The sequence below is a fragment of the Tympanuchus pallidicinctus genome, unplaced genomic scaffold, assembly GCF_026119805.1.
Source record: "Tympanuchus pallidicinctus isolate F22 unplaced genomic scaffold, pur_lepc_1.0 scaffold4, whole genome shotgun sequence".
NCBI classification, from domain to species: Eukaryota; Metazoa; Chordata; class Aves; order Galliformes; family Phasianidae; genus Tympanuchus; species Tympanuchus pallidicinctus.
The window spans coordinates 22492468-22564556 of NW_026294758.1; the positions used below are offsets into that span (position 1 = coordinate 22492468).

The 72089-nt window shown below is 42.0% G+C and overlaps 1 protein-coding gene across 4 annotated transcripts; it reads right to left on the reverse strand.

The window, feature by feature from the left end:
* Window positions 1–17258: 17258 nt before the first annotated feature.
* RHOBTB3 (Rho related BTB domain containing 3) lies at window positions 17259–48261 on the reverse strand. 4 transcript variants are annotated; one of them, XM_052701531.1, is made up of 12 exons: window positions 47941–48258; window positions 47578–47794; window positions 37473–37665; window positions 35553–35704; window positions 33497–33608; window positions 32346–32732; window positions 30813–30925; window positions 28749–28860; window positions 26703–26876; window positions 25187–25353; window positions 23879–23975; window positions 17259–20727 (listed from the first exon to the last, which is right to left on the reverse strand). In XM_052701531.1, coding segments are annotated over exons 1-12 (1842 nt in total). In that variant the 5' UTR covers window positions 47943–48258; the 3' UTR covers window positions 17259–20611. The 4 variants fall into 4 exon arrangements, with proteins under 4 accessions (XP_052557491.1, XP_052557492.1, XP_052557493.1 ...); XM_052701532.1 differs by having other exon boundaries at window positions 35553–35701; window positions 47941–48257; XM_052701533.1 differs by having other exon boundaries at window positions 32346–32711; window positions 47941–48256.
* Between the last annotated feature and the right edge of the window lie 23828 nt (window positions 48262–72089).

Genomic DNA, 72089 nt, shown 5'->3' on the forward strand with positions numbered 1-72089 from the left:
GCTGAGAACATGGCTGCGTTTGTGCTGCCCGCGTGTAAGGTGCCAGAAACACCATATTTCCAGCTAAAAGGAATTATTTCACTGATACAACTATTTCCTCCTGCCACATCACTCAAATGTCCGGATAATGGGAATTTTCTTCCAACTCTTCATCAAAAGAGCTTCTAATGCTTCATCTTTAACTAGATGAGATATCTGCAAAAGCACAATATTTCCCTAACACCAGTAACACTGATCACATCTCACTCAGTCTTCAGAGGCATAACACTTTATCCTGCAAATACAACAATGCAGCCTGACATCAGTTGAATCTTCTCCTAATGTTTTAAACACATTCTGACCATGGTGCTCTGTACTTGAAGTTAATTCCCATAGGCTAGCAGATTGCCAGTAAAGGTAAGGTAAGCTGTGCTCAGCTGAGATCCCAAATATTCTCTCCACTTTGGAATAAATCCAACATTAAGGGAAATGATTTTGAAACTGTGGCAGTACTGCTGTTTTTGGACTGGATACTTGTTAACTCCCGGCTGGCTGCTGAAAATAGCTTCCAGCCATACGTGCGGCCGCACCATCGGAATCTGCTGACTTTGCTGGAATTTGCTGGAATTTTCTGGAATTCCAGCTGAGCTGGAATTTCCCCACCATTCTTGCCCAGATCAAGGCTGCAACTCCCTTTCTTCTGGTAAGAAAATGAATCAGTTCCTCACTGACATCCTTTCTGTGTCTCCCACCAAATTTATCATCTAGTATTTACCAGAAAATAATAAAAATAATACCTAAATACCTTTGACAGTTTTGTAGACATTTTTGCATTAGCACTATACTTCTCTTGCCATTTTTCCTTATCTTAATGATGCATTTTTACACATTTTCATAGCAGTTTTCTCCCAGAGGAAGTATACATTCTCCTTTTAAGATATTCTCAGGTGAATATCCAAAAGAGTGAACTTTTCTAGGATTTTCACACTTTCATTACAACAAGCTCTAGAAAAAGCAAGTACCGTGGAATCTGCAAGGCACCGGATAGGTGAGAGGTAAACCTTGTACAAACCTATCAATTGTGGACCCTGAATACATGCAAATAAAGTCTGTCCTTGGCACAGAATGAGTAGTTCTGGTACACCATGCAGCAAATAATCAAATAGCTCAGTGAGCAATGACTGAAATATTTAAACCCAAAAGCCACGGTTTTGCATCTGTTACTTTGTGCACCACCCCGTGGTGGGTGCAGGAAGGCTCTCCCTTGCAGACCCCCACACACAGTTAGCACCACAACCACAGCCTCTTACGGCAGAAGCTGCCTTGAACTCTGATCACAGACTAAATATTAACATAAATACGCAGTGAAGGGCAGCCCAAGTCTCTCTGCCTTCCATATTTCAGGTCTCTCCTTTGCAGACTGCAAATGCAACTGCCTGTTGCATTTCTGTACCTCCACATCTAGCTGCTGTTACCCAGCAGTCATCACAGCAGGCAGACATCTGCAGAACAGTTTTTCAGGGGAGCTTTGTAACTCTAGTAATGCCTGTGCATCTCTCGTATGAACAGTGATGAGGAAAGCCTTCACAAAGTTCTTTACAAAGAGTGAACTGCTGACTTGTCATTTGGAAGTGCAGACCATTGCTTAAATGTGTTTGACACTACGTACAAGGAAGAACAAATTTTTTACTGCTAATTGTAATCATTATTTTCTCATCACAAGACCTCACACTGCAGAATTTACACATAAATCCAGAGGATTAAAGTTCCAGTTAACTCCACACCCACAAGTAGCTACTCACCATGACATTTTGCTTCTTCAGCTTCTGTAGCATTTCTTTCCTTGTTTGTGTACCATGCACCAGACATACAGCATGTATGTAAACTAAACAAAGAGTATAGCAATGACAATGATGTCTGCCTTGTCCATAAGGTAAGGAAACCTCTCAAGAGGAATAATCTCAAGCCAGATGGAGCTTGAGATTGGAGATTGGAGACTGTCCCAAACCAGTATCTGGAGCTGGTCTCTGAGTCAGCCAGCTGACTATGCTACAAAGGCAGCAGTTGCAAAACCTACAGTTAACCTGGCTGGGTTTTTTCTGAGTTCCCTCAGAAACATTTGATAAAAGCAAGGCCTGACTTTTAAGACTTTTCTTCTCATATACAGAACAGAACAAATTGAAGGAAATTTTCTGTGTTTTTATAACTGTGGGTAGGATTACTTTATTAACTAAGAAACATAACTACATTAAATGTTTCGAAAGAGCAAACTTTGAACTTCTGAAGAACTACTGGTTGCACATTCTTTGTTGGCTGTTTATCATTACACTGGAAAGAATATGACAGTCTGAGTCCTCTCTTGTAGCTTATTTTCCCTGGGAGTCTTCAGTGCAAGGCTCAGAAAAACAGGATCTTAGGAGCTTTTTGCTACACAAAATACATCCATATTTCTTCTTTTTGACATTGACACAGGCATGGAATACAAGCAGTTGTGGAAGCTGTCACATAAGAAGAACCAGCCAGGACAGTAGGCCTTCTTGAAGAGGAGATATCTCTCAGCCATGCTTTGTTGTCTCCCACATTTCAGGTATTGTTTGGGCTCTTATTTTTTTCCAATGTCAGGTGTGATTTCAAAGTTCCCTACCTTCTCTGTGCTCCTTGCCCACTTTGTCCAGATCAAAGCAAGCAAAATAGCTTGGCCACGTTCAGCACTCTCTTTGTCACATTTCTTCTTTTTTTTTTTTTGCACCTTCTGTTTGGAACCTACACTGAACCCACCGACCACATCCTGGGCTGTATCAGAAGAAGAGCAGCAGCAGGGAGAGGGAGGGAATTGTCTCCTATTCCGTCCTTGTGGAGCCCCATCTGCAGTACTACATCCAGGCCTAGGACCCCCAGAATAAGAAGGATATAGAGCTGCTACAGTGGGTCCAGAGGAAGCCACAAAGATGATTAGAGGGCTGGAGCACCTCTCCAGCTCTGAAGAAAGGCTGAGGGATCTGGCCTTGTTCAGTCCGGAAAAGAGAAGGCTGTGCAGAGACCTCATTGTGGCCTTCCAGTCCTGAAGGGAACTTATAAGCAGGTATCCACTTTTTTCTCATTCGAAAAGTGATAAGAGGAAATGGATTTAAGCTAAAAGAGGGAAGTTTATGTTAGATGTTAGGAAAAAATTCTTTCCTCAGAGGGCTGTGAGGCCCTGGCACAGCTGCTCAGAGAAGCTGTGGTGCCCCATCCCTGGAGGCACTGAAGGCCTGGCTGGATGGGGCCCTGGGCAGCTGAGCTGGGATGGGCAGCCCTGCCCACGGCGCGGCTTGGGGCTGGGTGGGCACTGAGGTCCCTTCCAACCCAAACCATTCTGTGATTCTATGATTACTCTGAGCAGCATATTCTCACTGTGAAAGCTCCCCAAAGTGACAAAGTAACTATATGTTAACAGGCTTCAGAAATGCCCAAAGCACCTGTCACAATTTCTCAAAACCTGTCAGCTTTCAAATCTGTGAATTCGATATACGCAGTCTTCAGAAAAACACAAAAGTGGTGCTTAAACTTTGCTGTATTTTCGAGATGGGAAACTGGTTACTAAAAACCAGACAACAGCTATCACAAAGGCTGAGGCACACCTAGCAGATAAAATAATCTGGGCAGAGCAGCTGCTCTCAGAAGTCCTCTTTTTTCTTAGAACAGATAGTGAACTAGAAGTTGAAACCAGGAAATGCCTGGCCTGGAATTTTCTTTGGTGTACTAAGGACACAGCTAATGCCTGGCAAGGAACTGCAGTATGGTGTGCAAAGAGAACCCAGCTGTCTAATGTTTTCTTTTTGATTTCTGCAAAGGAATGGGCAGTGCTCAGAATGCCTACATTTCAGTACATAACTGTGTGCTTTTCCTTCTACCATGATGCAACTAACTGAGAAGCCCTGTTTTGGGCAGGGGAAAAGATGCCGTGTCTGCCTATAATCTATAAGGTTGATGACAAGTTAAAAAAGAAGGGATGAGACCTAGTGTTTCTTCCCTGCGCTGCCCAGTGCCATAACCAGAGGCAATGAGGGCAAATGGGAACGCAGGAGACTGCACCTAAACATAAGGAAAACATTTGGTTGTTCCATCTTCGAGGTCTCCATTATTGGAGACATTCACACTCCTACGGACATGATCCTGAACAACCTGCTCAAGGTGACCATGCTCTGAGCAAGGGCTTGGGCTGGGTGCTCTTCAGGGTTCCCTTCCCCTGAAGGCAGCTACACTGCCCATATGAGCAAATCAAATGTGTGGAAAGTGTTAAGGACTTACAGAAAGCAAACAGATCTAATTCAAGAAAAAGCAAAGCATTGGGCTGAGCAGTATTACATCCGATCTCAATAACTGACTTAAAGAGCCTTATTTTTTGCTTCGTATATTTTCTAACTTAGGAAGGTAGGATACACCACTCAGAGGATCTCTAGAGGAGATAGAAGGATAAAGGATCCTGCAAGGATAAAGCTTGTTTATCTGGGCATGGAATTCCATCCCATGCACATAGCTGTTATTCTGTTCAGTGACTTCATTCTTTATATCTTCAGTTGGATCTCTTCTATGTGCTACTGGAGGTCTGGGTAAGATGTCAAGAGGAATTCTGCTGACCCCTAGTAGAAGAATTTATGCTAATGAATGATGTTCTGGCTAAAATTCTAGCCAAGATGTGGCCTGGGAAACTCAGTTGTAGTCAAGCTGATGGATACTGGAATACTACCCAGTGCCCTTACCTTGTGCCAAGGATGCAGAAGTTTCCTTCACCATGACACAGACTGTGGACTTTCTCAGCAGGTGGAAATGGAACTTTCACATTAATCTGAATCTGCCCAGTTGTAGTGTGATATTTGCCATGCCTGAAGCAAGCATGCAGCCTTATGCTGAAGACACAAGTCAGACACAGACTCTTTGAAACAAGTCTGACAATCCATCAAAGCACTTTCAGAAACTGAAGACAGGGAATCTCACCCATTAATGAATTTTCACATGTAAAAACACATACTCACAAAAGACTTAAATTTTGCTTTAATTTCTGGGAATGGCAGCTCTCAAACACCTTAGCTGCAGGTTTCCTGACATCTATATTGTCCACTTGTGGTGACAGTATCCTGAAGCTAGTGACAGGAGGTAGGAAAGGCTTAACCACACCCCTGTAAGAAGAGAGAGGCAACAGCAACAGCTCAGCCATTGGCAGAGTAATAGTTAATGAGAAACTACTGCAAACCTTGTACCAAAGAACATGCCATAAAATAACCCGTGACAGTTAAGTGCCTTCCTGCTTTTACACTGCTAGCTTGTTCACCAACTGGGAAAAAACAAACAGAAAGTGGAAGTGTTGCTGCTTTAAAGCAAGTGATCTGGTGTGTAAGAGATTACATCCTCCCAGGGAGGAGTTTTCGGGGAGGAAGGCAGTGTACAGCTCATAAATATCTGGGACAAAGCGTTGCTGTCCCATCTGCTTTGTGCTCGCTGGTGAGAAGCAGTGTTCCTGTTCATCCACAGACAGCAGCATGGTGGATTCTTTTGTGAAGAGCAAACTCGGAGATAATAAAGTTACCCTTTTCGTAAAGGGATCCTGCCCTTTCTGCAAGAATGCCATAGCATTGCTCAAGGAATTCAACTTTCTGCCAGGATGCCTGGAAGTGGTTGATATCACTGGGATGGATGACGTCCAGGATTACTTTCAGAAAACAACAGGGCAGCGAACTGTAAGTTCTGGTACTTGTTTCAGAATTTCATGACAGAGGACAGCCTGGGCAGCTATCACAGGAGGTGAAGCAAGGTCTCTTTCCCAAGCAGTTTATTTTCAGTGTAACGGTTCAGGTTTCAGGGAGAAGCTCCACCTCTCCCTATTTTTGTAATTGCTCTCTGCTCTGAAGTACTGCTGCTCTCCAGCAGTGTTCTTACTGTGCAGCCACTGTAGAGACCTGTGAGGCTGTGCCTTGTGCCTGGAGCTGTGGCACTCCAGTAACATTTTATACAGAAAAAGCTGGAGCTGGTGGATGCAGAGGGCACCTTCACATTCAGAGTCACCAGAAGTTCCATCTGCAGTTGTGCTTTGAATCTGCATAAGTCAGTACAGGTGTGTTTGGAAAGGAGAGAGTGTAGAGCTGTGGGTTTCTCTGAATTTGGACTCTTGTTTCATCCTCCAGTGTTAAGTGGAAAAGCATTCTGAATTGCCTCATTTAATCCAGCAGCAGAGTGAGACACTGTGCTTGCAAAACCTATCAGCCGCTTATTCTGAAGCTTAGTTAAACAATTGTTTGTATTACGGAGCAATGCTATGTTCTGGAGTTGCAGGAATTAATTCCCGCAGAAACGCTGACATGCTGATGGGGCAGTTTATGCGTCAGAGTGAGTTGTGCTCTCGTGAAACAAACACGCCTTTTTCCTCCCATTCTACCAAACCAAGAGCAACCACTTGAGATGAAGTGGTGTCTGGACTTCTGGGGCTTTTTCCATGCTACTGGGATGCCGTGGGCTGTTCTCACTGTGTGCCTAGAGAAAGCCCAGGAAAAATCCAGACCTGCACTGATTCTGGGACTGCTGCATGGTCCTGCAGGGGCGGTCCTGGTCTCTGTTCATCAGTGCTACCTGCCACCTCCCATGAAGTCCCTGATCTCAGCATCAAGCCAACTTCTTGGCTTATTTTCCGTTTGGCTTTCCTATTTTCAGCCACTTAGAGGCAACAAGAGGATACCTTCTTTCTCACTGCCCCTGCTCTGAGCCAAATGGAATTGCTCACACTGGCACACCATCAAACTCCAAACCCTCCTGGGGCAGGTTGCTTGTGGTTACCCTACATTACATGCTGGGGTAATCAGTTCTTCTGCATATCCTGCCTCTGACATGGTTATGACAACATATTAGCAGCTAAGCTACTCCTTGCGTGTCACACAGGCAATCTTGCTCAGCTTCCTGGGAAGAGCATGCAACAAGCCAAGCATCCTACACCTCACCCTAGGGCCCCAGCACCCTTATTTAACACTGTCTTCCACTAATATCTCTAATGATTCTTCCCACATCCCCACCCTGTCATAGCACTAGACTCGTTGCATCTTTTGGGCAAGCATATTAAATATGTCTTTCCCCTACCTATCACAGTAGGTATACTGCTACATGCTGGTGCCTGTCCCTGCGGGCTTCATCAAAATTCATACTGTGAGCTCAGTCACAGCTGTGGAGTTGAGCTGTTCTGGCAATGGCAGTGGGAGCATGAAAGCAGAAGTACTTTCCCAGCAGTGAGGGAATTTAGGATGGAGAGGTGGATAGCTTAGCTAATGGAGCCACATACTGAAAGTAGCAGGTGATTTCACAGTAGGAGAGGGATTGATAGCACTGGTAACAAGAGAAGCCACCCACAGAAAGAGGAAGTGAATTCTCTGGATGATATGTTTTAATGGCCAGTGAGAGAAGTCATTACTGAAAGCAGAAAACAAATTCCCAGCAACAGAGATATGGGGGAGAGGGTTTTCTTGCACTGTGTTTCACTCAGTGAGGACAAGCGGATTCTGAGTGCTGCCTGGATCAGGTCTCACAAGGCTTGTCTTTCCTGATGCTGCAGTTATAACCACAGAACTGCTTGGTTTGGAAGGGAGCTTCAAGCCCATCCAGTTCCAAGCCCCTGCCATGGGGCAAGGATACTTCCCACAAGACCAGGCTGCCTGGGGCCCCATCCAACCTGACCTTTGGGGCACACTCATCCCTTGAAGAGGTCTCGGATGCTGAAATTCAGTAATTGTGCCTAATCTTTAGGAAAGCCTTTTATTATTATCTTGACTCTGCACCAATTGCCTGTCCTCTGTACTCAGTCATCAGATAAGTGGCCTCCTGGCAGGCACTAAAGTTGTCCATCTGCTGCCACAGACTTGAGGAGATGGCTGGCTGCTACTGCACATTCTGTGCGTGCCATTGCAGTAAGAGAAATTCATTCAACACAAAATGAGGAATGAATGAAAAGGACAGATGTGATGAAAAGGGACAAGAATAGGAAAGGAAATAGTAGATGGCCACAGTTATAAAGTAGGAGGAGGACTATAGGCCATAAAAAGGGCACATGGAGAAAAGATTGTGACAGCAAGGGAAGTTCGCCATTCAAATTAACCTTGTTAGGCAGACAGGGGACTGGTAGCTGCCTGGCACCTTGTTGTGGCTTGGGATGAACCTGGGGGATGGTGTGAGCTCTTGGCCACTTTATCACAAAGATAGCACATTCTAGATAAATCCTCTCCACACTTTTTCTTGTCACTGATAACTGATTAAGCTGTATCTCTCCTCCTGTGTCCAGGTCCCTCGTGTGTTTATTGGGAGAACATGCATTGGAGGATTTTCAGATCTGCAGAAGATGGAACAGCAGCTTCCGACAATGCTACGTCAGATTGGTGCTCTGGTGTAGCTGAAGGGTAGGTAGTAGGGAGTGCTTGCAGGCCAATAGCAATGCTTTTCTTGGTACTACAGATAGAATCTAAAGCAATCCATGGCAAGGACAACATTTGACGGCACACCTGTGTAATGTACACATTGCAACGTGATAGAGGACAAGGTGCAGCTAATTTCAGTACACAGCACAAGGCTTATGGCCTTTTGCTTCTTCTGTGAAAGGCTTACAGGTGGTCAGCAGGCTAGCTCTGTCTACGGGACTAAATATGTAGGATAGTTCCTCATCTGAAATCTGTAATCAAATATCTCCTAGTTTATCTTCTTTCAGTTGGAAACTGCGAAATTACTGAAACTGATTTGTCATTGCTGTTGTTCTCCTTTCCACTTGTAATGATAGATAGAGCACTGTTGTGTGCCTTTATGTGACACAGAAGTCTGAATTCACCTCTGAGATCCCCAGGGGCAGCATTTGCATTACGAAACATTTGACAGCACACATTTCAGTATCTAGCCTTTGCCTAGGATGTAGCCTGAATGGTTCAACTTTCCTTTTATATTTCTCTTTTTTATTATTAGAAAACAGAGCCTGCTGCTTTAAAAAGAGCTCTCTCACTGCTCTAAAGAAAATAGCCTCTTATTATATTGTAACTGGCTTTAAAAAACAATTGGGCACTCTGTGGTAGATGTACTGTCCTTTTCCACTACCAAGCTAATGCACTTCTGTGAGACAGCTATACGCAAAGCCTGTTGCAGTCACGAAGCACAATGATTTCTGTTTTAGTGAGCAAAAGGGCTGTGCGAGACATATGCATGAACTGGTGCAAATTGTGAGTGGAAATTTTCTACAAGAGAAAGCTCTCTCCACAAGACACAGAACATTTCATTATAAATCCCTCAGCTAATTCCTAACAGACTGAGTTTAAACCTGCCCAGCAATGTAGAAGGATCCCAAAGTGGGTCCTCAGAGAATCAGGTTTATACTTGTGCTTGCAAGGAGCAGGGCTTGAAGTGCCGCTAGCCTGGAGATATGCTGTAGCAGGGAATCACCAAAACAGAAAATATGCATTCTGATTAATTCTGTGCAGGTGCTGTATGTGTTTGTAGTGTTCTGATGCAGAGTGGTGGAAGCCCTGGCACAGCTGCCCAGAGAAGCTATGGGGGCCCATTCCTGAAGGCACTCAAGGCGAGGTTGTACGGGGCCCTGGGCAGCTAAGCTGGTGGGGGGCAACCCTCCCCACAGCAGAGAGTTGGAACTTCAAGGTCTTTTCCAACCTAAACCATTCTGTGATTCTATGATTCTGTGAAATGTCATGTAGAGGATGAGCAGCATAAAGAGCTGTTCAACATGTAAACTGGGGTTGTTTATGTCTCTGGGTTTGTTTCTCAACAATGCGATGCTGCTGGTAGACTAGAGGAGAACCAGACATCAGAAATACCTCAGCTAAGTAATCACCTGAGAAGGGATCATGCTTTCCTAATTGTTACCTTCAGCAAAACCCATGTAATCAGGATGCTCAAAAAGAGGCATTTGCAAATTCATTGTGAGGCCAGGCATATAGCTGGATCCAGTGTCTGGGATACCATACAGTATTAGTCAGTGGTCTGAATCATTTCACAAAGCCAGAAATATAGCTGGATAATTCCTGGCCTTGTGAAACAATTCTGACCACTGACTAATACCGTACTTACATGTGAATATACATGACACAGAGCGCACTAATTCCTGAGAAGGGAGAAGACCTTTCACAATCCTGTGACTATCCTGTCTGTACAATACCTGGAAGTGTTAGTTTCTAACTACAGGCATGCTGTGTTCACATTTGATGAAAATCTCTTAACGTAGCAACCTTCAGGAGCATAACATAGGATTCTTGCTCTTCTTGTGCCATAAAGCCACAGGAACCAGAATCCTGGTCCCAACACAGAAGAGGAAATAGTGGCAGCCCATGGCAGGTTTTGGGACTACCACAGTAGATGTCACTTCTACAGAACAGGAGACAATATCTTGGCCCTCCCTAACTGCACAACATGAACCTGGCTCTGCAAGCTTCACAGTAAAGTCACAACAGATTTCACCCACACAGTCTGGAATTTTAAGGTAGATTTTGCTGTTCTTAGCAATAAGGAGCAAAGACAGCATACTAGGTAAGCTGTGACTACCATGGTGGTCTTTGCAGACAATTTCAACACCATGAAAAACCTGCAAAGAAACACTTCATGCTGTAAGTTGTCATGTTTCACTGTGGATCAGAATATTCTGAGATATAGTGATTGCCAAGTGGAGTCTGTGGGTGACCACCCACTTCTCCAACCTGCTTAGCTCCTTGTGAAGGGTGCTGCTGCCTTTGAGAGTATCAGTCTCTATCACAGTCCATCCTCTGACTCCTTCTCACGCACAGAGCCAGGAACTTTATTACAAAATTTGCCTCTATTACAAAAGGAGGCAATCATGTTGGTCAGGTATGGTTTGCCCTCAGTGAACCCATGCTGACTATTTCAAATCATCCCCTCCTCCTTCACATAGCCAGAAAATGCATCCAGAGAGAAGTGGCTCTGTGATATTCCTAGGGACAGAAGGGAGGGATTTTCGGTCTCTTTTGGCCTCAGCAATGGTTCCACATGTCTTTGTTCACCCATTTCCTAATAATGCAGCATTAGAGAATGTCTTTATTGTCCACTGACATCCCTTGCAAGTCACTTGAAGCTAGCACTGGCTTCCCTGGCATCATCCCTACATATCTGGGCAATGCTTCCAAATTCCTCCTGTCTAGTCTGTCTCTGCTTCCAGCTTCTGTGTGCTGTCCCTTCACATCGGAGACATGCTGTGAGATCTTTGTTTAGCCAGCCTCCTGATGCATCTGCTTGTTTTCTGGAGGGTTTTGGATAGACCCCTTTTACACTCAGGGTGGGGCAGAAATATGTGCCTGTGGCGGTAGACAGAAAGTCTCAGTCTTACTGAGCAGTAATAAAAAGTAAGAAACAGAAAGGAGACACCGCAATGGGCTGTCCTTACTCCTTAGTTGTACACAGGAAGAAGCATTGAAGGGAAACTCTGGTGCTTGTGACTTGGGCTAGCCGGTCAGATTGCTGGTGTCGCACTGCAAGGGACAGTGTCATCAGGCTGAGACAGCCTTGCTCAGCAAACATGCTGCATGTGCCAGGCACAGTGTAAAAAGAGCTATCTGTATCTAGCATTAGAGCATGCTGATGAGATGGTTGCTGGCTTGGTCTGTTACTCATGATCATCAAGTATGCCATCAACAATCTGTTGTAGCATGCACTCAAATGTTTTTTCAACACATATTCTGCTTATCCACAAGTTAAGATGCAACTAATTGTAGAAAGAGACAAGGGTGTATTTGTGGGAATGGATGAGCAGAATTATAAAATTGTGAGCTCTATACAGTAAGGAGCTCACTATAATTGCTGCTCCTTGAATTAAGCATGAAAGCAGTCATCTGGCTGAATTCCTTGCTTTACAAAGTCAGAGGTACTCATTTTCCTTAATGAACTGTTTTGGTATGATGATTTTTATTAGACTGAGCTTATATATAGTTATACAAAATACATATAATGTCTATATTGGACTCAAAACAGTGTATATATTCAGTCATTATTTATCTATATATGTGTTATATATGTACATATGCACACACACACAGAAGCAGTGTTTAAAAGGTCTCCGAATTCTGTTGTATCAGTGAAGTTACAGCAGTGATCTCTACTCTTCCTTCTAATGCTTCTGCTTTCAGGAGAGACGACCACAAACTCTGACCTTGCCCTCTCAACATGCATGCATCTTGGAACAGATTCCTCCCGGCTGCTTTTTGTGGGATCATACACATCTTTTTGGGGAATGCAACTTCTCATTTCATTCATATGTACTTCAATATGTCACATCTCTTCATACTTTCTGTGGTTCTGAAAAGAAGTTTAGACTGTTAAACGATTTAGCTCAATAAAATATACTTGAACAAAGTGGCTGAGATCACCACTGTGTTTCTTCTACTGTGCAGGCCAACTCACACTCTCATTCTAAATGTCTGTTTTCTTTCTACAGTCTTTCTTCCACATGTCTTTCCCAGAAGGCTTTATGGAAACTCTCAGTGTTTTCCATGTCCTTTAAAAAATATCATTAAAATAGCTAGAGCACACACTGCTGTCATGCTGTAACACAACCTGAAACAAATGCTGCAGCTTGCTAAGGTTACCCCAATCCTTAATACCTTTTGACTAAGATCTCACTATGCAGTCGTGAAGGTCAGTGCAGCCCTTTTTTGGTAAATATTTTGTTACAACACAACTGCTGCTGGAAGTAGTATGAGCTTCCGTATTTCTGACTGCAATCTAAGAGTTACCTGACAGAATATGCCTGGGGCTGTGCAGCTGATTCAGAAAGCTGCTGGTTGAGCTTTGACTCTACAGCACTGGCCAAAGGCAAACCTAAGTCAATAGTGTTGTGCAAGAAAGCGTTTGTGGGAAATGGACAGTACAACTACTACCAGATCAAACTGGGTGAAGAGCTGCTGTAAAAACTTAGCATTCGAATAATGCTGTGTCAAAAATTGAAAGTTTAAGGAATTTTTTAGTTGATTATGAGGAAAAAACAAGCAAGCAACAACAACCAAAAGCACCATAAAACCCTTCTCAATTCTTTTCACTGTTATTATTTCCCTCCTCCTTAAAAATAAAATGCTCCCTCCCTCCCTCCCTTCCTCCCTCCCTCCCTCCCTCCTGCCCTCCCTCCTTCCCTCCCTCCTCCCCTTCCTTCCTATTAAAAGCTGTGAAATTCTGTGGAATTAACTCAGTACCTGAAGCTTATTTTTGTTTTGATAAACATGTTAGCCTTTAGAATTTGCTGATGAAACAAAGGTCTAAGTGGAAGAATACAGACCAATTTTGGGGCCACTGCATCAACATGGCCTTGACGTGGCCCCTGAGCACTGCCTTTGTCTCATGGTATGTCACACGAGACAGCATGAGCCATCAGTTCAATGAGAAGCCATGAAACCCATTCTTACTTTAAATTCCACATGTGAGTCAACTCTGGTTGCTTGTCTTTGTAAAACTCCTTAAAAGATAAAAATGCTGTGGACGTGCCTGGAAAGCAGTGACAATCACAAAAACTTAATTATTAACAAGTTTAAAGTCCTTTTCCTCTCGGCAGATCAGCAATTATCACATTTCAATCAGTCTTAGTTTAAAATGACTCATGAGAATTTGTGTGTATTTACATTTGTTCAGCGTATCTTAACACTATTCCAGGAAAAGAGCAGTCTGTAAACATGAGAAGGTCAGGGTGAACATTTCCTATATTGCATGGTAGGGTCTTTTAAAACAGTGCTCAGGCAAAATTTACTGTTTCCAGTCCTTTTACATAGCTAGAATTTTTGCTGGGTGAAAAGTTTAACACCTAGTAACAAAGTCCAAATGTACTACCATCCATTGACTCAGAAAAAACATTAAGTTTAATCTGCTGTGGAAATTTTCTTCCTGTGCTTACGCAGGTGTGCAGGTGTGATTGTACAGGATTTCAGATGGTGGGCAGTACTGATGGCTGCTGACAATGATGAGAGCAACTGTTCAGTCAGTGTTAAGTCTACAGCCACGATTCTCTATTTTTAGTGCTTCAAAAAGTCACACTGACTCCCTTTTCAGCTTAACACTTCTGAAGAAAGCTATTCTGGGACACATCTGTCATAAATCAAATACTGCCACATAGATCTCAGCAAGGACTGAAATATTCGGCCTATAACAACATCTTCTATGTGTTTCCTAACAAGTAAAGAGCTTACCTATTTAGCTGTGTAACTGTATCACTTTTTGCAAGCCTAAATATGAGAGGAAAGCAAAAATAGCTAATTTCAGCAATTTATGAGCAATTTTACCACCTATAAAGCATTATTACAATGCTGTTTATGAAATGCAGTTCAAATTTAGAGCAGATGACCATGCTGGTACAATCTGCCTCAGTAATTTTGCTCCCCAGCAGTGGGCCAGCAGCACCTCAGAATCTATGCTGCAATGTGAAGCACCCAGAGCACTGTCTCTGAACATCACCCTATTCACCACCCATCCCTTCTTTTCACGAAAATTATGGTCACACAGTGAACACAGCGAAACAGTGTGAAGGAAATAGCATAAACCATTTCAAAAACCAGCTGGATATTAACATTCTCTGGCTAAGACATCATCCACAGTCTGAGTACCACAGAGTTCAACTTGGACATGGTTCTGGTTTTCCCCATTTTCACAAGTATGAAATAAAAAAACATTGATAGGATTTACATCAGCAGCTGGGTTTTCTAACAGGATTTGGAATTATTCAGTGTGCAAAAAACAGAGACAGAGTGCTGTTAAGTTGTAACTACCAGAAAATCTGGTTGCATTTCCTGGATGTTCAGTTAATTTCTACAGATCAATTAGTTTCTACAGCTTTTATCATAGATGGAACAACTGGAATTCTTCACAGCTGGGAATAAAACAAAAACAAAAACAAACAAACAAAAATCTCAGTGTTTTTTCATATAATCACAGTGGTGAATATGAGTTTAGGAACAGGAATATGTTGCTATAGCTTATAGGCAAAACTCATAACATGACAAATAAAGTTGATGAGGAAAGGAGAATATTGATTTTTAAAGAAATGTTAAAATTCTCAGAAGTTCACACATGAAGCTGATATGGCACTTTAAATGATAAATATATGTAAGGAACGTTAGCCATGAGAGAAGACTGTCATGACATGATCTGCAGAAATGTGGATAACTTCATGCCAACCCTATTGAACAGGTGTATTCAGAACTGCTGCTGTTCAGTCTCTCCCATTTTCTTGGCTGAACTATTTCCACTTCAAAACAAATTCTACAAAATGAAGTAGATGGCATTTTAAGGGTCAAAATAAAAACAAACAAACAAGCAAACAAGCAATATCTCTGAGGCTGCTGGAGCAGAACTGCTCTTTGAGGTGTGCTGCAGTTTGCTAGCACATTGCATGCAGTGCAGCAGGGGACTTGAGTGCTTCCCATGAGTGCTGATGAGCAGCCTGTATCCCGTCAGTAAGATGTCCAGAACACAACTGAAGAGCCAATGCTGGATGCAGCACAACCTTACCAGCAGTGCAACACTCCAGCGATATTTTATTTCTTTTGCAGTGTCTTGTTACACTTCATGGGGAGAAAATACAATGCACTGACAATGCCAGTCTTACAAGCTGACCATAAAAGCATGAAATATTTCAGTCAGTTAAGTCCTTCTATATGTTGTACAAAGATCAGAGAATTTTTTTCCCCTCTTCTCCCATCAGGCCTCGCCACTCAGAGCATTCAGTGGCCAGAGGCTTGCCCACACCATTCTTTTCCTTGTAAGGAGTGGCTTCCCCGCCTCACATTTTAAAACTGAATGCAAGGGCAAGATTAAGTATCAGTGTAAACTCATCGATGGGGTTGTTCTTAACCTCAGCTTGGAGAGAACTGCAAGAGGCCTGCTCTCCCCAGCTGTCCCACAGTTCTGCCCACCCTGCAGGCACTGAGGGCCGCATCCTGCTTTCTTTCTCCTGAAGTCATTCCGAGCTTCAGGCACAAATGCAGCCCGTGGTGGGGCCTTGTGCAGGGTGAGCTGCTATGCTGGAGAGAGCATGGCCCCTACCATGTCACAGCCACTGTGCTGTGTTCCTTCCTCACTGCCACGTAGCTCACAGGGTATTGCACTCATCCCGTTTTTGCTTACCCAGTTTTTGCTTTTGCATTCCTCTGTCATGTTGCCTCTTGCTTCTGGTGAGCCAAAACAATTTCCTGTTTTCTTTCAAACCCTTCTTCAAACAGCTGAAACTGAAATTCAGTAAATAGCTCCAACTCACATTCTGTTGTACTCTCATGTCTTTTCCCATCTCCTCCACATCCTCTGCACCTGCCAAGTCCCAGCACCAGTAATGCCCTGGCCCTGCTGCACAGCTGTGAGCTAGAGCTACCCTGTTTGTCTGAACACCAGAAAGTACTTCTTTATTGTAAGGGTGACTGACCAATGGGACAAGCTGCCCAGAGATGTTGTTGTGTCTCCTTCCATGGAGACAGAAAGCCATATGGACATAATCCTGGGTAATGCGCTGTGGGGGTCCTTACTTGAACAGGAAGCTTGGAACAGATGATCTGCAGATGTCCATTCCAACCTTGACCATTCTGTAATTCTGTGGTTCTGTAAAAGACCTCCTGACCCTCAGCAAAACACAGCAGCAGTTCTTGTTTTCCATGGTAAAGAAGCCATGTAGAGGCTGCATTTGTTGCAGAGGTGCTTGGGCAGCTGCCCTCTCTGGGGAAATATTCTGCAACTAGCATCCAAGTATTTGGAATTCATTTTGAGTTATTTCCAGTGTGTTACGAGCGTCCCTCAATTAGCAAGCAATAAATGTATTGGCTTTTCAAATAGAGCTGCAATATTGAGACCTTCCTGCCTCTTACTCAGAGGAATAGTGGAGCTGCTTTCTGTAATTATTCAACTTTGTCTCATCTCATTTTCTGCAAATAATAAGCATTGTTGGGAGCTGATGAGACTGATCACTTGCTCTTTGCCGCATCACTAGCAAGAAAAGCTATGCAAAATACTTTACACATTTCTTCTTCTCCTTATATGACTTTAAGTTCAGAAATGAATAAGTAGCTAAATCCTTTTTTGGTCTAATACAGAACTATTCACCAAAACTTCATCTCAGACTGACATGAAGAGGGAGAAAACGTCACTGAATGGAGAGGGCCTTAGTTTAGGGTGTAGGGAAATACTGCAGTACAAAGTGATTTTTTCCCTCACTTATCACATCATGCATAAATGATAAGTTAATAAGCTATCAAAATATTTCCAACAGTAATCACAAATGTAACACAAATGAGACAATAATCATGAGAGCTAGCGAAAATCTTTTTATTTTGTAGCAAAATTTTAAATATTAAATCTAGTAGCGTGTACATTTAGTCATGGCATATTGAAAGAACAAGCATATGCATAACGGAGTAATGTTTTTTTCTTCTAATTCTGTTTTCCCAAATCAAATACACCAACACCTAATGGACTACAGCAGAAACTCTTTAATTATACTGTGGAAAACACTATTAGTACAGAAATGCTTTTTATCAGTCTGTGTAGGTCTCAGTGCTGGGTTGGGACAAGCGTACACATATACATGGCGAAAATTATACGGTGTAATCTATTACTTGTACAACTCCACTTCTAGAAGAGAATTTCAAGATCTATCTCCAATGAAGGATTCAGAAGTCAAATTTCCACCTGTCTGTCTGTCCAACACTGTAATCTCAAGCCCTCTGAAACCTGCTCAGCTACTGCCTAAGGTTACCCACATTCACCACCTGCCTTTCTTTGAGCCCAACATTCCCAATGCTCTTGGAGTCAGGAGATGCTAGGATCTGTGCAACCCTCGTGAGTTGGCATCGAGACATTTGGGTCCCTGCCTGCCACTGCCAGGGCAGTGTAAGAAATGTAGCTTAGAATGCCATCATGTTGAGGCAGCTGCTGGTTCTGTGGGTTCTGTCTAGATGCAAACCATAGTTCTCACAGAGAAAAAAGCTCTGGGGCTGTTATAAAATCAGAAACTATTTCACTTTATAATACATTGTTTATCAGAACTTGGCAAGTCTATTTTAACGTGAATAGGATGCTACTAATAGGATAACTATGGATTACCTGTAAAACATCTTGAGCAATAATCTCCTACAGTAATAACACATCAGCTTTCCTCTGCCTTTTCAAATTCACTTGTTCAAATAACTCTTTCCAGCTGCTTCCTAAATTTTACTTTATGCCATATCAAAGATCCTAACATATTATTCATACAAAGTTATTCACAAATACCAAATTCGATAGGGCAGTAATTTCTGATCCATGATCTCAGTATTGTACTGCCTGTCAGAATACTAAAAAAATACTATTAGCAAATAACCAAGCATCATGATCTACTCTCAGCTAATGTCAAGATTTTAAAAATAGTTTTAGGATAAACACATTTCTACAGGAAATCATCACACAGAATAAAATTGAGAATTACTCACTACAATTACTCTAAGAATTTAAATTTCTCTCATGTTCTGCATTTGCAAGGTTAACATATCTCCACCTGATACAGGTGGCATTATTGGGATACTCAGTAAGGTGGAAAGCTGTCTTAATGCCTGAATAATATTATGTGGTAAACCTGTGAATAAATAATAAATATCTTTATGCTGCCTGGATTCTCCGTATAAAACCTGTGATTACCACAATATCAAAATATTGGTTGGATACAAAGTTCATATACCCATTAAGCCTACTTAAATGTCTATAAAACATTTGCATAAAGTTAAAAATAGTATTTCATCATATCTTAACTTAAATTACTGGCAAAATACTAACTTCTAGCAAAATAAGACTGAGAAAGCTTTCAAAGCATTAAGAATTTAGGACTGCATGCAATGCAGGCAAACATTCACATAAATTTCCCTAATTTTGCACAAGAATTCAGTATGAGTCCTAAAACCATATCATCAGTGAACGAGCTGGCTGCTGATACAGAAGCATGCATTGAGTGAGCATGCAGCAGGGCATCTAGGCAAGGTAAAGTTCAGCTGTTTGCCCATTTTTGTTCATGACTTTGTGCTCAGAGAAAGCACAAGTCTTACTCCTACCTATCCAGCTAATTTATGCTTTTAAGATGAATGACATAATTAGGAAAAAAACCCTTTCTACTAATTCAAGTGCAATACATATTATTTTCCTAATCTTTTTTTCATTTCTTTTTCAGTGATCTTGAAAAAGCAATGTAATGCTCTACATACGTGCAAGATGCAATGATGTCTTGTCTTTTAATGAACTCTAAGGTCTCCTGACAAGCTAAAAATAAAAGTGATTTGTCATTCTTATATAAACTAATCTTGGAATTTCCAGCCTGCACTAGACTGAGAAACATTTTACTTTCTTTTTCCCAGAATAGAAGACATTGTTCCACTTTATGCAAAACATCTCCATAAAGAAACAACATTCCTTTGATTCTAGCGTGGAATTTGAAAAGAAGAATTTGCCTATGAAAATTTAAAGGAATGTTAGAAAAAAATGATCATGTAAGCAGAAAGGATTCAGCTCCAGCAATTTGCAGTGCCACCTTCATCTCACAGACAGTTTCTTGGTACATCTGAGATGCTCTGCTCTGAACTTTGGGGAAACACTCAGTATTTTTTCTTTGTCTTTCCTTTGTCTTTCTAGGTTCAGATAACACATAAGAAAACTAAGGGTAAATGGCAAAGTAGAATTGGAAAAAAAAGTACAAGAAGACTGATAATAATGCTACACTCAGATAGATATTCTCAGTGTAAATGTTGGTTCATTTCTCATAACAGTAATACCTACTACAATATTAATGGTAAGAGAAATGAATAATTCAGATCTGTGATCCAAAGAACATACCCTTAAAGGCTGTGTGCTGTTGAAGAGTCACCCTTTGCACAGTATTCAAGATTCACTTCTTGTATCTGAGAAAGTAACCACGCATTCAGAAAGTATGGACATACAGTATGACCTCTCTAACAAAAGTGCTCTACAGATGAAAGCAGGCTGTCTTATCTTACTTACTGGGAGGAAAAAGTATTTTTATTTCTAGACATTTGGCAGGCACTAAAGAATATACTGATGCATAGCATTCCCCAGGATTAAAATGTCTGATTATATGACTATAAGATTCCTACTGAAAGAAGGGAAAAATTTAAGGTGGAATAGCAAATTAAAGCTTACTGAGGCATATATTAATCTTACTCTTTATTTTGCAAACCAATAAATTGCAGTAAATTTTAGTATTCTGAGATATTATGAATTGGCCTCTCAGCATCCAAGCAATGATGATCTTATTCCTACTATACACAGATTTAGAAAAAAATACATTTTCAACACCTTAATAGCTGAAAATGACCATGACATCCAATTAAAAAGTGGAACAGATGTCAGTGATGACATGACCCAGTTTAAACCCTGTAAATGTGAAATCATCATCCCTCAAAAATTCCTCATGACACATTTCTTACGGCTTTAAGGAAAAAAAAGCAGAATCGTTTATTACCAAATTGAAGCATATATTAAGTGTGCTACAGTGTTGCATACAGTGTTCAAGGGCACATCAGTGTTCATTTTTTCTGCTGATACATTTATTGTACTTCATATGATCCCCATTTAGACATTTCCTAGCTGAGATGTACTTCCAGAATGTGCAGTCTCCTTACATTATTGTGCAGTGGCATTTCTGAGAGTGGATGTAATTCCTGTATTCAGCAAGTTGCTTCAGGTACATACTGGATGGCCATCTGTGCATCTCTACGAAACTGCGCTCCTCCACTAAACAAAGCAATAAATGAATTAACCATAATATATACACAGGCTGCAAAAATTTTCACAAATTTGTTTAAAAGCATCATGGATAGAAATGCAAATAAAATAGTAAAGTTGAAATTACTCTTGTCCCTTTTGTCTAGATCTTACTGTAGTATACACAGTGTAAAAGTTTTTAGATGTTGTCCTCTTGCTACTGCCAGTAATAAATACGTTTCATAATAAAACAGATGTAACACTTATTAAAGAGAGAAGGAAGATCATCCTAAAGAAGAATATTCTTTATCCTCAGAAGATAACTAAACATGGGAATCAACCACAGGAGCTTTTCATGCTGAAATACTACAAAGGAGGGTATTTCAATTTCTACGCCAATAGTTTGTCTTGAGACTACAAAAAACAAGGTGAAGAGGTCAGTTAACAAGTTAGCAAGATTTTTGTCTTTCATTCCGCATTTTCTGTCACTGACACCATAAAATCACATAACAGAGTCATTAGTCACAGTACTTAGGTAAAATCTCCTTGCCTTTGCACAAGTATGCATTTTCATCCCTACACTCCAGCCATACCCAAATCATCTGGCACCAATCTCAGACCAAGTGGGACAGAGATCAAAGTACGGAAGAGATCTTGAAGAGCAGTGAGGCAGGGAAGTTACATCAGTAATAAACAATAGGAAGGTATATTAGTAACAGGCAATAGGCAACATTTTCATTTATCTTCTGCAGAATGCAGAGGCGCCTTTGAAGATTTCAATATTTCACCTACAAAGAAGGTACTAGTAATCAGCTCCCTCACGATCTCCTTGAAACTGGTGATGATGTTATGTGATGATGTTCTGAATAATACAGGTCACCTGCCAGTAACTGCTGCCAGCTACCAGTGAGTTTCCATCAGGGCTGTGCCTGTTAGAGTACTGGTGTCCTGCAAGCTAGAACAGAATGTTTTAACCTAGTGCGTATGTTTTTACATTTGCACCCTCATTTCTTGCTTCCAGGTTTCTCAGTGCAAGTTTGATGGAGCAGGACGTGCTGATCTCCCAATGAGTTGTATGGAAGTGGCTCATAGGAAAGAGAAAAGCAAAGGGAAGACTACATACATGCTGATAGCAAACTTCAAGGACTACCAGCCAACTCTCTGGATGCCCTTTTCCCACAAGTAGATCCATGGCTGTTTTCTCAGACGCTAAGCCAACTGGGTACCAGTCACAACCAGCAATTTCAGAAACCTCCACAAACCAACAGCTACACCAGCTCTGGGTGCTTTACGCATGGTGGAGGCAGGAAACTCCAGGCAATGGCTCAGCAAACATATGGCATGGTGATACTCTACAGCTCATCCCCAAGTTATTTGGGCATTGTCAGAGCATGTCCTGACTGTAGACACTTCCACAGTGTCATAGCAGGCTTGTACAGACTGATACACACCTCTGTAACTGCATATGCAAGCAGAAGCACACTTACAACTTTCCACAGCAGAAAACAATCTTCTAATAAAGATTTTACTGCTGATATTGACGGTGAGAAACAGCATCAGCCCTAAAACCTTTAGAAAAAACTTTCCATAGATCAGTGTCCTGTCTGACAATGCTCTGGTAGCACTAAGAAGTAATTTGAGTGTGAAAAGTCAGTGAATGTTCAGTGAATGTGGACTACTCTAGGGACTGCCTATGTAGGTCTGAGTATCAGATGCAGCTGTGAATGAGGTAGTAGCACCTTTGTAAATACGGTAAGAGGGTTAGAGTTTTCAGTTTTCTGAGTCAGAATACAATGGGGGAAAACAAATGAAGTAACAGGCTACTTAACAGGCTGTCCACAGAGGTTGTGGAGTCGTCATCCCTAGAGATGTTCAAGAAACACATAGATGTGTCACAAAGGTACGTGGTTAGTGGACATGGTGGGGGTGGGCTGACAGTTGGACTAAATAGTCTTTTCCAACATTAATAATTCTGTGATTTTATGATTCTAGTAACAACAGCCCCATATAATTTTTATCCCACTGTAAAGTGGGAAGGTAGCTCTGCCTAGATGAATCCCTGCAGTGACCCATAAGCGACTGGGTCTTTATTCTCGTACATTAACAGAAAGCCAGAGGCAGCTCCCAACTCCACCAAACTGAGGGAAAAACCTGATTTCTACACATTCACGAGAACCTTAGAGTAGCTGAGATTGTAGCAAATACAGTTCAAACACACTCTGACACCTGAATCAGGAGGCAAAGGATCAAACCATGAGCCTCCATGTGAATTATTCACCAGCACAGCTGCTCTTCTCTCACTTATCATTCAATTCTGACTGTACAAAAAGGGTGTTTCAGAAAGGGGGCAGATGGCCCACTGGAGGATGAAACTCAGGTCCAAATGAAGCAGGAAGGACCCAGCTCTCCTTTCTCTGTTTGTAACAATCAGAAGCCATCGGTCATCACACATATATGTGAGTCCGAAAGTCTTACATATTTAAGACTTGCAATATATAGATTTTGCAAACGAGGAAAGAAAACTTTTAATCAATTTTTGTTGAAATGGAAAGAGTTGCACCTGTCAAGAACACACATCAGAGTGATGAAATAAATTAAAAAAAATGGACAAATCTGAAATTACATGTCAGGATACAAACTCTGTATTGGAAAACAAGTACCAAATCCCTGGAAGAGCTTAGGTTTATTTACTTCAGTATTTATTAATTAAAAGTTAGTTAGATTTCAAAACATCTGCTGGATAGTACCACGAGAATCCTGTTGTCTACCTACAAAAAATTCCATATCTTCAAACAGCATGTATTGGGAGTGACTTAATAGTTTCAATAATGGGTACAGGCTAAACAAGCTTATATACATGAGTGTGAAAGGGATGTCATGTGATGATCAAAGTGCCCAAGCTGATTCAGAGACAGGAGGGATTGGCTATGCTGGTCATCACAACAGGAATCAAAAGACAAATGTATGAAGTGCTTACTGTGCTGCTCTTTATGTGTCTCATTGTGAGACTCACAATGAGGTGGTGGATCATCTGGTTCCAACAGATTTTGGATTGTTCTACCACAGTGTATCGAGAAAAGTCCTACTCATAATGCAGAAATATTATTATTCAGTATCTCACTTTTGGTCTTAGCAGAATTTTAAAATTTGTATTTTTAAGAAGTAATCTGGAAACAGCTACCTGAAAGATCTTGAAATTCAGGCTTTTGGCTGAAGATGAGGTAGTTAGTGGCAATAAAATGAAGAAGCCAAGTGGAAAGGCAATCAGAATTGTGAAACTGCAAGAAGGAAATACAATAATTTAATACTATTGAGTCTAAAACAAAAGAGAAAAACAACCACACTTCCCATGACAAAATATTTCAGATTACCACTATTATCATAGCATTCTATTAAATAAAGTTTTAACAGGAGGAGTTGAAAGGGACATTGACAGAGATATTTAAATGGGCACAGATCCATGAATGAACAATAAAACTGCTTCCTCCAGCTGTCTGAACTAACCCCTGGGTCTCCTTTTGGTGATGAATCTTGAAATGTTTGGCTTCTGTGCAGCAGAAGAGCTTCAGAAAAAGTAGGGTGAGGAAGATCCTCTGCCTCCACTTTGCCTCAGTGTGCTAGGTAGCTCCTGCAGCTTTAATCCATCAGGAGCAGAACTGAATCTGGGTGTTTCCTCCTGTGCGAATGTGCTGGGTACACTCAGATTATTTGGACCAATTTAGAAGCAGCAACAAAGTGCAGTGCCATGACACACACAGTTAAAAAGTTGATGAGACATTTTAATTTCTGGGAATCTCTACACATTTACTCAAACATAGGCACAAAAGGAAAACATGTTTTAAAGACTGCTTTTTAGAAACTACAGTTTAAAAAGCAGGTTGCTTATATAGGTACCTCCCAGATGTGATCATTTAAATTTGCTTTTTTCTCACATGAATGAGGCATGATGCTATTTCTTCTCCACAAAATCCCATTTCTGTAAGAGAATATCTTTCTTGAGACTTGTAAACATTTTGTTTTTCTCTTTTGCTTTCCAAATCAGCCCTTTCTCTATCTGGTTTCTTCCAGCCTTTTCTTTTCACTCAGTATCTATTAATCAGGTGAGATTTTCTGTGGCATTTGGATATAATACAGTTTACCTTTTTCGACTAAAAGAGGAGGTAGTGCATCTTCAGTTGCCTTTAACATTCTCTTTTGGCAGAAATTAAGCTTAATCATTGCAATGTGTCATTGGTGAAGAAAACTGCACAGAATATGGCATGACTGCACATTCTGCAATAAAAGGCTGAAGAAGACTCTTTTTTTGCCACCCTTGTGCCACCAGAAATTCCTGTGCACCAGATTATAAATCAACACTTGCCCTCAGAAGTGAAATTGTTAAGTTAATCAATATTTTAACAGTTACTTTAAAAAAAAAAATTCTCCCCCTCCCTCACAGCTAATAACAGTGAACATATATATACTCTTCTTTATTATAAGAAAGTAATACCTTAGCTTTTTTGAGCAAGCTAACAATGCTGAGACTTGTGGATGCCAGTTCTCTGCTAGGCATGCTCTGGAGCTGTGTGATAATGTAGAGCTCACAGATATGCTGGAGCCTCATTACTTGGTACATCTCCGCACAGATCAAGAGGGACATAGCTTGGAGAATACTGGCTGAAACAAACAGCAGAACATCAGTTACACATAATTTACTTATCTGAGAAGATGACTGAAGCTGCTTTTTACAGACTGATCTTTTAAACATTTAATGACGGACACGAAATCAAAATGCTGTTGTGTTTATTTTTCATTACTATCATTATAAGTTAATTTCGTCACTATTTTCCTGGTAAGGTATTTAAATAGCAGGAAAAAGGCTAGTTGGTAAATGTTTAGAGGGCAAATATAACAAACTGTAGTCAATTTCATATGTCTTGAAATGCTAAGTCAGATGCTGCTGACCTCCTTAAAACTAGTGATAATTAGAATGATGAAAGTTTGTAACTTGTCTTTCAAAAGAAAACATCTGTAATACTTAGAAAATACAATCAAAAAAGAGACTGAAGAGGAAAGACAGAAAATTATTTTAAAAATGCTGTAGAGATTGCGTATTTAACTCAATGGACACTGAAATGTTAGGAGGACTGAAAAGGGAACCACGAAAAAAGACTAACAGCAAAATAGAATTATTTAAGAAGAAAAAAAGAAACAAAATTACATACAGCGCCATCATTCATTTTGTCAAAGGAAGATTATCTGTAATTAATTCACATTTCATATTTAAGAAGGCTTTTCTTCTCATTAAAGAAGATAAAAGATAAGAAATAAAGAAATTTAGTTCATTATTCTTGACAAATATTCCAGTTTTAATATAATTAGAGGTGCTTTATATGCAAGTAAGATATTAATGTACACCAGTGAAATATTCTTACAAGTTAACTTTATTTATATAAAGCATCACAAAATATATGCCAACCAAAATGAAAATTTTGAAATGAAACTCAGAATTCAGATTAGAAAGTAATACTACTTTGGTGTAGAGAGAAAATTCAGAATATTTTAGTGGACAAAAAACAGAATTTCACACTTTTTATTCAGTTTTGCTATGTAAGCATAAAATGATTACAGCACTGCCCTCTTGGCATACTGGTTTTAAAATCAAAGAATCATGGAATGGCTTGGATTGAAAAGGACCACAATGATCATCCAGTTTCAACCCCTCTCCTATGTGCATGTCACCAACCACCAGACCAGGCTGCCCAGAGCCACATCCAGCCTGGCCTTGGATGCCTCCTGGAATGGGGCATCCACAGCCTCCTTGGGCAACCTGTTCCAAGGAATACTTGAATAATACTTGAATTACTCTGATTTATTTTTTATCACTAACATTTTTTTGTTGTTGTTGAGACATTATCCAGCAACCTACTGCTATTTCTTAATGCAATAAATGCTGCATCACTTTCTATCCATTCATTTTTAATAACTCAACATGGAGTAATGTATATATTTTAAAATTTTCTTACCTGGACAGCAGGAGTCGGTATAGAGATACTCTAGAAAGGAGAGGAAAGTGTCTTTGGAAACCCCATACACTGGAACCAGAATACTATTTGCTTCTAGATAATTACCATTAAACATAGCTGCCATTACCTCACAGCGAGCTACCAGAACTGCTCTGTGGGCTGGTACAGTTGCACCTGCAGGATGCAAGAGAAAAATTCATGACAAGTTTATGCACGTGGTATGATCTTGATGCTAAGTCTTGCATTTTTTCAGACTGTATACACATCAACTATGATGATTACGAGCAATTTTTTTTTTTAAATTAACAATATCATATAGATAATTAATAACATTTTCATTTTGTGCCATTCAAGATGTTTACATTTATCTAATAGCCACTAGCAAATGCAGGCATCACACTACCAGATAAGATCCTGAAGAGAAATACCGAATTTCTTATTACAATTTGCTCCTCACAAGTGTTCCAAATAGGTCAACATTTTATCAACCAGAAACACTGATGTTCGTTGCATGTTCATCAGCAACCCAACTGGTAACAAATGTGTGTTTTAGTCCAACTTGCACATAACCACACAAAACAGGGGAAGGTAACATATTACAGATAACATTCTGTTTAATTCATTACATCAATATAAATTTATGTAGACCAGCTTTTTCATCTAGAAGTCGTTTCTTAATCATTATCTCTTGAAAACAGTGGTCATACATTATTCCATTTATAATATTTACAAGTGAATCATGCCCTCCACTACTGGAAGACACAGTAAACAGCGGGGTTTTTCAGCCTCCTCTCGAACACACCTATCGTCCAAGACATCAGTGCCAACACACAGACTTCCTCGGAGTTCAGCTGTACTCAGCAGTCTTGCTTGACAGACAAACATTGGCAGGACAGCAACCACGAAAAGAATGAGGACTTGAGTCAGAGGTACGTGATTTCATCAGATTGTAAGAAACATGCCAACTGACAGCTAAGATAAGTACAGCACGTGCGCCTACACAGAAGTCAGTTTTAATTTCCTCCTCAACCACAACCTTGCCACCTACCCAACATTTTCATAACATCTGCTATTTCCTCATTTTTGTTCTCTTTCTATTCACTTGTGCTTCTTTCTCCTTTCCTCCTGAGCTGCACTACAGACTATGCTAAATGGAGTATCATTTGGTAATTACTCAGTTTTAGCGTAATAATTGCGATTTTTGAATTAGTGAAAAGTCCTGGAAGATTTATCAAATTAAAAAAATAAGCCTACATTACTGGACAAATGTGCTTTTTTAAAAAGGTACAAGTTGAGTCAATTGGCATACAATAGTAATACGGTTTCATCAAATTCCCACAGGGACTTTCAGGAATGGGTCACTGAGCTGAACTGCTCATGTCATTAGATTCAACATTAGGATTTTGTTCTCATTTTCAAGGATTATTTTTTTAGCTTTTACTACATTATTAAACAGAACATTTAGAAGGAATCTGCCTGTCCCCATCTGCTTATTTTTTGAGAGATTAATGTTTCGTATTCGGCTCTGAGATTTGAATCTAAAATAATTAAACAACCGTTAAACTCTAAAAGACCACTTCTGCATGAAGAGTGGGCATGAGAAAGCCATTAGCATTTAAAACACAACCTAATTCTTATTCTCAAAAAACATGCATGTAAAAAATCTTTTTATAATCTTTTTTGCATTTAAGAGTGAAGGCATTTTTAATTTCTGAAAAAAGTCACCCATGAGACAGTGCTGTGATGTACGGTCCTCACAGACTGAAGGAGAGCTGAGGGCTGTACAGAAGCGTCTCCTCATTTTGCTAGGCTACCAGAAATATGCATAAATCTGAGTGGTACAATCTGTACAGGCAGACAACACCAGGTTCAACAAACTGCTGAGTGTGGACACTGCCCCAAAGCTTCCATTCAGACAAGTGCTACTGATAAGCAAAAAACCGTGGCAGGAAAGTGCACGCATTTTCTCAGTTTTGATTCAGTTTCTGTCATTCCCAGTTCCTTTCAGAGAGGAGAATTGCTGGTGACATGGAAGACTAGAGGTACCTTGTATTGTGAAGATGACATCTGCCAGGACAGGCGTGTTAAAGAACAGCCTGAGCGAGGTACTGTACAGCCGCTTTATCTGGTGAGATTGGCAGTCCCGCAAACTGTTTACCTGCAAATTAAATTATAAAAAAAGGTCAGCATGTACGGTTGCCCATAGGAAAAAAAAAAAAAAGTGATTACAAAATATCATTTATGTGAGGAAATTAAGCAACAGTCTTTCACTATCTATTTTATGTAATTCTACCCAACAACATCCTTCACATCTGCTACTCTGCAACCCTCCTTACCATTTCAGCCCCAGGCCCAATTCACTTCTAGTCCTCAAAGTTTTGCAGAAAAAAATTTAAACATGAAATAGAAGTATTCTGAAAGTATAACAAAAGCCTTAAGTAAAACAACAACAAACAAAATCCAATCCCATACCCCCCTCTCTCCCTCCCCCCCCCCCCCCCCCCCCCCAAACAAGCAAACAAACAAACAAACAAACAAAAAAGAAAGCTGGGTTGATTATCTTACAAGATTTCAGGGCTTTTTTTTTTTTTTTCCCCCACACCTGTGAACAGTTTGTCTCTGGATGCTTAGTCTGACAAGGCTACCTCTGAGAGATCAGAAGCTCAGTTACTTTTGATCTTTATATTGCTGATCTGGATTTCAAGACAAGATGACTTCCCATTTACACTGACAGAAACACTGTGTGCAAGTGCTAAAGTTGGGGAATATATAAAAGCTATAAATAAATGGCTGTTAAAACTAATTCTATACTGCAAGTTTCTATTGGCACAATTAACTAAATGTAAACAATATTTTACTGCAAAGTCATTAGCTGAATTAAACACCTTAAGCAATAGGCAGATTTCTGCATCACGTTTATAAGGGAAATCAAGTTTTCCAATCTCTTGCAGAAGCAAAATTTCTGGCACCTACTCAGGAAAGTAAAGCTCCTCTGGACAGCCCTTACTACATGAGAATTAGGAACACATCATCATACTGTTAGGCAGCGCATGAAGCTATAAATAAAGTAATCCTTAAGGGAGATCTACTTATGTGCTTTTTAGTGGTTACATTCATTCAGCACATGACCTCAGCATCTCTATGCTTCTGTGTTGCAAATTCATATTACAACCTACTTGCAAAGCAGTAGAAGACCAAGTAAACAAAACTGAGTGTAAAACACAGATTGATGAGGAAGAATTTTCTGAGAACTTCTATAACTGTTTCTACATTTTTCTGGGCAGAAAAAGACTGGATGAGGTTTAACAAAAGCAACTGTAGAGTCTTGCATCTGGGGAGGAATAATTGCATGCACCAGTACAGGTTGGGGGATGACCTGCTGGAGGGGAGCTCTGCGGAAAGGGACCTGGCTGTCCTGGTGGACGACAGGTTGGCCATGAGCCAGCAGTGTGAGCTCATGGCCAAGAGGGGCAATGGCATCCTGGGGTGCATTGAAAAGAGCGTGGCCAGCAGGTCGAGGGAGGTGATCCTCCCCCTCTACTCTGCCCTGGTAAGACCTCATCTGACATACTGCGTCCAGTTCTGGGCTCCCCAGTACAAAAAAGACAAGGATCTCTTGGAAAGAGTCCAGCGGAGGGCCACGAAGATGGTGAAGGGCCTGGAGCATCTCCCCTATGAGGAAAGGCTGAGTGAACTGGGTCTGTTCAGCCTTGAGAAAAGAAGACTGAGAGGGGACCTGATCCAGGTCTATAAATATCTGAGGTGTGGGGGGCAGAATGGCGAGGCCAGGCTGTTTTCAGTGGTGAGTGGAGACAGGACAAGGGGAAACGGCCGGAAACTGCAGCACAGGAAGTTCTGCACAAATGTGCACAAGAACTTCTTTGCAGTGAGGTGACGGAGCACTGGAACAGGCTGCCCAGGGAGGTGGTGGAGTCTCCTTCTCTGGAGATGTTCAAGACCTGCCTGGGTGTCGACCTGTGCGACCTGGTGTAGGGAACCTGCTTTGGCAGGGGGTTGGACTCGATGATCTCTGGAGGTCCCTTCCAACCCCTACAATTCTGTGATTCTGTGATTCTGTGATACATGTTACCCTAAGTGTGTTAGATGTACCTTCTCCGGAGTTTTCAGGATACATTTAACTTTCTCAAGCACATGTTCAGTTTTTTCAGAATCTTTCATCTTCTTTTTTATATTTTCCTCTAATCTCTCCCACTGGAAAGCACCTGTAAGAAAACCAGGTGAAGCTGACTTATAAATAGACAAGGCACAGCACTCAGCAGGCAGAGAAAATTTGCTATCAATGTCAAAAACATCCTGCAGAAATGACATTTTTTGCACATAGATCAGCTGGATATTTTCTCTTAGGAAATAGAAGATGCAGTTCTGCCAGTCAAGTTTTCATGATAACTTAGAGATGACTTTTACAGTGATGCTACCAAGTATGGACAGTGTGGTTGAGGCATCGGGAATGTTTCCTGTGTAACTTGGTCTGGGGAAACTGGCTTAGCAGGAAGATTGGACTAAATCATCTCCAGAGGTCTCTATGGTTCTGTGATTCTGTGATCTCTCTTGCTTTCAGAATGGATTTCTGTGATTCGTCCCATCTCAATCATCACATATTGCAGGAAAGCATTCAGTACCGAATGCTTTACTGTCTATGAGACTTCCATAGTATCTGAATTGCTTTGTAGGTGCCTCAACCAGAAAAGCTCCATGCACAGTCATGTTCTGAATACTGGTAACTTAAAAAAGCACATGGTTTACAACAGATTTCTTTCTCTCTGATTTTCAGAGTCAAACTGATGGTACTCTGTTATGTATCTCAATAGCTTTCTTTCAAAAATTAATCTAAGCTAAATATTTCAAAAATTGGTCAGAGTTAAAATGGCCTTCTGATGGCCTGTGAAGGCTCTGAAGGCCTAAACTGTCAAAAAATTATTTGCAGTAAATAATATTATTGCTAAACCTGAGCTGCAGTTCAGGTGGCAGTGGTCAAAGGAAAAATTACGGAAGCACAAATTTTATCCTTGTACACTTTGCTGTGGTAGTTTCAAAGACAGTTGTAGTTTTTTGGCATCTTTCAATTGTCTGGATGGCTAATCCCATTTAGGTGAGACCACTGCCTATATTTAATTGATAGCAAAAATATAGAAGTGCTCTGCGTTCAGACCAGTTATCACTGTTTTCTCTGGAGTACCACCATATATAGAAGAGAAAACAAGAAGTTTTACCTCTGTAACCCTGCATTCTCTTCTACATGTTTAGAGAATGCAGTCAATCTAAATGTTTTCTAAAAATAATTAAAAACCCTGGAATGTGAAACTGTCACAAGGTCTAGATTTTATTAGTAAAGCTTTGAATATAATTTATAATTGACTTTGGCTTGTAGAAATTGTTAAGTAAAGTATTAAGCTTTGTTCATTAGATCAGGAATGACAGCTAATTTAGTTTTGAAATTACACGTGGGTAAAGGGCTTCTTTCATGTTCAGTTGCTAGTGATCACAAGGGATAAGGTAGGTGCAGCAACGCAGCATGACCCAATGACAGCTAAAGCATGCTTCTTCAGTTAATGCATGTGCTCCTGAGCAGGACATTTGCTGTAGCAGCAGAACTGAGCAGATGGGCTCATTTTCACAGGGTACCTGAGTAGATGAAGTGCAGGATGTCCGACAGACAGGAACAGAAGTCAGAGTCCTTAACGACCACCCTGACAGGCACACTGCACGGTGGCACACCATGAGGAGTGAGCAGCCCAGCCCCAGCCTCCACTGCAAACAGGTTCTGTGCTGTGCGCAGGATGGAGGGGTCGTGGATGTCCGCCGGACTCTTCACATCAAAGAGCAACATGAAGACGTGGCTCACCGAGCACAAGATGACCTTGTGAGCTTTCACCACTTTGCTGGAGTCTTCTGAGTAAAAGGCCACGTCTGCACACTGGCAGCAGAATAGCAAGTTGTGCAGGTCGGAGTCATAGTGCGAGGCTTCGCCTTTTAGAATGGGCATTTTTTCTGTGAGAGTTAAGAAGCAGTCTGTAAAATTGTGGCAATTATTACCTACAGAATATTTTCTCCCCAGAAATCTGATCAAATCAAGGACAATTTTTGAAAACAAAATTGGTAAGAAAATATCTTACATGCAATTTCAATACACTTAGTAAATTGCTACAGCGGTGGAAATATCTAGTAGAATATGTTCAGTAAAAGATGTCCACCCTCTTAGAAAACCTCATAAGGCACTCAAGTTCAAAACAAACCTTGGCAGCTAATGCCAAACATCATGATCAGAGTGGCTTTCTAGTAGGCACAAGAAAAGATAAATACATTCTGAAAGGTAAACACTTGTCAGTGATTACTGCACTGGATATGTGCATCAGATGCTTGGAAACTAGGTGCAGTAGCTCAAGTGTAGCTGTACACACATTTCCCTTGTTTTATTTTCAGCAAATAAAAAAGTTACTTGCTGAAATCCTACAACAAAGCATTAGCTAATTACTGCCTTTTTAAATGTATCTGTAAATCTTTTACATAAAGCTTGTATCAATATGTACATTCATGTTTTTTTTGTCAAGTATATGAGAAAATGACACCTATTTTTGTCTAAAATATATTAAAGTCCACTGCAACATTGCACAGTTCTCCTCAAGTTAATTAAACCAGCACTAAGAGACTGTCCAAATAGAGCAACATAACCAGAATAGCTGATGACAGGTAACACAGCTCAGAATAATTACCACAAAATGTTAACTGCATAAAGAACACCACACACACAGCAGAGACCAGACATCGGCCAGCACCTGGCTGTTCCAGCTGAGGTGGCTGCACTCTATGGCACTTCTGGGTCTTTTTTCTTTTCTTCATTTTCTCAGATGACTTCTGATTCAAACTTTGGATCATAAAATATTCCAGCTAGAACATGAAGCATATTTTTAAGAAGTCCTATTAATTCAAGAACAAACTAGACATGAAACTAAGGACAATGAGTGGATGCTATATGGAGGACTGAACTGGCAGCCATTACAAACGGTTATCCAGGTTGCCAGAGTCCTAGCACTTCTTTAACAGCATAATGTACCAAACTTAATTGGAATTGGCATAATGTAAAAGATGATTTATTCAAATGGCAGTGTTTTTTTTCCCCTTGTATTTAATCTCCTCAAAAATGACAGGCATGAAGATATTCAATCTATCAACTTCCAGTGGTTGCGAATTATACAATTACAGAGAATAATAAGACTTAGTAAGAATCAGGAGCAAGTAATGGAAACAACAAAGCCATAGATGAGCTCTTCAGCTGGCAGCTAACCAGCACCACACAATGCCTAATGCATATGTGTCCAGTCCACTAGTTTTACTTTTTTTGTCCTCTTTTTCTAACTTTTAATGAAAAATGTATATAAAAAAAGAAGCTTTGTTACTTATTGACATTAACTACATCATATATTTTATATGCAGTCTGAGATGATTCCTCTTTACTCAGCGTGGCCCGGGCAAGCAAGAGGTTGGACACCCTGCTGTAATGTGCATTCTGGAAAAATCACGTTACAACATGATCTGTGTGAGCAGGGTTTGTTTTACCACAGGACACAGCAAGCATGATCACTGCAATAAAATTGTACTTCAGGTGAAATTGTCCATTTTACAAGAGCAAAGACGTGTAAAGGGTAGCTTTGTTCTAGCTAAAGGAGGTGTTAAACAATTCTAGCATCCAAGGTGCACACAGTACTTTCTAAAAACCAGCAGACCTGCTTGGACAAGACGTAGAGAGGATTCCTTGTTTTTAATCAGAAACAAATGCATCCAATAAAAATTGACTAATTGATGTGTCAGATATGTCAAATGTCTATCAGACCCCATGGAAAAACACTGCATTATTATTTCAGGGACTATCGTAAAGATCATGTGAAATCACTGTACCAAACTGCTGCATTTTTTTTCTCCAAACCCAAATGCTACCAGGGAAGTAAAAAAAAAGATTTATTTTTAAAATGCTGTTTAAAACATCTCATAAAACTTAAAATTAAACATTTAGCTGAAATAATTTTATAAAGACAAATAAATCTGGAAGTTTGAAACTGCTTAGTGGATCTCCTTGTACCCAGAAGAATGAAAAAGGAAAATGCTGGTTATAGGTGAAGTGTATTTAACAAGCTTTTCAGCTTCCGTCTCACATGAGTTTACTGCAGCTGACACTGGCTTCTGCTTGGGATTAAAATCACTGAATCATTAAAGCTGGAAAAGGCCACTAAGATCACTAAGTCCAACCATCAGTCTATCCCTACTGTGCCCACTAACTCTGTCTCTCTGTGCCCCATTCACACATGTATCAAACACCTCCGGGGACCCTGACTCCATCGCCTCCCTGGGCAGTCTGTGCCAGTGTATTGCCACTCTTTCCGAAAAGAAATTTTCCCTAACATCCAAACTGAACCTCCCCTGGCACAACTTGAGGCCACTACCACTTGTCCTATTGCTCATGCCTAAGGGAAGAGCTTGACCCCCGCCTCTCTACAACCCCATTTCAGTGAGTTGTACTGAGCAATACACCCCCACCTTAAGCCTCCTCTTCTCCAAATTGAACAACCCCAGTTCTTTCAGCCGCTCCCCATAAGGCTTGAATGAGAACTGAGAGACCACAACAATATGCTAAAAAATCAGTCACTTCAGCAACCTTATCATTTTCGTTTTACAAGTGGGACAACAGTGAGGGAGCAAGAGATGAAAGTTGAAAAAAATAATAATCAGGACATCATAGAGTTATCAAGTTGGAAGGGACGTAGGGAGGTGACCCAATCAGCTGCAGCTGCAGCCCAGGTCTGAGCTCAGTGTTGGACTGAACTGTGTCACACTCACCACGCCTCCAAAGTATTTTTGTATGTAGAAGTCATTGAGAGCATGCAGCTCCAGGTAGGTGGCTCCAAACTCCTTGGCCAGCTGGGCCCCTTCAGAAGTAGTGACGCAGCTCCTCCTGTCCAGAGTGCACAGTGGGCACGTACAGGGCACTGCTGGGAAACAGGGACATGGGTGAGCCACTGTGCTCCAGCAATTGGAATACTTCCTAAAGAGTTGTAAAGATGTTCTGTTCAGACAGTAACAAAATGGGAAGTGGGAGCAGTTATTTTCTAGTAAGAAATCTATAATCATGGCTAAATGAACAACTTCTTTGTAATCGGTTCAAAATAGTATGCAAAATACTACACAAAACCCAGTTTATTCTACATTCACATTGTTTTAAATGCCATTTACATTCAATTTAAATTCAGTGCAAGGCAGAGAATTTGAGTAGGACGTTCTGAAATCTGCACAGAAATCAAGCAGTGCCTTCAGAAATCTGATTTGGGTTGGGTCCTGTGTGTCCTTGTGTCCACACGCATTGTTCTGGCCTGCAGGCACCGCCATTCATTCTCACTCTCCAGCCTGTTGCAGTGCAACCTGTTCACACAGCTCTCAGCTATGGAAAATTTTCCACTGGCTGTCCCAGCTGCTGTGAGCACATACGTGCAGCAGAATACAGCTCATTCACATATATTTTGCATATTACTTAATGCCAAGATAGGTGCTCTTGAAGACCATAAAAAGCCTGATTAAAATCTACTAGCCACCCAAGTGCAACTCTGCTTAATGCCTGTAAGAACTTACCTGTAAAAATGTGCGTTCAGATACAATGCACATGCTCTAGACTAGTTTCCACTGCTCTGACCCATGGATAGCATGCATTAACACTGCCTTTTTTATTTCTTTTGGCAGCAATACTTGCTGCGACAAAGGATTAAGCTCTTAGTAATTGTGCAAGCAAGCTGCTGCGCTCGCACATACTGCTCAGAAACAAAAGGGCTCTCTGTGAGCCCAAGTGGGTCGCAGCCAGACCTCTCCCACACTGAGCCTGTTCAAGGAGAGAGGCAGGGAAAAACTGGACAGGGAAAATGCCAGTAGCAGTCTGCCAGGCTGGCAGGACCTGTGCTTCAAATAGCAACAGCAGGTAAGAGAAAGAGCTGGGAAAGCCCAGCACCACCTCATCAAGACCTTACCTCTTGAACGGCAGATTTATTACTCTGGTATAAATCAGAGCATGAAAACATCTTGTTACTGCTTGTGGTTTACTTGAGGCAATAACAATTATACAGTTTTAACTGTTACCGAGTTCCTTAAAAATCCTTTCTCCATCACTGAGTGAAAGGATATGCAATTTGGTTCTGGCAAAACTGAATGTTATGTCCACGGAATATAAACCTCATGTTGTTTATAAATGTGCTCATAAATCTCATCCTTCACTCTTAGCAGGTGGGATGCTCAGAAACATTTGTTTTAGTCAAACGTGTTAAGTAAAAGTAACTCGGGCTGACGTTTGGCATTCACCCCTCATGGGTGGCTGCAAGCTGATGCACTGTTTCATGCCATGTGCTAGAGATACATGATACCTGCAGCGTGGACAGAAAGAACAAGTAGCTATAGAATTCATCTCATACGCTCAGACTTATGCCTCCTAAGCCCAAGAGATAGACTAAATCCCCGTGTATGATGACTTCACAAAAAGAGTTGCTGCAGAGGTCAGGGCAGGATAGGAAGCCTTTTGTCACCAGGGTTAATTAAGCATAATGTTCCCTCCCACATGCCAGCCTACAGAACCACAGTACATAAGCATATTACTGTCATTCTGACAGACTAATTGTGTGTGTTAGAGACCTGGAAAAGCAATCAGCTTCTTGTGAAATTACTACATATCTCACTTCTAAGTGATATTTTAACAATAACTTCAGCAGATCAGATACATACCGTTTTTTCTTGCACCAACAGCAGAAATTATTACTGGAACTGAACAGTGGTTTAATGCCTTTTTTATCATTGGAACATAACTGTCCTTTAAGTCTTGAAATGAAGTCTTGTCATTGACAGAGTATTTAATCACAATAATATCAGCTCCTCCAATGAGACTGCGAGAGGTATACCAGTCACTGTCAAATATATCCTAAATGGAAAAAAACAGATCAAGAATCCTCCTGGCCAGAGATGGAAAGAAGAACTATTCAACATTCTTTAATGCAAGATCTTAGTGAAGTACTTTCCAGCAGTATTTTAATTTCCTATTTGAAGACATGCAAATAAGACCAGAATTGATACTCTGTAATTCTGTTGTTTGGGAAACAAGTCATTCTAATTGTGTTTATCTAGGAACACACTTACCAGAAGAAATACCGTTGTTACAGTCACTTAGCTTTTGCAACTGTTTGTACTAAGGAAATAAAAGAACTTTCAGTGGTAGAAATCCGTTACTATAAATTTCATAGAAAATCATTAATTATCAAAATATTTTACACAGCTGTGTACAGAGCACAATACTATAGGAACATTTCAATATGAATTTCATCAGTGGAATGTAATTATTACCCACTTCATAAAAATAGTTCCAAAACTACTAGTAGTAGTCACAAAAAGTGGTTCCAAGTAGAAACAAACATCAATATTTTCACTGAAAAGATCTTAGTCACATAAGTAACTTTCCTTCCTTGACTTCCCATTCAATTTGCCATTATTCGGGGCTATTAGATTAAGATTTACACTCTTAAAGTATTTTGTTTCCAATTAATTTCCATGTATTACGCCTACACGTAATATGCAATTAATATTTATGTATTTATCATTTGCATGGCAATTGTAATTTCAAAATATCTGCTCTATCGAGGGCTAATTCAGAAATACCAGTAGGTTTTCACATATGCACAACTGAAAACTCTTGACAAAAAGAAATCTGGAAATTATCCAGAGAACTGAGAGTCAACTCAAAACCCAAAAATAGCAACGTCTTTCTGAACAGTTCTACACAGCATGAGGACAACTTAGAAGAAAAGATGATCTTGAGAAAAAGAATGGAAACAAACAATGATGAAATACGGAACACATGGAAGAGAGGAGGAAATGGGCACAAAAGAAGTGACAGGAGAACTGGCCTCAAACGGAGGGTTGGGTGAGAAGGAAAATGCATATGAGTTCCGAAGAATGGGTCAGAGGCATAAAAACTTTACAGTTAGGAACCAAAGACATTCATAGAAGATTACTAATATCAATAGGTCTTTCATAGTCAATATAGGTATTTTTGATCACTTCAAAAGAGGCGCTGTTCCACATCTGCCTGAATAATTAATATTGTCTCCACATTTAATAAGAAGAGATAGCACAAACTTGATGGAAGTCTATAAATCAGCAAATATTTGCCTAGAAAGACCTTCACACCCCATCTTATCCAAACCAGAAAGATCCAGATTGCTACCCAGAACACATGTGCTTCAAAGTAAATATTGACACATTAACTTAAGTACCTCTGTAATAAGAATACTGGGTACAATCCTTGGAGAAAATCAACCAGATGAGCATTCACAGAAACTGATCACATTGCCAGGAATAAGAACAGGAATATTCAGGGGGAAGCTATTACACTTTTTAGCTGATAAATGTCTCAAGAGAAGCATTTCAATAGGGTTACATGAAATCAAAGGTTTAATGAAAAGTAAAACACAAACCAAAAAGCAGTAGAGAATATTTAGCCATTACATTTGAAAGACAGATAGTATGCCTGTTGCTTAGCAACTTCCTTCTACCTGCTCGAGTTCTAGCCCAGCACATTTGCACATTTGTTCCTATGATATTTGGGATGACCAGTAATATCACCACTGCCAACTTCAAGCACCAGTGCACAAATACACAAGAATTCCCAGTAAGCTTAAGCATCAATAATATAACATTTATGGAAACTTCCTGCTAAATGTAATAAGTAATTTTTACGTGTTACATGTCTGTAAATGTAGGTCTTTCCATTTTTCAACAGAGATAAATATACTTCTGATATACTATAGTATCATTTCATATCACAAAGAAAGACTTTAGAAAGACTTATGAGGTTTTGTGAATATGAACTCAGAAATCCTTCCAAAAAAGAACCAGCTCTGATCATAAGACTTAGCTTCAGCCTAAGCCTAGACCTCAGTTGCAGCAGAGGAACATCTGTGTCTAGAAAGACCTTCAGACCCCATCTCATCCAAACCCAAAAGATCTGGATTGCTACCCAGAACACGCATGTTTCAAAGTAAATATTGACACATTAACTTAAGTACGTCTGTGATAAGAATAGTGGGTATTCTTTCTCCAGCAAAGCACCCTGTGTCTCCAACCTGACACCAGCCCTGTCAACTCTGGACATGACATGAACTCTCTAATACACACACTCTGCTCTGGCCTCAGCCCTTAGCCCAGATCTTCAAAGAGACCATAGTCCAAGAAAAGATTGTCGTGGAACACCATCCTTGCCCTAAATCCTACTAATGACAGCTCTAAGCCTCTTCTTCTTGCGAGAATCTCAACAGCGTATTTTGTACTTGACTTGTGTTTGACTGCATTGTGCCATTAACATTATAGTAGCTTAAGAACTCAACATACAGCAAAGGAATACATACACTTTTCCTTTTGAAGACAATGTTAATAAGAAAAACATTTAGTTTGGATGACAAAAGAAAAACGACAAGAAGACCTGGCCATTACTTTGTATGTAATGGGCTAAAAATCCTTTTGTACTTTTGTGTCTCCGTCTCTGCAGCTGTGGCAGTATCCTTAACAGAAGCAACTGTGCAGATGCATGAATATAGCCCTTTGTTGTTGAATTTCTAGGAAAAAAGGTCTTACGGACACTTAGCACAGGCTGTAGCAAGTTCTTAGTTGCATGTGGCTGCATACTGCAGCAGTTTTGTGGAGGTCTGTACTTTTGTCCACTACCCTGTGTCACCACTGTGTGTCTCTGCTAATCCTAAAAAGAAGCATTTTTAGCAACACTGACAAAGTTCTGGTGGGGATGGAATCCTCTTTCCCAGGAAAAGAGCCAGTCCTGAGCATATGAAAGAAGGTAGAACAATGCTGGATGCACCAGATCAAAGCTTCGTGACACCCAATTTGAACTGTGTTGTGCAGTTTTCCTAAACTCTCACACATGCCCCAAAGCCCACTCTTGAAAATAGATGTTACCTGTACAAACGCAGCAGAGTAAGACACATCCCCAGAGGTCTTGTTGCAATTATTTGCATTTTGCTTCAAATGTGGAGTATTTCTTTTAGATTACTGCTTTCATGGCAGGGAAAATGCTTCAAAAATGTCTCTGACAAAACAAAGGGATTTTTGCTCAAGATAGCACTAGGACAGAGCATCTGGAGCTTTAGCCATACTAAGTACTTCTTAGTTATCAGTTTTAGGAAAGTTTTAATATGAAAATTGCAAAGGAATTTCTTTAGATGATAAGTTCAGGAATAACAATGACCAGGTTCTGTCTATGACACTCATGTAGCAGCTACTTCTCATCACACTTCCTGCTCTTGGCACAGTCTACTTCCCGAGACAGACACTTACAAAAAGAATAAATGCATAGTTACTGCTCCAATGATGTGACCTTATTAGTTACGGCCAGAGGGCTGCTGCTATTCCTTTTGGGACTTACTAGAAAACAAGGTGCACTCCTCCCTTACATGCCTCCACTACGTACCTCTCTCACAAGGTATTCTCTCCACTGGTGAATCATGCTTCTCAAGGAGTTACACTGAAAACAAAGCCTTTAGAGGCAATGAAGACGTGGTTTTCCTGCAAAATCACATGGCTCCTCTAGAGGACAATAGTAGCTTTGTCATAAATAATTTATGAATGCCTGTATGGAATTGCAGTGAAATCCACTGTGCCCTTGCAGTGCCCACTCTCTTTCCACAAGTCCATGCAGCAGCAGCAGGGCATGGGAGCCTGACCATGGCTGAGTCCCATTCCCCTTGAGTTTTCCTGGGGTCCAAGATGGTTGTGCCATGGCTGTTGGGAAGCTCACCTCTGTCTAGGATCATGGATTCACTCAACATTAACTGAGCCTTCTCTGCATCGTTTTCTCGTAAAATGATGTAAGAATATTTGTAAAAAGTAAAATTAGGGAAAAATAATTTACCATGTTTTGAACACACACTGTAATCTGCCAACATCAGACAGAAAATTTTTAATTGAGAAAAGTCAACATACCAAAAAACAAAAAATTGCAAATTATGGTTTTGTCCCAAAGCAGTAATATGACTGTATTTTTAAAAACAATGAATAAAATTAAAAGGCAGATGAGGCTCCTTTGGCTTCAGACTTACAGAGGGCCACCCAGCCTAGCCAGAAGGCTGAGCAAAAGGATATTGCTGCAAAGGAAAAGCTAGATAACTGCACCATGGATAACACCGTGGAGATAAGAAACCTCAAACAATTCAAAGAAAAAAAACGAAAGGAAGAAAAAAAAAAAGAAAGAAGAAAAAATGTGGTAAAACTCATGGAAAGACGTAGTGGAAAAGCAGTTTTCTGAAAAAAAAATCAAAAGAGAGCTTTTTAAAATGGCAGTTAGCATATCTGTACAACAGTGAGTGCAATGGAGGTCTGCAGCCCTGTGGGTAGCACGGCCTGTACTTGGGAGCAGGTGTAAGCACAGCACATCCCATTGCAGCTGCATGGTCAAGCACAAAGCACTCCTCAAACTGCAGCTGCTCTCCTCTCTCCTTTCAGAACCTACATGCCCCAGGGAACACAGTGATGTCAGAGATTTAGATTCCAGAAATCAAGCATCTTTTATGAACTAGAGGAAGCAAGCTTCTGGACATATTGCTCCCTGAGGAAGAATAACAAGTCACTCAGAGAGGAAAAAAATATGAAAAGGAGAGTACAACCCCTACCTCGAACTGAAATGCTCCAGTGTCCTTATGGTACTGCTCCAAACAATGGAGGAAAGAAAAAGTAATGCAGGCAAGGGGTGACTCACAATGTCGTTCATTCACTCCTATTTTCCAACACCCCAATTCAGCAAATCAAAATATAAATTATAGTTTCTGTGCTATACTTCGCTCTGAAGCTGATAAAGATATACTTGCCATTTGATACTGCAGATTGTGGATGTCTGTGCTTTTCCTGCAGTTTTTACCTGTATACATGCAGCAGTATAACTGAACTCAATATAAAGTGACAGAAGATTCAAATCACAGACAAGTCAACTCACTTCCAAAGACTGTAAAATCTAATACAACCACAGCTTCCTAAATAAAGCAACCTTTTCTAAAGTGAACCTTAGAATTTACCTTTCAAATTATTCCTTGCAAATTTCTAACTCCCGTTAATCAGGTTTATAAAAAAATAAAATTAGAAAAGGTATGATATACTAGTTCAGTGTGCTTTATGAGAACCCAGCTTGAGAGTGCAGTAGGAACTTATTGGTCACTACAAATAAAATATGCAGCAAGGGTGATAGCACACATATGTTTTCTCTACTTCTTCATCTCCCCTCTCATACCAGGTCCATATTTTTTGTCCAAATGTGTTCCAGCCATATCAATCTCTAAGTAATGGTCATCTGGTGTATCTGTCCCTTGCACATAGAAGGTATCAGCATGCAACTTTGCAAACGCAGTGGACACTGCAGGACACAGAGATACACCCAGCACCTGACAGATGGACATCAGTGCCGTTTTGGAAGCAGTGACATTTTACATTTACAAGAACAGATTTTGAAAAGTATGCTCCATTACTATCTCTAAAGCCCCAGGTCTTCTGCATGACTGAGGGGGGATGGTGAGCACCCTCCCCAAAGCCCGCAGTACTCTCCTGCACCCTGCAGCTGCCACCAGGGTACAAGTCTCCTCACAACACACTGCTGCTGCTTTGCACATTTGTAAACATGATTTTGTTCTTGTAATTTTCTAAGAATAGTGATATCAAAGATTGCAGCACCCAGCACAGGCAGTGAACATACTAAAAGTTCCTGCAGGGTCAAAACAGAAATGCTGTGTGAAAAAAAAGCAGCTCTAGCCTCATATTAGATCAGGAATACTACTCCACAGAGCCGGTAGAATTTCTGCCTGTGACAGAAATTACCTATAGATAACTATGCCCAAGAAGTTTTACTTCCTTGCTGGACAGTTTGGTAGCCACCTCCTGTCATCTAATACCACACCCTCACCACTGAGCTGCTGCTCAACAGCAAAGGATAACAATGCCACCACAAAGGTGATGCTCATTGCACAGTCCAGATCTCTGATGTTTCTCCAACCCAGCAGGACTTCAGTAGCTCCTGAAAGACCCTGACACAACCCAACCCATTCAAAGAGATTTATGGAATGCAGCAAGATGCCAAGAGTTCAACCAACCCCACCTGGGCTTTTGACACACAAGGAGTTAGAGACGTGCACATGCCTGCAGACATCACAGAGATGTGGTGGGATGTGTCCCACAACTGGAGCATTATAATGGAAGGATACAGGATCTTCAGGAAGGACAGACAGTGGAGAAAATGTGTTGCCACTCTCTGTGTCACTGACCAGGTGAAGCATATGGAACTCTGCCTGAGAAGCAGACGGTAGCTAAAGGGTTAGAATTAAGAGGAGAGCAGGAATAATTCACCTTACAGTGGGGGTTCTACTACAGGCCACCTGATGAGGAAGACTGAGCAAATGAAGCCCACTGTAGACAGACAGGAATCTTGGATGACAATACACCAGGCAAGTGATAGAGGGCTCAGTGAGGAGAGGTGCAGTGAGGAACTTCATTCTCATCAACAAGAAGAAAAGCTTGTGGGGATTGTGTATCCTGAATGTAGTCCTGGTTGTAGTGACATGAGATCCTTAGGTCAATCAGGAAGGCACACAGCAAGCTCACTGCTCTGCACTTCAGAGGAGCAGGCTTTTGCCTCTTCAGAGAACTGCTTATTGGGGTACAGTGGGATAAAGTCCTACAGGAAAGAGATTTCCAAGACAGGTGGTTCGTACCTAAGGATCACCCCCTCCAATCTCAAGAGCAATGCATCCCAACAAAGAGGAATGGCAAAAAGGCCAGTAGGCCTGCAACAAGGAGCTCCTGGGCAAACTCATACACAAAAGGAAGGTCTACAGAGGATGGGTAACATGGGAGGAATACAAAGACATTGCCATAGCAGCCAGGGATCAAGCATGAAAAGCTAAATCTGGGCAAGGATGTAGAAGGCAACAAGGAGGGCTTATGTAAGTATGTCTGTGATAAAAGCAAGACTGGGGAAAATGTGGGCCCTGAAGGAAACAGGAGTCCTTGTTACTTGGAATATGGAAAAGGCTGAGGTACTCAGCCAATTTTTTTTTTCCATCTTCCCAAGCAAGTGTTCAAGTGTAATTACCCCTCCAAAGGAAGGGACTGGGAGCATGAAATACTATCCACTGTACAAGAAGATTCGGTTCAAAACCATCTAAGGAATCTGAAGGTGCACAGGGTGATGAGATGCATCTGTGGGCCCTGAGGGAACTGGGAGGTAAAGTTGCTAAGCCACTATCCATCATATTTGAGAAATTGTGATGGAGTTCCCACTGATTGGGAAAGGGGAAACACAATTGCCATTTTTAAAAAGAGAAGAAGAAAGACCCAGGGAACAGAGACCTGTTAATTCCATCTCTGTGTTCAGCAAGACAATGGAGCAGATCCTCCTGAAAACTATGCTAATGAATACAGAGAACAGAGAGCTGTTTACTGATAGCCAGCATGCCTTCTCTAAGGGCAAATCATGCCTGATTAATTTAGTGACCTTCTACAAGGGGGCTCCCAGAACAAGACAGACACAGAGATGCTGGAAAGGGTTCAGAGGAGCCCACAGAGGGCTGGATGACCTCTCCTACTGAAGAAAGGCCGAGGGAGCTGGGCTTGTTCAGCCTGGAGTGGAGAAGGCTCCAGGGAGATCTCACTGCAGCCTTCCAGTATTTCAGGGGAACTTACAAGCAGGAAGGAAATACACTTTTTACATTATCTGATATGACAAGGGGGGATTATTTTAAACTAAAAGAGGGAAGATAAAGGTTAGGAAGAAATTCTTCACTGAGAGAGTGGTAAGGCATTATCCAGAAAAGCTGTGGATGCCCCACTCCTGCAGGCACTCAAGCCCAGGTTGGATGGGACCCTGACCTGGTAGGTGGCAGCCCTGCCTATGGCTGGGGGTTGGGTTTGTAGGCTTTAAGGTCCATTCCAACCCAAGGCATTCTATGACTCCATGATTATACCACGATCTGTCTCACAGAAGAACCCATAAGAAAACTTTGTAAATTGTACCCATGATGCTTTTTTCAGACAGCGAGTTGAACTGAGGAGTGCAGAGGGCAAAGGCAGCTTGCCACCCTTTAATTAGTAGACTCATAGTAAATCAGTGTATTCGTTTGCTGAGTTTATATCTAGTGCTAGCCTGCCTTAGCCATGTGGATTTAATCTAGATAAAATACAAATTGAGGTAAAATGGAAGTTAATTTCAAATGACAGAGATGGAAACAATACAAAGCCCACCATCCCAATACCTTTAAGCATCAGTAACACATAGGAAATAAGAATCCTTTTCCTCAAAGAATGTGAAGTGTTAGTAACAATTCTTGTGGGGCCATCAGTCACTGTTCTCAGCTGTAATGCAATATGTCTACAAAAAGAACAATCCTGCAAGGACAACAATGATGTCAACAGACCTCAAGAATCTAGACTATGAACACCAATCCAGTTCTGCTGTACTCTAACAAGCAAACAGCTTCTCTCAAAACCAAAGCCCTCCCAGGGAGTGCAGTCCAGCTATCTGAGATGCCTTTGGCTAAGTGAAGAATGCCTACTGTTCCTCAGTGCTCCCTCACCCGGCTCCTTCAGCTGAAAAAGGGAAAAACAAGAGGCCAATTCTCAAAAATACAATGCCATAGACAACAAGATAGCTTTTCTGTGCCCAAAGTGATAATGTTTCCAGAAATGAAGAATCTTGTTCTCTGGAAGGTCAATTGCATATAAACCAACACAAAAATATGAAAACTGCATCTTAAAACTAGGCCTACCTGTATTTCCTATCCTACCTTTTTCCAGCTATCGCTGTCCCCTTCCAACTTCGCTTACTGATCTCCCTTGACATCTCCTGTGAAGTCCCACAGCAATGAATAATATCCAGCAACTTTCATTCATTGCTGTGCTCCAGTGAACCAACCAAACAACACGTGACACACATGTAACATGCAGCTTCAAAGACTGAAAACAGAGTCCTCAGTTCCATTCGGTGTCTATAAGTGATTTTAAAAAAAGAATCATACCGCAGGTTGATGGTTGAATCAAATGATTCAGTTTTCAGATTACAACCTCCTAAACATGAATTTCTGCAACTTTTGGATTCCTGTAGATTCCAAAACAAATTTCCCTTGCTGGGTTGAATAATTACAGGTCTGATTATGGTCTCAGAATTTTAATTCGTTAAAGCTATTTTTTTTTTTTTTTAAGTCAACAAACTAGTCATTATTAGAGATTGCCAGTGTCATTTCTTGTGTAATCATTGTCTGTTCATATTTGCAGTTGTGTCACTTACTAACAAGGGTCCCAATAACACGGTCCACTGCCAGAACTCTTTTTATTTACCTTCCAATGTAAGAAATATATAATGATTATAATAGAATTAAAATGACTCGACACAGTGTATTTTACCAGAGGACAAATAATAGCATATGTCACTTTTCAAAGCTGGAAAATCGTATGCCTTTCCAACTTTACAGGAAAATAATATATGTTTCATTTTACTGTTGGTGATAAATATGTTGAGAGAGATTTTATGATGCAGTGTCACCAACAGTGCTCTTGTTTATCTGTGGATTATTTCCAGTGAAGCTTTCATCAAACAGCCTGCTTGAAAATACCATCTCCCACCTCGTCAATGAGAAACTTTCTGCCACGGTTCCCTGAGACTACAACACGCTTTGGTTACATTTCAGATGAGAAAGTGATTAAAATCGCGAGGTAACCGAAAACCGAAATTTTTCTATTTGATCCAAGCAGCCTGCCCCGCTGGGTGCAGCTGCATGGATCCCGGCGGATCTCTTACCCAGAGCGGGCAGTCGTGCACCACCAGCCTGACATTGCCGAAGACGCAGGCTTGGTACTCGGTGGTGACGGGGCTCCTGGCGTGCTCGGCGGACGGGCTGCTGTCGATCTCGGAAATGAGAGCGCTCCTCCTGAGATAGCTCCACATCAGACTCGACTGCTGGCTGTCTTCAGAAAGCACGTCTCTCTCATTCCCGAAAGCTACAATATTAACTGACCTGGAACAAAAACAATGAAAGACCAAGGACAGGGGCGAGAAAGAGCGAAAAAAATCATTAAAATCAAAACCAACTCGTCAGTCCTTTCGAATCCTCCTCCTTAGCTCGGCGTTAGCACCCCCGGTAACCAGCAGCCGAGCACGTACATGATCTCGGATCCAACAGCGGGGCGAAGCGGAGAAGAGGAGCGCTGCTGCTGGCGCTACCAGCCTCCAGCCCTCTCGGCCGCCCGCTGCTCCATGCCAGGGATTACGGATGCGACGTCCGGGAATCTCGCAACATGTCCCCGCTGCGTGCGGATGCCCGGCTCCCTGCTGCCGCTCCAGCCGCCGGGATGCAGCGACGCACGGTGGGAGCAGCTGTTGCAGCGGTTGCAGCAGCAGAACAAGCAGCAGCAGCTCCTGCTGCACCGACCCGCGGCTGGAGCCGAACCCCACACGTACGCCGAGCGCCGTCCGCTCGGTCACGGCCATGCATCCTGACGTCAGCCAGCTGGAGCAGGGCAGACGCAGTGGGGAGAGCGAGCTGACGTTGTGCGGGCCGGTGGAAAGCTGTGCGGCCGCGGCGGGCACCGAGAACAGCATTGGGCTGCAGCGGGGCACTCTCCGGCGCTGACCTCCTGCGTCGGGGTGCGGGACAGAGCAGTGCGGAGGACCGGTCGTGCCCTGCTCGTTGGAGTCAGTTAACATTGCGCTGGTGGCTTCTTAAATGCACTTGCATTTAAGTGCAGATTTTCCAGCGTTACCGTGCTGTTTACAACACTCTTTTTGGAGCCGAGGGTGCTCCGAATATAATGCCTCCTATTTGTTTCCATGGAAACTACAACACAGGGTAAAACAGTACAACTTGACAGAGAAAGCTCTTTGCTACAAAACTATTTTTCAGCATAGTCACCACCATTAGGCAATTCACGTGAACGAGCTGATTAATACACCCTTCATTTTGTGGTGTGACAGCTGTACATGGCCATCCTGAACGTGGCTTGCCTTTCACATCGTAGGTGCCGCTGCTGGAATGCACTACCCACCCCTTACTGTGCTCCATCCACTGTTTGGTCTCTATCAGTATTCAGCAAGCATCAGCAAATGTCAGTGGGTGCCACTGTCTCTTTATGAAGCAATTCAGTGACACAACTTCATACACTTCTTTGTGAGACACCGTTCTGCCAGACTGCCCCTCTGCTGCAATCTGTCACACAGCAACAACATGCAATGGGATAATGGTGCAGAGATGAAACCTCTACTGCCATACCACCAACAACCATCTGTGATCTCATGGGCCAGCATCATAAAATATGAGGCACTATTTTTGGAGCAGTCCTCCTAAAATAAATACTAATGCAATCCCACCTGAAAACAAATTCAGCCTGAAATCACATATTTTCTACCCAAAGCTGCTGCACACATTACTGTAAGAAACAAAACAGAAACACTTTACAAGATAAATGAACTCCTTCAGTTGGGTGAACACATCCTGCTGTTAATCCCACAGCCAAGGACTCATTCAGAACAGGCCTCGTTAGGAGTATGAGTAGAATAATTAAGAGAACTTTACTTCGCAACAGTGCTCAATCTGAGAGAGTACTATTCCATTGGTGCCAGAAGCGGGAGGTGGTGATGGTCCACTGACAACGTTTTTATTTTGTATTGATGGACTGGACCAAGCACTGGTATCTGACACATACTAATGAAGACAGGCAGTAATTTTTGTATTTTTATTATAAATTCTTCAGGACCTTCTGAAGAACAAATGGGTACAGAAGCAAACAAACAATATTTACTAACATTTTCATATCCTGCTTCTTACTTTATTACATTTCCACTAGTCAAGCTAGCTTTGTTTAGAAAACAAATGACAACTGGGGCTTTGTTTGTCCGTTTCTAGTTTTCTTTTTGTTTTAAAAAAAAGTCTGATTCTTTTTCTTAGTAGCAATAAAGCTTAGACAATGAAAGAAAAAAGTTTTCTTTTTCCCAGATGATTGCCAGACTGTGATGTGTTGTCTTCCACACTGAAATCCTTAATGGTGTCCAAACACTGGATACTTGAAAGTTCATTTCATCAGAGCCAATCCACACTTTCAGTCGTGCTCATTAATATACTATTCAAAAGGCACAAAAAATTCCATAGAATCCTCACATTTGATCTTCTAGTGGTCTAGATTTTGAAAATGAGGACATTTGATAGAAAACTCTTCTAAACTTGGGAACATAACCTACTGTAGCTAAGTATGCACATGTATGCACACTTACATGTATATATGTATGTGTGGAGACACATGCAGATGTACACACACATACACAATTATAACAGCAGTAAGAAAATAGAAATGGTCAATAAGGCAGATTCATGAGAAGCAACCCAATTAATCAAGACTTCATCTAACATAGTATAATTGTTGCTCTGCATCTAGTTCCAGGGGGACCTGAGTTCTCAACAGGGCTGGAGGGATGCAGAAAACATTGTCTTTCATTCCTTAAATCACACAGAGGCTCACCAGCACTGCCAGTTCTGCACACAAAACAAAAGAAATCAAATGCACAATCTTTCCTGACAAAATTGAAATGATATTTTCCATTGTAAGGAGATAGATAGCTGCAGCCAATCCAAGGATAAAGACTTTTTCTTTGTAAATCTGCAGTCTTACTTTCATGGATTCATGTATGACAGACTGCTCCATATTTTCACGACAGTGAAATGATTTGATGCATTTGGATTCAACCTTGTTAAGATCCTGGCCATTCGCTCATTCTGCACAATACATGGAGCTTCTGCTCAGTTGTTAATAGGTTTTACTATGTGACAAACTATGTTGTTCCCAGAGAGAAGTAAGTTTACATTATTTATTTATCTTTAGAAATATATATATATATAGAAAGAGTCTCCAGATAACAAAAGATTTGTGTGTGTGTGTAAATAAAAGTGTGTTCTCCTAATGCCTTAAATTGCATTGATACCTGTACAGAACTACAGGATTGCTGTTACAAGATCAGACAGCCCAGACCTCTTGCATAAACAGAGCATAAACTGACAAAAGGAGTTTTTCTGTTGTTGCAACCATCTACCAAATTGAAGCCAACAAAAGCAGATTGTATGTGAGAAAGCAAGGAATAAATAGTGTTAAGGACTATTGGTAGAAGTACTACAGAGACGAGTATTGTTTCCCATAGGTCTATGTTTAGACTGGTGCTCTTCAATATCTTTATCAGTGGCATAGACTGTGGGATTTGATGTGCACTCTGCAAGTTTGCTGATGACACTAAGCTGAGTGCTTGACACAGCAGAAGGAAGGGATAACATTTAGAGGGACCTAGACAGACTTGAGAAGTGTGTGGACCAAATGAGGATCAAAAGGATGAGTGCAAAGGTATTACACTTGGGTCAGGGCAATCCCAGGTATGACTACAGATTGAGAGAAGTAATTGAGAACAACCCTGTAGAGACAAACTTAGGCGTCCTGATGGATGGAAAACTCAGTGTGAGACAGAAGTGTGTGCTTGTAGCCCAGGAAACACTATATCTTGCACTGCATCAGAAGAAGTGTGATAGCAGGGAGAGGGAGGGGGTTATCTCCCTCTGCTCTACCCTGTAATACTGGACCCAAGCTTGGGGCTTCCAGCACAAGGAGGATGTGGAGTTTTTGGAGCAGGTCCAGAGCAGGCCATCAAGATGATCAGAGGGCTGGAGCACCTCTTCTGTGAAGAAAGGCTGAGGGAGCTGGGCTTGTTCAGTCTGGAGAAGAGAAGGTTCTGGGAGACTTCACTGTGGCCTTCCAGCACTTTAAGGGAGCTTATGACTTTCTAAATGGTCTGATAGTGATAGGACAAACGGAAACAGTTTTAAACTATAAGAAGACAGAGTTAGGTTAGATGTTAAGAACAAATTCTTTGCTCAAAGGGTGGTGAGGCATTGCCCAGAGAAGCTGTGGTGCCCCATCCCTGGAGGCACTCAAGACCAGGTTGGATGGGGCCCTCAGCTGGGAGGGTGGGCAGCCCTGTCTATTGCAGGGTGATGGGACTGCATGGGCTTTAAGATCTCTTCCAAACAATGCCATCTTATGGATCTGTGATTCTATGACTATGAACATTTTTCAGCAAAACCACACCAGAAAAAAATTCTGCCAAGCCGATCTGACTTGACAGTGCCCAAACACTTGCACAGCAGAGCTGATTTCAGAGGTGACAAAACCACTGTCCCAAACCTCAGAAAATTGCATCAAATCCATTAGCATAAATATAGCAAAACTGTGGACCAGTAAAAGCTCTTAATTTTTTTTTTTAATTAATAATCAATTTAATAAATTAAATAAATAAAGTGAAAAAAATTTGCTTTTTCAAAGGTGATCATTACCTCCACATTTGCTACTTTTACAGTCATGTAAACCTCTATCATAACCCACTCGGCTTTCCCCTCTCCAAACTACAGGTCAAGTGAAGGCAGCTGCTACATCCTCCTTGTCACTCAATCTCATGGTTATCTACATCAGAGATCTTCTCCCACTTCCCAGTTCTGTGAGGTACTTCTATTTCTGAGCACTTGGCATCTGACCACCTGATAAAAACTTCAGTATCATCTGCAGACTTGAAGATTTCACTGTTGACTTCCTTCCACAAGTCGCAAGTGAGGATATCAAGAGAAATTGGAGGCTTATGTATTGGATCAGGGAATCCCCGTCCTTGGAAGCATTCAAGCCTTCCATATAAGACACATCCTTGAACAATCTATTGCAACCAGACCTGCTCAGAGTAGGTCTGATTAAGGTTAGATGACCTCCAGAAGGTCACTTCCGACCTAAACTATTCTCTGACTCTGCATATCTCCTTCCGAGGGCTGACCAATAAGCCCTGTCCTTCACTTCCTCTTTTTACAACAGCTTTCAATCAAAACCAGATCTCGATCTATCTCGTGGCAACTTATTTTCTTTACAAAGTTTAATGAGCTTTACAAAAAGCTTCTCAAAGGCTTTCTGAAAATGCAGGAGGATTATTGTACTCACACAACCCCCTTTATCCACATACTCACTACCCTTCTTCCAAACTCCACTGATAGATGCCCCTTCCAAGGACACCCAGAGAGGCACAGGACTGCCCTGTCGCAAGATGTTGCTGTAGCTGAGGCAGGGTGGAGATGTCATACCCTGGCACATTTTGGAAGTTCTGGGCTATTATAATTCACCTTATGATCCTTCGGAAAAGCACTTAGGTCTGAGTGGCCCAGTGTGTGAATTCCACAGGGGAATGTGCTTCAAAATTGCTTAAAGTGCTCTTTGCTTGCCCACAGTTTTGTTCATCAGTGTGTGAAGTTTTTAGGTTTTGTTGCTAAGAAGACCTTACAGTGGTCTTTTAGATAATATTCATCACATTGGGTAAATGAAGATGATCTGATAAATACCTGTTAAGCATGTGAGATAATGTGCATTTTAAGATGAGAAAATTAAGGAAAAAAGATAATGCCTATCTATATAAATATCCACAGATAAATATGTGTGCAGCAACATTGTTAATTCATATAATGGTGTCAAAATTCATAAAGAGTCATAAGCAAAATCTCTTCAGCAGTAGGCTTTCCCTTTAAAGTTAACTTCCAATTCTTACTATACAACAACACTTCCTCAAAATTAAAAAAACACAACACACTGTTAATTAGATGACATCTTTAAACTAGTCATCATATGGTCATTCCATGCTTAAAAATTTTGCTTTGGTTTCTCCAGATGACAAGACTGGAGCACACGCTTGGAAAGTATCTGTCTGCTGAGGAACTTTGTTGGATGATGAACTGTACGTGTGATGTGAGAATTGGCACCTCATAAAAGAGCATAAATGAAAATGTCCTTACAGTTGCAATCATCTTGATGAGCAGAAGGCAGTCAATCCTGTCTCCATAGGAGCATAAATTTCTCTCTGTGCTGAATGGTTTATTTTTTAGAAAACTAATAGGAATGCAGTATCTTCAGGGCCTTTTCTTTTATCAGCTGATATAGTCAAAGTTTATTGCTAAAGGCTGACATTTGTACAGACATGGATCTTGTTACTCTCTGAGCTTTACTTCAGATGGAAATGAAACTTGCAATTGCTCTCTCTGAGAAGTAGTGAAGAGCGAATTCCCAGCATCGTGTCAGACTTTTTACTTTCACAATATTTTCTTGGAATGCTTCTTCTTGGAATAGTGGTTTTTTTTTATTCTTATTATTTGAAGTACATAACTAACTAAATACTTTGCCTTTGACTGAATCCATAAATTAGCATTGCAATGTTATGATTTACTTTCTGTAATTAGGAGCAAATAAAACTACAGATTACCTTGTATTTATTGTTAGTCTAGAGACTGCATAGATAAAAAGTGCCTGATTAGAAGCTGATGTTTTGTGATAATTAGTTTCAGTGTCCATTGTTTTATTAATTATATTGCTGTTGCAAGAAAGACAAAAGACAAATGCCAGACTGATCAGCATGAAAGAAACAATCAAAATAGACTAGCTTTAAAGTCCAAAAGTTTTCATAATTAAGGAAAAAAATATTTACAGAAAAGAGAAATAAGATGAGTTTTCATATATTATAATAATATGCTGCTCATTATAGTGCAGAAAAAATAAAAAAGCTAATGGAAAGTTTGAAAAAGGAACAGTTAAGTGATAGCAAAAGATGGTTGATCTAGATGAAAAGAGCACACAACTTGTATATCAAGACTGTTTTCCACTTGATGTCTTCTAAGAGATGCCTAATATTGGAATTAATGATTTGTTTAAACTTGTTTATTATTTACTATCTCTATTTTTTAATTAATTGAGTATGTGGTAATTTTCTGATGTAAGTATAAACAGTATAAATTTCCATTTGCTCTTTTATAAATGCCACAGTAAAACAACGTTCTGATAGTTGGAAGTGCTGTTATTTTTTCAGAATTTCATAAATTGGTTTTCCTCCTTTCTTAATATTAACTTTTCTGTACTGAATACCCCCAAAAGCAAAAAAAAAAAACAAAAAACAAAAAAACAACAACCAAAAAACCAAAAAAGCCCCAACAACAAACAAAACCAACCAACCAACCAACCAACCAACCAAACAAAAACACATAACAAAAAAAACAAGGTACTGTTTTAAAAAATCATATTCGTAGCCCATTAACTGAAAACTGTGTTCTGGACCTCTCCCAGACATCAGTTTCCAAGGGGTAAGTCTCACCTTTCCACTTACAATTGTAGATGACAACTTCATCTGCATCAATTAAACTGCACCAAAGGATCTAATATTCCCATATTGCCAGTGGATAAGGTTCCAAATAAAAATGTTCTAATATCTTATAATCTAAGGGTGGACAGTAAATACTACTTAAAAGTAGCATTTGTGGTACATGTTTAACATTTTTTTTCTCCTTTTCTAAAGAAGTTTACCAAAAAAAAAGAAGAAAAAAAAAAAAGAAGAAGATTCAAGCTCTTTCTACAGGAAAAGGTTTGGTGGTTCTTGCTGATGATTTTTGTTTTGTTGATGATTGTTATCTTAGAATCATCAGTAAGCTCCAACTGCTTTTCTTCACTGAAGAGTCTTAAATTACATCATGATTTTCAATTGCGTATTTGGCAGCAACTTAAGTTGCAGTGTTGACTGTAGATTATTATCTACAGAAATCTTGCCAGCATTGCCTAACAATGCTTTTCCATATAACAAAAGTAGGAAAATAAAGGATACGATGATTGAAGAAGACTGAGTAGAGCACAGTGTTTGGGAGCAAGGTGAAAGTGTAAAACAAGTAGTAAAGAACGAAGTCAATCGTTTTCTTCTTAATAGTAAAACTAGGTTTCTATAAGATTCCATGTTCATAGTCTTTTCTTTGTATCCTACAGTCATCAGTTTTTTCAACAACTCTTTTACAAAATAGTTTTGTTCTTTCCCTTTTGTTTACTGCTGTCAGAAGTGCATTCTGCTGGGATGGAATATTCTGGTCTTCCCTCTTTGAAAGACAGTGCTCTGTAAAAACTGCTTGCAATGATGTGTGCAGCTGCTACGTAAAAAGCTTTAAGTGAATTCAAAATGATATACAACATCGTGTCACAACAAAACAGAACACTCACTGAAGTCCAGAAGTGAAAACATGAAAAATTAAAAGAAAACATATGAATAGAACTTCTAAGAAGTCTTCACCCTTTAATGTATTTTGTTTCCTCCTCTCCTTATTAGTGAGAACGTTATAGTAATTTAAAATGGAACTGTCAGCAGTGAGTTAGAGAATATTATATAACATATTTCTAGAGATTCCTAGATGTGAACTAATTGATTTAGTTCTAACCCTGTATTTCTATATTCACAATTTAATACATATTTCTGTTACAAAACCTGCTGTTTCAAAATCCAGTCCTTAAATGAATTTAATTCCTGAAGAAGACTGCAAGAATCAGTCAGTGAGAGCAACAAATCTATAATAATCTCAACAAATGTATAATAATATCAACGTAATTTGTGAACTCTCAAAAAAAATTAATAGTTAAAGCCTGTTACAGACTTTACAGACTTTACACAGAAAGTGAAGAAGTTTATAGATAATTCTATGGTTCTTCCAACCTCAGTGCTGTAGTATGGAGCACAAATCATGATTAACTATTGAATAAATATTTAACAGTTTAAAATTCTCTTCTGTAATAAGCTGCAGAATTTCTAATGTAAACAAAGATGAACTGTTTACACATGACTACTTAAGACATTTGCTAATGATGAGAAATGGTTTTATGACCATCTCTCATCACAATAATGATGAGAAACCATTCTATGGTTCTAATGTTTTGAATTCTGTTGATAAAACTCTGCAACTAATGGGTGGCTGCCCTGCCCACAGCAATGGGGTTGGAACTGGATGTTTTTTAAGGCCCATTCCAAAACAACCCATTTTATGGTTCTAATATTCTACAATCCATCTCAAATTGTGATGCATAGTTGCATGGTACAGAAAACAGATCCTTTACCTGAATTTGCGTTGCACTGTCCAACCTGGCCAGTGTAGACATGATAAATCTTTTTGAAGCACATAATCCAGATAACTTTGGAAAAATTTGTAGTGCTCTTTTTTTTTTTTGGCCTCCAGCTAGATAATACTTTTTGCAACGGCAAGAATGATATCTGTTACTAGCTTCATCAAAACCATGAGTTTCACTCATAATCTGTTATTTTTATTATTGTAGGTAGTTTAAAACTCCAAGTTTGGAGTTTCCCTGTTGGCTGCCTTATGGTCTGTGGAAGTTTTGAAGCAGTGTTTTCTGAAATATAGATTTTGCAAAAAAAGCATGGGAATTAGCACTCTCATTCCCTAGCAAATATTACTGCTATGGGTATATGTGCATAGAATGTACACATTAACATTAGGAACTAGCATTCATAAATCCGAAGAATGCCGTCTATATTGATTTTTAATCATTATCAGGCAAGGAGGACTTTAAAGGCTAATGTAGAATTGCTGCTGTTCTATTTGCCAAGCTTTTGATTCTTTGCCTCTGACTCATTTCTGTTTTCACATGCACTCTGTTGAAAAGATTTAATTTTAGTTATCCATATTAGAAATTCTTCGGACAAGCCTGCAGAATCAGGACTCATTTCCAACAGTTTGAGATACATAACCTATAAATAACACACCTATTGTATGGATCTCCCTTAACGGTCTCTTTTTACAATGCTACACGAGACTCAGTTTTAATGTTACTTCTGCTTGCATACAATATGAGAAGGTGCTGTCACAGAGAAGAAAGAGCAATGTAGGACCAAAAAAAGCCAACAACTAAATGAAGTACAGTAAAGGATACCAAGGTAATTTTAAAACTGCCCACTTAAAAGTTTAAAAGAATTGGCATGAGGTATTGATAGAGAATTTAAATCAAGTTCATAAAGACATTTTGCCTTAGGATATTAATGTGGGGTGGTACAGGAGCACACTAACTAATGTTTACTTTTATAACTTTAAAACATTAGCTGTAAGTGTCAAAATAAATAACCAGATTACCACAGTTCTTTTTTTAATTGCAACTGGCAGAAGTTTCATTTCTTGTCCTCCTTTCTGCGATAAGCTGCCCATACTGTGAAATTACCTGAAGTAGATATTCACAGGCTATTAACAACCACAATTCTTTAGTAGCCTTACTGATAAGTGCTGTTCTAAAATAAAGTAATACTAAAATAGTGATCTACTTTGAAAAAATCTGCTCTTTCACAAAGTGATACTTAGTCAGCTCTAGAGAATAGTGCAAAGGGTCTTACTTCGATCTCCTAGCCCAATGACTACATGGAAGAAAAATAAAAGATATTTATCTTTTTGAATGTTTGGCTAGAAAAATATTTGTAAACCTCATATGAAGAGGAAGAAAAGAATTTCACATTAGGAAAATGCCATGGGAGGGTACTACAGAAATGTATGCTCCCATACACAACCTTGACTCTCAGAACTGGGTATCTAAATTATGCACCTACATGAACAACACAATTCTGAAACTGAACAAGATCATCCATCCTGTTAATGTCAGTGGAAAAGACTTGCTCCTTCAATTAAAGGATGTAAGATTACAAACATCAGTTTACCCTGTTACAGGTAATGAGGATGTCCAAAATTACTAAGGAATTTTATAAATGTTGTGTACTGCGAGGAAATACTAGAAAGTAAAAATACAGTTTCAAGTTTCAGCGTTCACTTCTAACTAGTTTCAAAATCCCTGAATGACTCTTCATTGTAATTGGTGAAATTCAAATTTCAATACCTCCAAACTGGTTCTGCATTCTTCATTTCTTAGGTAATGGATTTGATTGCCATTTCTTTGCATTGGAACAACTTGCAGCAGTGATGTTAAAATACTGTATTTTAAATGGAGTCTCTGCTTTTATTTCTAATTTATTCATTTCCAACAATCCTTTATGCTTTCTCTTTTCTAGTTCCCTTACTCTGTTCTAGTACAAACATCTAATGTATGTTTGTGTGTTCCTTTTCAATGTTTTTACAATTAGAAACATAATTACTTGAGCACAATAAAGACATTTTACTGACTGATTCCAAGTGCTTCAGAGGCTGTGCATTTTGTCATCAGTAACTACCTGCTATTTGTTTATCAGACATCTTGATTAAGGTCTGTCAGGTTTTCAGCCCAATAACAATAGTTCTGACATTCAGAGCAGGCAGTCTCTCCACCAAAAAAAGCCATGAACTAAGAATTAAAAAGATTTTTGTCTCCAATGTTTAAAGTTTTACTTAGAGCTTGAATGTTAAGTCTATTACAGATGTGAATAGTTTCTCATTACTTTCAAAGACTTCCATTCTTGCTAGCATTTTTAAAAAAATTAGACAAGTAGTTCAAACAGAAGGACAATAGCTAACCTCGCATTTCGCATTTTCTTGACTTAACATGTAATGATTTATCTTCATACAAAATGATTATCTGAACAAAGGTGCCGATTCATATAAAAGAGCTTTCTGTTCTTATGCACTCAGAAAGGCTCATGTATGGGACAGGACCTAAAGTTAACATACACTGCTTATGTTAATTTTTTGCCTTATTCTCAAGAAATAATGTGACCATTGTCATTGCTAGAAAACCGTGACAAGCTTTTAAGTTCAAACTTGGATATTGCTCTATTACTGTTTGAGACATACACCGTGCAGTTAAGGTAAAATAAAGCGTAACTGTCAGAGAATATTTAACACACAAGAATCAAAAAATGAGACATTGGGCCTTAAATCCTGTAGAGCAGCCTATGCGCCAGAGTCCTCATTTACCTAATAAACTCACCTCCTGAATCAGTGAGCACTAACTAGGGAGCAGTACATGATTCTTAAATCTTGCTATAAGGACTTTCTGTAAAAATGTTAGTTCTTTTTCACTCCAGAAGTTTGGCCCCTAGCTTCAAAGACTGCCATGATTTCACATGTGATAAAAAGTTGTTAGAGACACTCTGCTCCATAGTGCTAGCAGAAAATGAACTGTGTGTGTGAATATAGTTGGACACTTTCACAGCTGTGATTGTTCTTCACAGCCAAGTGAAAGCGCTATACAAAAAAAAAGAAGTCATGACCTCATAAAAAGACCCTTCTTTTAAGCTGCTATATCACTCCTAAATTTTAAGGGTTAGGTTTATGTATCTAAACCCAGATTCTCAAACTCTTAGAAGGATGAGTATCTGAAAGAAGAGATGATCTTGCAATTATCTATCTATCCTTCAGTCTGGGTTAGAGCATACCAGCTAAAGCTTCATTTACAGAAAAAGTGTTTATAATAGGCATATATATGAAGAAACATGTATTTTAGCTCCTCATAATCTGATAAAAAGAAACCCATCTCCTCTGACCACAGAGTGTGTCAGATACCAGCAAGTGTTCTGCAAAGACTTCATCTCAGCTGAGTAAGCAACATGACACATCTCCAGGGGGATGCATCTGCAGTTAAAGTTGGGAAGTGTGTATTCCAAAATACCATTGGTTTTAAAAAGATCTTGCAAAGGGTGAATATTGCTTGTTTTGGAAACTCAGTTCCTCCTCTTTGAAATACACCACCTAAATTTTGTTGGTTGTCTGGCACATTGCTCTCTATTGTTTCATATTCTTGTCTGAAAGGAAACTTGGAGATAGACCGCGTGTGAAAGTTCTTGATAGTGACTTAGTGGTATTCATGCTTTTCTAACAACTGTGTCATTCCTTAGGTAAAGAGAAGACGGTTTTTTACATGAAACAGTAGGTATTGGTCGAGGATAACAGACTGAAGATGTACTCTTTACTTCACCTGGAAAAATCTGACAAAAAAAGCAGGCTAAGATTCTCACTCTTAGTCTTCCCATATGCAGCGCTGTGATGAGGGAAATCAGAGGTACCAGTGAGAATTTTATACTCCTTGATAATCTATATGGTGACAATTTACAAGCAGGTGTAGAAGCAGCACAATTATACAGTGCTGCAATCTTGCAGTACAGGTGTTGTAAAATATGCCATAAGGAATAGCCATAAATTATCAGTACAAATTTCTACTTTTGTTTTCCAGTGTTAGCAGTTCTCTCCACCAACACTCAGCAGGAATCATCTGTCTGCAAAGTTCTTGTTGATTTATGGATTCACTGGTAGTCAGTGATGAGCCCATGAAGGCACATGCTGTTCCTACAGGGTGCTGACTACTAATCTCTGGGGTGAACTCCAAACAGCCAGGTGCAGGACACATCCAGCAGACTTCTTGCAGCCAACTTTGTACATGTAAGAAGTGGCTAAAAATGTCACTGCTTAAGTAATGGAAAAGCTAATCATTACAGTGAAAGGTCATAAACTGCTGCCCTTTGGAAAGGACAGCAACTCTGTGTTGTCCTTATCTAAAATCTCAGGAAAGGGATTTAAAACAGTCCTGGATTTTTCTGTATCCAACTTAAAAATAAAATAAAAATAAAAATAAAATAAAATAAAATAAAGTAATAAAAATAAAAATAAAAATTATTTTGTTCTGCTTGAGAGAACTTTTGATTTGTTTTTTGTTTTTTTGTTTTGTTTGTTTCCATTTTGTAATGAGGAGACTGGGTGACTCTGCATGAGGGAATATCAAAACTTCATTTCATATTATTTTGTCTCATATTCATTACTTACATTTTGTTTTTTTTTTTAGGGAAATATTTACTCATCTAAAACACAATTAAGAAATATTTAAGATGTCAGTTTCTGCTTCTATAATAAATGGATAACACTATTCACCAAGAAATCACAGGGAAACATTGGAAAAATGTGGAATTGTTATTGCAGAGCATACATTTAAAAGCTTAACAGCTTTGGACAGGTTCTCCTGTATGCTTCTGGCACTCAAAGATGGGCTGGTGCTCTGAGCACCAGCACGCTTATGCAGGGTAACAGCATGTGTTCAAATTATGCTGTTAGTGCACAATCAGCACAGATAAGGGAGATTTTAATTCAGAAGAAGCATGAGACAAGCCAGAGCACAGAAAACAGTAATTAATGAGATATGTGTAGTCACAGTGACAACAAAAGTAGAAGTGAAAATATGAAAGACTCAAACCATGGCCTCCCTGTTAGTCTATAAGGATTTCCAGTTTATTTGATATTCTGAAATAATGAGAGTAATTTGAAAAGTTAAAATGGGTCCTCTGTCTTATTTTGACAGATAGGAGAGGAGAGGCTGGGGAGAGGAGTGGGAAGGTGAGGAAATACTGATGAAAACTCAATAGCTCTGCAGTGTAGAAATTCCTCTGCAGCTCTTTCTGTCCTCTCTCTATGACCTTCAAGTCACCAGTGCCTGTGTGACAATGGTAACTGTCAAAATTGTACCTGCTGTGCCATGCCCATGGCATCACCAAGGCACATGCCAGCAGCTGATGCCTAGAGTACAGCCAGCCTGGACTGATTTGGGTTACATATCTTTGTCCTGATGTCTTTGGAGAAGGTGGGACATCTCTCCAGCTGAACAGCAGAGGACAGGAAAGGTCCACCAACTGGACAGCTTCTCCTGTATGCCTCAGGAACTCAAAGGCAAAGAGAGAATGAAAACCAGATGTGTTTCCCTGCCCATGGCAAAACCCAGACTTTCCCTTCCTCAAAGCCTATTTTGCCAGCAGCAGCAACTAGAACAGTATCACACTCACCTTGGCCTCATTTGGCACAGGGCTGCAGCTCTTTCTATCCTCTCTCTACGATCTTCAAGTCACCAGTGCCTGTGTGACAATGGCAACTGTCAACACTGTACGTGCTGTGCCATGCCCATGGCATCACCAAGGCACATGCCAGCAGCTGATGCCTAGAGTACAGCCAGACTGGACTGATTTGGGTTACATATCTTTGGCCAGTTTTCTTTGAGGAAAACCAGTCCTAAGGAACCTGGCCAACTGCCCAGCAGCTGTCACGTAAACTTCTGAAGAAGATAATTACTTCCACACCACCCCAATCATATCTCTCCATATTTTAATTTTCCATTATTTTTCCTTGATTTTCCAATAAAATGTAAAGAGAAGAAATCCGTTATACAACTTGGTGGAAACTCACAATAACGAAAAATGCAACAAAGTGGGTAAACAGTGTCTACTTTGTTGGCTTTGAGTTCGACTACAAGCAGTTGAATGGAAAAGTTATTTAACACAGGCCTGCACATAAAGGTATAACCAAAAAGTGACATGCATCATCTAAATTACACAATCAAAATTTCTTAGTAGAGCCATCACTATTTAAAATATTTTCTTGTGAGATAGTGTCTTTGTGTGACAGGACTTCACTTTTTGTGGCTGCAGGATTTACATGTCAGCAAGCTCAAATTTGGTGGATGAAAAATGGTTTGGACACTCAGGACATACAGAACCCTGCAATAGCATCCTTGTTCGCAAAAACAAAACAAAACAAAAAGCCAACAAATAATAGTTATCTAGTTTTCAAGCAGACCATCTGAAAATATTAAAAATTGTCCCATCCCAGGCAAACTAGAATCCAAAGAACCAGAATTTATGTATGTTCTGCAAAGTTACCAGATCTTCAATTAAAACCTTTCATTATTCTCTTCTGCTCATTTTGTGGCTCTATAAGTCTTCTTATAGATATCAGTATTTACAGTTCAGTTTAACTTGATTTCTATGTCTGTATGAGGTAGGGTGAAGACAAGTATCGAAGCTGACTTAATTGCATTGTGGAAGTCCTGCCCAGGTGGCAGCAAGAAAAGGCCAAATCTCTAAAAGACCACATTCCCCAGATGGGCATTGTTTAGAGATTATAAAATAAAAGAAAAAGGAAAAAAAAATAATCTGATGGAGTGTAGGGAAACTGGAGTGCGGTGTTCCAAGTTATTTGACAGTGTATTGTCAGCTAATCAGAAATAAGGGCACTGTATGGGGCACTTTGTGACCCGTCCCTGTGACACCCAGGTATAGCTGGCACTGACACAGCAGCCTCTCAGTGTCCGGCAGGACAGCGAGGTGACAACGCAGGAGCGTGCAGGTCTGGCGAGGAGCCCCCGAGTGCAGCCCATGTCATTTCCCTCTACCGTTGGCAGCCCCATGGCTGCCCCCTCCCCACCCTCAGTCCTCATCCCACGGGATGGAGAGGAAACCTCCTAGACACCCCAAGGTGGCCTGGGCAGAGAGTGAGGCTCCCCAGAACAGGAGAGCTCCACTGGAGCCCTACCAGGTGACCGAGGTGCAGCCACTGCATGCTGGTGAGTGAGGGTCCTCAGTGGGGTGGGCAGGACACCAGGGCCCCTTGTCCTGACAGGCACTGTGCCTGACAGGGCAGACTGCGCCAGGGGAGCGGGACCAGGGCTGGAGAGAGCAGAGCTCCTTCCTCTGCTTGTGCTTGCCTTTGGCCCCTCTACAGCACTGCTCACTCTCTTCCTTGGTTTGATGCTGACTGGCTGCCTGTGTATGAAGTGGAAAAGGAGGCTGTTGATTGCATTGAAGCCTATGTCATCAGCAAGGAAAAGGTACTAGCAGCCATCTCTGTCTTGGCTGTGCCTGCATCTGCAGATGGTCTCTCTGGCTCTGCCTTCAGGCTGCAGGAATGCTGCTGGCTGGGCAGAGCTGCTGCTGCTCTGCAGGCCTCCCACACTGCTCCACACCCTGCAACACTCCATCCCCCTGGCCATGGCTCTCCCCACTCACACTCCTTGGTCTCTTGTGTGCCTGCCAGGATCTGGTGCAGAAGATGGAGTTCCTGAACTGTATTTGCTCACTGTGCAGCACTGCTGGAAAGAAGGACTTGACAGAGGGCCTGGATGTCTTCTGCTTCCTAAGCAATCTGCCACAGAACATCGAGGTGAGGGGATATGGCACCCTGGTACTTGCACTCCTGAGGAGGACAGGGTACGGGAAGAGGGAGGCAGAGAAATTGTGCACAGACACCAAGGTGCCCTGATGGGACTCCAGGCATTGCTGATACCTCAGCAGTGGAGGTGGACAACAGCATCTGTGTGCCAGTGTTGGTCAAGGAGCACTGAGGCTACTCAGACCCTACCAGAGTTTGCTGGTACTGGGTGCTAGTGGCTACTAGGTGCCATCCTGGTTGTGCTTTGCAGCTTATACTGAAAGAGGAGCCCAGGGAGCAGCTGAACATAGCACTGACATACCACTGCATGAATGCTACTGCTGCCTTGAGGTACCTATCCAGCCCCTGGTTTTGCCAGCACATCCCCAGGCACAATCTTGGTGGCCCTGATGCAGCTCCCCACGGGGTCTTTGTCTTGCCCCAAAGCTGGTGGCATCAGGACTATTCTCTGACCAAGGCCAGCCCTGTGGAGGAGGAGGTGCCTCCTGACAGGGCTCCTCATCCATCCCAGGGAGCCCTGCCCAGGGGAGGACCTGCTCCACCCCTGCCTCAGCACCGAGGCACTGCTCCTAACATCAACGTCTCTCTATTTGCAGTGAAGTGAGCGCAATTTCAGAGGACAAAATACTACATCTCTTAAATGTGTCCTGCAATGTCATCTTCTACCTTCCCCCAATGAGAGTTGTGAAGATTTGCCTCTACAACCAGGTACGTACCAGGTGCAACTACTGAACCTCAGGCCTCTGGGCTGCTCCCTGGATTCTTGGTGTCCAGAGTTTAAGAAAGATCCTTGCGGCACAGGCTCTCAGCCTTGCTGCCCCTCACCCCTTCCCTTTCATGCCCTGGGCCTGGCAACACCCTGTGCTTGCAGCCTGGTCTGCGCACAGCAGCTTTACAGCCCCAGGTCTCCCTGTGTGTGGATGTGTGGGTGTCCTTCCTTGGCAGCCAGAGGAGTTCACAGCAGTCTCCTGGCAGTGAGAGCAACCTCTGAAAGACTTTCGCAACCCACTGTACTCTTTACAGACCCTGAATGCTATGGACAACATGCTGTAGATCATGCTAGACAGCCATCCACCACCACTGTCAATAATCAGCTGCAGAGTATCTTTAAGGTGCGTCTATTGTAGAGCACTGCCCCCAGAGGTCCCTTTAGTAGAATTTGAGCCCTCTCCTTGGAAACGGCACTGGCAGCAGCTGGGGCTGGCAAGGGACCCCAGCAGCAATAGCCCCATGATCGGCTTGGCTTGAGCTCAGGGGAAGACTTCATGGATGCTGTGGTTCCAGCCAGGAACTCGGCAGACTTGCTTCTGCTGGAGTGGGCATCAGCAGCTCCCAGGCTGACCAGCAGCTCCTCTCCTCACAGTTGCTGCTGTCCTTCACCTACTCCAGGATCAAAATTGTGCGTAAGAGAGCCATGGAGCAGATCTGGAAGCTTTGTGGTTTCATGGCCAGCACTTGCAGGCAGCAGGTAAGAAGACATGAACATTCCAGCCTGCTCCCTCTTCTTCTTTTTGCATCCCAGAGCTGACTCTACGGCTCAGGGGTACCTGAGAGACAAGCTTGGGCACAGGTGGGAGCCCTCAGCATGTTTCTGCCCTGAAGCAAGTGTCTTCTTTTGCCCTTTTCCTCTGGTCTTCCCCCTCCAGACCGTGTTCTCACACTCAGTTTGACTTGTCTTCCCTCCTTTTTTCCTTCCTACCACAGCTGCTTAGCAAATTCATCAATGCTCCTCAGACTACAGGCATCATCCTCAGGACCCTTGTAAAGACCATAGCTGACTGCAGCTTTGAGGACAAGGAGTATGCAAGGATTATACTGGATTTGGTTTTGAAAGACCCTGGCACCTGGCTGACAGAAGTAAACACTCAGATGCTCTTGGGCATCTGTAGCCATTTTAAGCCAGCACAGAGCACTGGGAAGAGCAGTAATCTCAGAGGCAGCGGGGCATGGCTGCAGGACAGTGGCAACAGTATTTTCCTTCTGTCCTCCCAACAGGTGCCAGAGATTCTGGCGTTCATCCGCAGAAAGCTGAAAAGCAGCAGCGCATCAGCTCAGGTGATCTTCCTGTCAGTGGTTGACGTGCTGGCATGCCAGTTTCCCACAGAAGTGTTAACAAGCATGTTTACTTATCTACCACGCAGTGACAGGTATCAGCCCTGACAGCCCCATATGTTTGTTCCACAAGAAGGGCTCAGAGACGCTCCTGCTGCCAGAGCCAAGGAAAGCTGCAGGACACCCCCGAGGAGCAGGCCCTCCATGCCACTGTGCTTTCCAGCGCCGGTGGGCTGCTCAGAGCTGCAGCAGCTCATGCCCATCAGGGCAGACCAGAGCCTCCCGTCAGGCTCCTGCCCATCAGGGCAGACCAGAGCCTCCCGTCAGGCTCCTGCCCTGCTCCTTGGGGAAGGCCACCTCAGCCCCTCCTGCTTGCCCAGGCCGGGCCCCAGGCCTCCCCAAGCACACAGGGTGGCAGGGCCAGGGCTGCAGCACAGCCTGGGGCCTGCCGGGCCTGCCTGAGCCACTGCACTGGGGCTGAGGCTGCCCTGCTGACACAGCATTGCTCTTTCTTTGCAGCGCTACCTGGGAGATCTGGAAGATGGTGCTTACCATGCCAGAATCTTCAGAAAAAATATTGGATGAACTATGCAGTTTTCTCCAGGACAAAGAGCCATCCGGAATCACCACAATGGGGCTGGGCTTCCTTCATTTGACTGTGAGTTAGTGGACAAGGCACTGCGCTGTCCTTCGGGGCTCTCTTTTCCCAGCTCCATGCCTTCCCCTCTGCCTTCCTCCCCAGACTGGAAACTTGGGCCACAGCAAGGGCAGAGTTGGGGCTATGGCTTGGACTAGGAAGAAGCACGGCCTCCGCACAGGCTGAGCAGGCTGCAGGGCCAGGGAGGGAAAAGTCCCATTCCACACCTGTCTGGTGCCATTTTTGTGTCAGCTTCTCAAAGGTCAATTGCTCTTCAAAGGTGTGAGAGCAAGAGGCTGTGCTGGTCCAAGGGAGGGAAGACCAAGCCCTGTCCCTGGCCGCACAGCTTGGTTGTTCTTGGTGATGTGAGGCCTCTGTGTTGGGGCCCAGCCTGGCGGCTGTGCAAAGCATCTTCTGCCAAGGCTTACTTTCAGACCCTTCAGGGCACCCTTTTCTACCAGCACCAGGCACTCTCTCCAGGTGCCACAACAGAAATGTGGAAGTCTAACAGGCAGCGAGTGCTTCAAAGGCATTGCTGAGGGCCAGCCCTGTCTCACCTGTGCTGTGGTGCCTGGGAAGCTCTTCTTTGGTCTGGTGGGGTGGCTGGGGGAGCACTCTGAGGCACATGCACCCCATGCTGGAAGCCAGTTGCACTGCTTTGCATGACTGTACAGCACCTTTGCGCAGAATGTGACTCCAAAGCATCTACTTTTGCATCAGCTGTGACAACGATATGCTCTTCCCTTCACTGCTATTTGGGACCTGAAGCTGTTTTAAACCAGCAAAGAGCATTGGAAGGGCAGCAATAGCAGTGGCTGGGGGTCAAGTGGCTGCAGTGGCAGCAGCATTCTCCCTGTCATCTTGCAACAGGTGCCAGAGACTCTGGGGTCCATCCAGAGAAGCTTGGAAAGGAACCGCGAATCACTTCAAAAGACACTCTTCTCACTGCTTGACATTCTGACCATCCAGTTTCCCAGAGAGGTCCTGAGGAGTGTTTTGATCGACCTTCCCCAGTGTGACAGGTACCAGCCCAGACACCCCCACACATTTGTTCCATGAGAAGAGTAGGGCTCAGAGACCAGCTCCTGCTGCTGGAAAGTTGCAGTACACTCCTAGGGAGCAGCCCCTCCATGCCCCTCCCTTTCCAGTGCCTGTGGGCTGCAGCAGCCAGTATTGACCATGCAGGCTGAGCAGATTTTAATGCCTGTGGCCACCCATGGCTGGTGCCTCTTTTGTGCCAGCTCCTGCTGGTCAGGCGCTCCTCAAAGGCTTCTGAAGGTCAGAGGGCAGGTGGAGCAAGCCAGAAGATCATCCTGCATAGTGCTAGGCCAGGGGCACAGAGGGATGGTGGGTCCTTCCAAAGGTGCTGCTGCCCCAGGCCAGGCTGTGTTTCCCCAGTGCCCAGCCCTGCACTGCAAGAGGAGCTGGGAGCTGCAGGGTAGAGGGAGTCCTTCTGCCTCTGCCTGGTTCTCACTGCTGCCTTTGTTTCAGATGATGGATCCTACTGAGAAGATCCTGAAAGAGCTGTGTAAGCCAGCATTCCTCCAGAGTCTTCTGAAGATTGAAAGCCTGCCACTGCTCTGCTGGTGCTCAGAGGCCTGGTCCTGCTGTCCAAGAGAACTGAGACGGTGAGCAGGACCTAGTCAAATGAAGCCCTCCTGTGGGCAGCCTGGTGCTGGGGCGGTGGGCAACATTGTGCCTTGGCCATGCCTGAGGCTCAGGAGTTGGGGTGATAGCCATGGTGGGACCTGGTGATTGCCTGGGCAGATTTCCAGGAGCTTTCCAGATGGGTTACCTGGGGGCCTGTTGGAAAAGGGGGTGGCTGAGCAGGGGGCATGGTATCCTTCCTCACCTACCCTTCTTCTCCTACCTTCCCCATCTCTATAAGTGCATGCCTGCCCAGAATCTGCAGCTGCCATTCCTCTGGCAATAAAGCGTGTGGCTGGTGCTCTGTAATCAGAGATTTTAGGTGAGGGTGGCCACTGTCCTCTTGATGAAAAGGAAATTGTGTGTTTTGTACAGGCAAGAGAAATATGGGCCATGCTTCCAGACGTCATAGAGACCCTGCGGTTTGCCAAAACGCCCATTACTCTGAAGGTGCTGAATATCTTCACAAATGTAATGTGCCATCTGGGGAAGAGGCATGCCAGTCCCATTGCTCTGTGCCCATTGCTCTTCTTCAGGCTGAGAAGATTTTGCCTCTTTTTAATCATGTAAGTCTGCTGTGGGAGGCTGAGCTCCATGGGTGGGTGCTTGACCGGAGGACCTTCTCCTTTCTTTGCTTCTCTGGCTTTTGAGAATGAGATGTCTTCTGGGCTCTGTGGCCCAGCAGGCCTTGTCCCTGGCAGCGCAGCTTGGTTGTTCTTGGTGATGTGAAGCCCCTGTGCTGGGTTCCAACCTGACCACTGTGCCAAGCATCTTCTGTGCCAAGGTTTATTTTCAGAACCTCCAGTTCTTCCTCTTCTACCAGCACCAGGCACTCTCTCCAGGTGCCATAGCAGGAAGTTGGAAGCTGAGTGGGCAGTGAGTGCCCCTAAGGCTTTGCCGAGGGCCAGTCCTGTCTCCTGCTTGTCCTGGTGCTTGAGGAGCTCTGATTTGACCTGGTGGGGTGGCTGGGGGAGCACTCTGAGGCACAGACACCCCATGCTGGAAACCTGTTGCACTGCTTTGCATGACTATACAGCACCTTTGTGCAGAATGTGACTCCAAAGCATCTCCCTTCACATCAGTCACGCTTATGCTTGTGTTCACCATGGGCAGCGGGAGTGTGTTGCTAAGGTCCGCCTGTTCTCCTCCCTCAGGTGTCAAGTGAAGTGCAAGAAGGCTCCATCCATCTCTTCGAAGATTTGATGGACACTGTGCTGTGGTATAAGAAAGGAAACATGAAGAAGATTGTGTGCAGGGCCCTGCTCCCTCTGCTATTTCAGATGAGAGACAAGACCCCGAGCTTAGCACAGGTACGAATTATAGACCTGACCAGCATACAGGCAAGGGTGTGCCGCACCTCAGGGGTGGCAGCAATGGTCTGGGAATTGAGAGTGAGTTCAGCAAGAACTCAAACGCTGGGAAGTGTGTCTGTGGTGCCATCTCCCTGCATCTGTTGTTCTCTAGGCATCTAGGGAAGCACTCATGGCTTGTGCAAAATTCCTGAAATGGAAGGAGCTCAAGCACCAGGCCCGGGAGGAGAACATAGAGGGGATCAGGATGTGTTTGGTAAGGACAATGGACAATCACACAGGCCACACCCTTTTGCTGGGGGAAAGAAGATGCTGGCAGGAGGGGTTGCACCAGCAGCTGGGGAGGCTCTGCAAGCCCCATGCTTTTCTGCTCTTCTCCAGCTGCACCAGCACAAGACGAGAGTGGAAGGATACCTGCAGCAGAGCCTGCCATACCTGAAGGATTCTCAGGCCTCCTTGCGATGCTAGGCTGTCACATTCATCTGTAAGCCCAGATCCTGGGTCCTTCTTTGGGCCCTGCCCTGGCAGCAAAGCACAACCCTGCAGCCCCTAGATACACCCTGCCCATACCAGTAGCCAGTAGCCCTGATGGGTGCCTTGCTCAGGTCCCCCCTTGGGCACCATGCCTTCCTGCAGCACAGGAGGGGAAGCAGCTGGGCTGGCTGGGCTGCAGTCTGTGCTCTGGGGAGCATGTTGGGGAGTGGGGGGTCTGACAGGAGCTCTTTCCATAGGGCTGGCTGTGCAGCAATCTGAGAAACAAAATGAGGAAATGCTGAATGAAATCTGCAGTGATGAGTGAGGGCAGTGCTGCATGGGCTGGGGCTGAGGGCAGGGGGGCAGAGCCTGGGCAGCGTGCAGTTATGCCTTGCCCTGCTGCAAGGAAATGTCGCAGAGGCAAGGGAGCATTCCTGGGGCAGATGGGGCACTCCTGAGCAGTGGCTTCCAGCTGATTCCTCAGTCTCAGGTGCTCCTCTGGGCCTGGAAGAACAATGAGTGAAGCTGGTTGGGTCAGGAGGGGATGCTGGTGGCGCTCTGCAGGTCGGTGGGTTTCATCTCTGCTCTGTTTCCTTCTGTTGCAGCCCTTCAGCCTTTGGAAGATGATGTCTGTCTGGCAGTCCATTCCCTGGCAGCCGGGACAATACAGATGCTGAGACATCAAAGGCAGCGTGTGGCATCAGCACAGAGCAGGCTCGCAGCACTTTGCTGCTGGCCCTGCATGGCCATCTGAAATGTAATTCTTGTACACGCAAGACAGACCCCTTTAACAATGGAAGGAAGCCAGGAGCACAGACATCACGAAACAAAGAACAGGAACCTAGCTGCTTAGGACTGGGTCTGTCGTTAGTGATTGACTAAGGTGAAAAGTACACCAGAAAGCCTTTACGAGAAGATTTGGAGAAGACTTCTGCCTGTGACCACCAGAGAGCAGCATGCATGCACGCAGAGGTGGAGCATATCATAATGATTTCCCCGACCTAACTGGAACACTATGATGAGATCTTGGAACGGTTTAAGCAAGCTTGACTCACCTGTTGTGTCATCTTATCTATATATATGATTTTGTACGATAAATAAGCAACCAACAAGTGTTTTGTTGTGTGAGTTAGTCATCATCCTCACACCCAGCACCATAATAAACACGCCAACTTTATAACCTTACATGCCTTATGGAGTTTGATTCTGTATGTCACATCTGTCCTTACAAAGAGGACTCTAATTAATACTCGGATTGCAAAGCCGTTCCCTTGGTGTCCTCCTGTGTTGAGCTTACGTGCAAAGTTTCTGTAGCGGTGGGCTGCAGGAGTGCATCCTCAGCACGTCAGCTGACAATACTCAGCTGGGAAATGCTGTTGATTCTCTCCAGGGGCACAAGAGGTCTCGGGTGGGGGTCAGATCCTTTGGA

Bases quoted from the DNA above. Each gene is read 5' to 3' on its own strand.
- RHOBTB3 (XM_052701531.1), bottom strand. The intron at 35,705-37,472 runs GTATGTATCTGA...CCTGTTTCCCAG, and splicing joins TGTTGGTGCAAGAAAAAACG to CAGTGCCCTGTACGTGCCCA. The intron at 30,926-32,345 runs GTACCCTGTGAA...GTTTTCTTACAG, and splicing joins CCTGCACTTCATCTACTCAG to GTGCTTTCCAGTGGGAGAGA.